We start from the raw sequence: 72,089 nt of genomic DNA, 5'->3' as shown, positions 1-72,089 counted from the left end.
TTCTTGGAGGGCTAGCTTTGCTTCCCCTTTTCCCCGCCTTAGAATGTGTTTCTTTCGCTTGTGTGAACATATTTGGGTTGCTTGTGCCACGTTCAGGGAGTTGGCATCTCGTTGAGGTTTTGAGACGGTTTCACCTAACCTAGACCTTTCAATTTTGAAGCAAAACCCCGCTTAGATGAGGAAAGTGGGTGACTTTTTATTAGATGCATTCTATTACTTGCATATGTGCTTACATGTTGGATGCATCGTCATTTTGGCAAGACCCCACTTGCCTTGCAAAGAGGCACTTTACCTCATAAGTGTCTCGTTGTGAGTTGAAGGGACGGAGAAGGCTCGTTAATTGCCTTTCATCGGATATTATTAGTTTATCTAGTCCTTTTATATTACGGGTCTTAGTTTAATTTAATGAGCTTACTCGAGGACGAGTAAGGTTTAAGTGTGGGGAGATTTGATGAGTAGCATTTTAGTCATATTTTACCCCTCATTTATAGCTTATTCCGACTCGATTTTGTGTGCCTTAATCGTTAAATAGCTCATTTATTAGAATAATTTGTATTTAATAATTTAATCCTATTTATCGCGAATAAATGTATATTTTTGTCGGAATTTGGGATTCACATTCGCTATGTGATCTTGTAGGTACGAGTTCGTGAGGAAGGTCATAAGCCGAGTCGGGTTCGCGAATAAAGGAAGGAAAAACGAGACAGAAACCGATAGAATGAAGACCGGTTAAATGGGAAAGGCAAGGGAGTAATTGAAGAGCATAGTCAAGGTGAATCATTGACCTTGACCAATCAACCCACCCAAATTGCAAATCCAAACAAACCCCCTGCTTCCCTTTTCGTCCTCCTGCAATTCCAAATCCCCAATCATCATTTTCTAATAACAATGGCAAAATCTCCATTTAATAGCCAAGCTCCCTCTATTTACCATAACCATATCATCTCCTTAATCCTCCATTTAATAAACACTTCACCATCATTCCATAAACCCAATTCACGCACCATTCATCAACACTAACCCGTCACCATTGCCATCTTCTTCGTCTAAAAACCCGACATCGGAACCGTGTCAACAAACAACAAGCAGCCAACACCACGTTCTTCAACTCGCAACTGGAACCCGATTCAAAGCATTGACAATGCTCACCATTTATTCCTCCCTTCACCTCGGAACACCTCCTTCACCATCAAGCCACGACATCCACCATACACCACCATTTTCATTCATTTCCGTCCTCTGTAGTCTGTACACGATGGCAGCAACCACATCAACCTCCATTAATCTCCACCACGACTCCAACCCAACTCCGTCTGCTCATCTGCCTCACATCACCAATCTTCACTCACCATTAATTCACCTCTATTCATTAACCATACCAACACCACCAGTTTCCATCACCATTGCTCCCCAATTCAACTCGCTCATCTCCGAGCTCCGATCAGCAGCAACCCATCTCGCAGCCGCCATCACCCACACCATCATCAAGCATGAAACTCGGAATCGTTCTCTGAGCCGGCCGACCGGCTGCCGCCTCACCGGCTCTCAATCCGCAACCATTCAGCAAAGGGCTCTCAGACGGTCAACCGTCTACCGACACCCTCACCGGCTCTAAATCCTATCAATTTCACCTCAAAGTTACAGCGGGTTTTGTGCCGGTCACACACCGTCGGCCGGTGAGCCGGCTGAGACCCATGGAGCTGCGTTTCTGTGTCTTGTCGTTTTCTCCTTTCCCCTTTTTGTTGTTTTCATTTGTTTTGTTATATTTGGTGCTGGTTTATTATTATTATTATTATTATTATTATTATTATTATTATTATTATTATTATTATTATTATTATTATTATTATTATTATTATTATTATTATTATTATTATTATTATTATTATTATTATTATTATTATTATTATTATTATTATTATTATTATTATTATTATTATTATTATTATTATTATTATTATTATTATTATTATTATTATTATTATTATTATTATTATTATTATTATTATTATTATTATTATTATTATTATTATTATTATTATTATTATTATTATTATTATTATTATTATTATTATTATTATTATTATTATTATTATTATTATTATTATTATTATTATTATTATTATTATTATTATTATTATTATTATTATTATTATTATTATTATTATTATTATTATTATTATTATTATTATTATTATTATTATTATTATTATTATTATTATTATTATTATTATTATTATTATTATTATTATTATTATTATTATTATTATTATTATTATTATTATTATTATTATTATTATTATTATTATTATTATTATTATTATTATTATTATTATTATTATTATTATTATTATTATTATTATTATTATTATTATTATTATTATTATTATTATTATTATTATTATTATTATTATTATTATTATTATTATTATTATTATTATTATTATTATTATTATTATTATTATTATTATTATTATTATTATTATTATTATTATTATTATTATTATTATTATTATTATTATTATTATTATTATTATTATTATTATTATTATTATTATTATTATTATTATTATTATTATTATTATTATTATTATTATTATTATTATTATTATTATTATTATTATTATTATTATTATTATTATTATTATTATTATTATTATTATTATTATTATTATTATTATTATTATTATTATTATTATTATTATTATTATTATTATTATTATTATTATTATTTATTCTAGTATAAAAAGATTATAACTTAGTCACAATCTACCATACTACCTTAGAAATTAAATTAGAATTAGACTAGATTATTATTTTCTCGCAATATTGTAGAACCCTAATATTTTCTCTCTCATTTTCATTTAATAAAAAGTTGCAATCTTTCTTCAATAATAGTTTAATTATTCTCTAGTTTAAGCTAGTTCTTCAATTTCCAATAGTTTACATTTAGTCTTTTGGGTTGTATTTGGAAGACCAGAAGAAATTCATCTTCCATTATTATCCAAACTTGTTCCTTTCCTCTTAGTTGGTATAATTCTCATCTTTTATTTACATTTACTTCAATTTGTTTATATTTCTTATGTTGTTTAATCATTATTCATCTAAAGTAGTAATTTTTATCATGTTTACAATGTTTACTTGTGTTTTGTTGCAATTTATTGTTGAATTCTCACCCATGAACATGTGTGAGTAGTCTAATCTAGGGTCTAGGGGGAATTTGGGTAATTAAGGGGATGAATTTGGGTTGTTAACCTTTTGAATTGGGTGATTATGTGGTTTCTATTCTTAATGCATTTGAAGTGTTTGTGGAAATGCCTCAATGAAAATTGGACATTTCATTAACATGTTTGGCTTACCTTGGTGCATTGTGCTATTAGATAGTTTTAGAAGTGTTTATCAATGAGTTTTAATGAAAGTTAGAACATCTCTTTGATGCATTCGATCCGTCTTGGTGCTCATGCTATTGGGTAGTCTTTATGCTTTATTTGTAGCTAGTTCATCTCGATAAAGTGACAACTTATTGAGGAGCTTATGGTGACTAAGAAATTAGTCTTAATCCCTTGACCACTATTATTACCCTTCTCTTGTTAGACCTTGTTTCTCCCCCTAATTGCCCTTTGTGAACCCAAAGACCTTAGCCTCCCCTTATTAATTAAAAAAACAATTTCATTTAGTTTAAATTTTATACCTTATTGCATCTTAGTTTACAGTTTAATCAACCTCTTACTTTTGTTTGACTAAAATAGGATTTAAACGGACTAAGTATACACCCCCGCCATCTTTGTGTTCGACACCCGAATAAATACTACTTTTAATTGGGTTTATAAATTATATTTTTGATTGGGAAGTGACGACAAATACCTTACATCAGGGATTGTGAGAGTTACGTAACTTAAGACCGCCTTAGCTCTTCAGCAAGACCTACTACAAAAAAAGTAAACCAAGGAGAAATCAGGTATGGTTGGTAGGAAATTAGGAATGCGTCTTTTGGCCTATTATTTTTGTTATACAGAGTCAAGATCCTCTCCATTTTTTAAAAGTAATGAATGGTCCATTTGCTTTTTAACGGTCCGGATCGTATTCTATCATCATCCAACGGCTTTAACTTTATGCATGAAAATAAAGAGAGAATGAGTAATTTTTAGAGAGGAGATGGAGAAAACAAAGGAGGGGACATACGGCGGCAGTCTATTCTTCAATGAGTTCTCTCCTAAAGTAACATACATACACGATTCTTATATACATTGATTTTGATCAATGAGCTAAAGAAAGTCTAAAATAATACTCCTTCATAATAAAGTACTCCGTAAGTTGTAACTTAAGATGCAAGATGTGAAACTAAAACTGACATTTAGATCTCTATGACAGTGTGTGACCCCAAATATATGTCAGTAACCTCATATCTTTACATAGGGTTTATGGCTACCATTAGTTGTGCTTATCTGCCAATCATCACCATATCATATTTGTGGGATTTCAAAACACCTTGAGACAGAGATTCCAGAATTCTGGTAGACGTTGGTAGCATAGTTCTTTGGAGGACGTGATGATCGTTCAACCGTCGATACCCTTTCCAATCCTAAACAGAAGAAGAATTAGTTTTAAGATTGAAGAAAAATATATATGAAGCTCAACCCATAGCGTCATCCTTTCATAATTACTTTATCAATCATTTTCTTGTCACATAGGCCCGAATACGAAGTACAAATTAGAAGGGAGGGAGGGAGAATCTTAAATAGAGAACACTTTTTCCACCTCCTATAGTGACAGATTTTACTCCTAAAATAATTTGTCAACAACCAAATATAAAAACGCGAGAATCACCACTCAAAGTATCAAATACATTTACCCCACATAAAAGTTCTACGGATGAACATAAATCAATAAAATCAAGTTTTACCCTAATGTTAAAGTTATGATAAGCACAAAAATGTCAACAGAAAATGATAAATAATTGAATATAAGGTATAAACTTTGAGCTAAAAAGAATGAAGACAAAATATTTGTTATGTGGGATAAATATAACCAAGTTTTAACGGAATTTGATATTTTTTCTTTAAAAAGAGGTGTATCAAAAGAGGAAAGTGGTAGTTGTGACTTGTGAGTAGCAAAATTCACCTGACTATAGTAAACCCCCAAATTCTGAGACATTTTAACACACCATAAATGAATGACGTTGAATCTCAATTGATAAAAACAAATAAAAAAGGACCAAAATCAAGATTGAAATAAAAAAAAAATCAAATGTTTTGAAATCTCACCTCGTAAATTTCATGGGTTTGTCGAGGTTCCTGTAAAGTACACGAACACAATTGAGAAATTTGTTGAATAAAACATAATGAAACTGATATAAGAGTCACGCATAACAGGTACAGTAGTCACATTACTTATCAACACGATACTATGTTTCACATGTAATTAAGTGATCTACCCCTCATTTGTATGAGTCAAGTTTCAAGTGAAGCTTAGTCGGCTGAATTCAACAGAATCAGGTAGATATGGTCGACGATGGTTTTGGAGGCATGTACAAAGAAAGCAATAATCGCAAATCGTGATAGCCAAGGGTTACTATCAATGCAAATTTGGCACGTTTGTATAGTAGGTTTTTAGCAAAACATTCTGGTGCATATAAAGTTATGAACCCGCAAAGTTTAGTACCTAGTTCACAAACACCAAGTTTCATTAAAACCTAGTATCAAATATTTGGAAAGGACTATTACTTTGATAGTGTTCCTATGTGAAGACTACACAAACTCTAGGGTCAACGCTAAAACAAATTTTGCGCCAACAGATTTAAACAATGGAATATATGGTAGCACAAAACAAATTTCAAATGACATTTCAAATAGTAATAAGATTTGTATCCTAGGTAACATTGATGGATAATAAGAGAAAAAGGTATTTAGGTCAATGCCAAAACACAGTTTTCCATATAGTTGCCTCGTTATTTTTGAATGGAGGAATAACACGACAATGAAATTTAGGAACAGTAAAAGTTGACATTTGTGCAAAATATACTAAAACCTATGCAAAAAGATAACGACAACATATCATATTTACAAATTTTGCTAAGAAAGAGAAAAATACGGAGTACCATTTCCAAATAATGAAATTGGGAAGTAAGGAGTGGGAAATAAAGTGTTCGGAATATTACAGGAAAATAAAATAGCTCTCATTGACTGAATGCCTACGAGGAACCAAATACAGTTGTACAATGAGGCAATGAGCATAAGTGCATAACAGTAATTGGTAATTCTATAGCGACCATATTCAATGGTGAATCGTCTAATCACCACTACCTACCACAGTACCAGCCAGCATATCATGTCAACATCATGCCTTAATCTTACCACAAAATACTCGATCTCGTGTAAAAATAACCGAGTTAGATTTGTATAATCGTATGTACACTTGAACAAAGTGATCTTTAGGTTGAGAAAACTGTAACACCCGTGAATTTCTCATTTTGACATTTTAAATTTATTAAACTGTTCGATTACTTTATTTCATATTTTTGAAATATTCAATTTAATTAATTTTATGTCAAACACGATTTTTATAAACGTATTACATAAAAGCTCGTTTATATAAAAATACGTACGATTAAATTATATCTTTAAGGCATGATTTATATAATAATATATGTATACGTATTTTTGGTCGGATAATAATAGTGACAGTAATAATAATAATTCCCGCCTTAGTTTCCGTCTAGTAAGACCATTCTTAATCTCGACCAATCAAAATTCAACAACACTCATACACCTACTCACTCACCTTATCTCTAACTTAAAATATATTATTATTATTATTATTATTATTATTATTATTATTATTATTATTATTATTATTATTATTATTATTATTATTATTATTATTATTATTATTATTATTATTATTATTATTATTATTATTATTATTATTATTATTATTATTATTATTATTATTAATTTTTGTTGTTGAGTGATGCCGTGTACCCCACCCCCATTTCTTTTCTTCTTCCTTTCCTTTCCTTGCGTTAAACAGCAGCAACAACAATCCCCTGCAACAACAACAAACCCAGACCAACAACTCCATTTTCGTGACATAAAAACCCGGATTCCGACTTCGTTTCTCAACCTTTTCCTCTAATTCTTCCACCATTCTTCTCCTTACTTCCTCCTTCATCTTTCTAGGTAAGAAAGCTATGATTTTGTGGTGATTTCAGTTTGACCCGCCTCATAAAAGTCCCGATTTTCAGCTTCTTTATGTCGTTTTCTTCCTCCCAGCTGAAGAAACTGATGAACCGGAGGGAAGCTCGTATTCTGTAAGCGCTTTCCTCGGAGTTTTGAAGGGCGAAAAGGTAACAGTGATAGGTTACTCGACAATGTGTCGATCTTTCTTGTTTTACTCGGTTTTCACTCGTTTTCATTGTAAAGGCTAAACCTTTTTGTCTTTCTCATGGTATTGGTTGAATGTGTGAATTTTGTAAGCATTTTTACATGTTTATTGGGCTGTTTTCATAGCCTCTTCCTCTTAAATGAATTCGGTTGTACGGTTGTTCGAGTGTGTGCTGTGCTTTGCCTCACGGATGAATTGGCTGCATATTCTGTCCCTTTTCTGAGCTTTAATGTGGTGAAATTTGTGGGGTTTATCCATAATTTTAGTCGTGCTTAATTTCCGTCTCAACTTGCTTTAACTCCGTCTTGAATTGGAGCTGAATGGGGTTGCTGAACTCAGCCTTAGAACCGTGACATCGACTAGTTTGGCCACTGCCTTGGGACGAGACAAAGAGTAGTGAAAGTTTTTTAGTCCGTATGGGAATGAGCGTATAAATGCGTGTGTATGTACCCGTCTTATGCTCGTCTCGTTTTGGTTGTCGTTACTCAGTTTTATTTGTGACTGGTGAGTTAGGGATTTGACGGTTGACGGTCGGTATTGAGAGCGTTATATAAGCTGTGCGTTTTTCAGGTTGTGATTTGGTTAATAGTAATGTAATTGAGGTTCATTGATAATAAATGTTGGAGATTAGGCTGTCAGGTACCACTTAGGACACTAGTGAGTTCTCTTTGTTCTCTGTTAAGATTTTAGATGATGAAAAGAGAGTAATAAGCAACGACTTTGGCATTCCTTGTGTGCGGCAGGATGATGGTTGTTGACTATTATTAGTACATTTTAAGATGCGTGTAATCATGGTAATATTGTGTGGAGAACATTATTTATATTCTAAATCTTGATCGTGAGTATATATCAAGAACCGAGGTTTATCATTGGGCTAACTCTTGTTTAGTTGTTGGGCTCACTACTCCTTAAATTTTTGGGTTCACTTTATGGCATTTAATGGATTCATTACACCTTAATTATTGGACTAAATGTATTACATGTATTGGACTTGTGTTGATCTAACATATCTTGTTTGTTGGGCTTAATGTGATTTAATTGTTGGACTCCTTATAATTTGTTTATTGGGCTCATAAATGAGTCACTTGGACTTGGTCACATTTTATCCCGTATATTTCATATAACGTAAATTATTCACTATCACTTGGTATATTTTTTTTAACCGGCATGTTAAATTATAAAATGGAATATTTATTAATATAATACAAGTATGAGATATTTATTATAAGTACTTGTAAGAGTCACATTCTTGATAATGTCTTGTATTATTCTGGTGTGAGAGTCTTGGTCCTATCGGATACTAGGGGTGAGCTATAAGCCCTCTAGTTGCGATATGATCGTCGGGATTGATGTTCCCATCCGTACTCATGGTGAGATGCAAGCCATGAGTATGAATGAGACATTAAAGATCCCGTGTCATATGATGTTTGCATGATCATTCTTACTCCTATTGTGACTCAAGTGTGACGTTTTACATTGTGTGACTACTTGACATTCCTTATTTACCCCTTTCGGACCTTTGGTTACGAGTGTGTGCTATGTTTCCGGATTGGGTTATCTTTACCCCTTTCGGACCTTTGGTTACGAGTGCGTGCCATGTTTCCGGATTGGGTTATCTTCTTCTTTCGGACCTTTGGTTACGGGTGTGTGCCATGTTTCCGAATTAGGATATCCTTCCGCCTTTCTTCGGACCTTTGGTTACGAGTGTGTGCCATGTTTCCGATTAGAGGTTACTCGACCTTTGGTTACGAGTGTGTGCCATGTTTCGAGTCTTGGATACGATTGGTTTATCGTTTGTCGAATCGGGTGACGTCCATCCCGAGAGTCTTGATCCAGGTTTAGACTAGGACCGTATTATGATCGTCGTCCTACCAAGAGGTTGGAGTCTAGATGGTTTGTCTTGTGAGTTCATACTAAGTATATGTCTTACACTTGTTGAGTCGTGTCAACATGAGTGGGTTGACTTGGTGATTCTATTTTTTTGATTGTATATACATCCTCATATACCATGCCTATTCTACTAAGAAAGTATTATGCCTGTTGCACCATGATTGTTCATTATATCTCCTTATTCTTCATGGTTCACATATGATGCATGATTAATATGTTTAATTAAGTGTTTGTTACTTGCATTTCGACATATTGTGGCTGGGAGAACCTTGAGTTACTCCCCACTGACTGTGGCGTTCATGTTTACATGAATGACAGGTGGTGAAGATGCTTACGTGGGGAAGACGTGTGGGCTAGCGAGAACTAAACCCTTGGACCTTAGTTTCTAATTTAGAAACCCTTTATTTGTTTATTCGTGGGATATCTTTTCCCCGCTTTCTAGACTTGGGTTGTAATAACCTAAATCTGTCTTATCGTTGTTTTGTTTTCTTTTCGTTAATGGCACCCGCGTGCTATTCTTTAACTAGTAATTTAAAAGTTTTTAAAATATCCCTAATTTCCGCATCAATTAACTAGTTATATTTTCCGCTTTATCGCGGGGTGTCACAGTTGGTATCAGAGCATATGTTGCTCCCGACGCACACACGTGTACCCCGAATTTAAATGTGAACTTGACCTTGAATAATGAATGAGAGATAGGTAGACTTAAGGACCTAAGGTGGTAGTCTGTAGTGTGTTTGCTCTTTTTTAGGTTCTAACATGGTTGTTGATTGTCATCTATTATTTGTTGTGTCCTTGGATCAATGACCGTAAGCTTACCTACATGAAGATCAGGATTTGATGCCTATTGCTTAGGATTGAAGAATTGTTCAACCTTTGAAGAATGCTTCTACTTCCTCGAAGATGTTTCTCATTCTTTGTGTACTTTGCCTTATTCTTTATCTCTTGGTGCTTATCCTTTTTCTAAACTCTCTTCCGTTTTACTTTGAAAGCTACTCTTGTACTCCTAACTTGTCCTTTGTTTCTTGCTTATCCTCCCTTAACGCCTTTTTATGGTACTCTTTCTTTTGAGGAATGTTGACCTTGGTTGGAAATTTGACTTTTGAGGAGATTGTTGTGTTTGACCCTTAATCCTGGTTTTGAGATGATTTGATGTTGGAGAGACTTAGGTAGTGTGATGAGACGTACTTGATGATTCTTATACCTAGATCCTTGATAAAGTGAGTATATTTGATTGGTAGATTTTGTATGTCAAGTGTGAGTGGCATTGGTTACTAAGGTTATAGAACCTGGCTTTGTTGTTTATGTTTGGGATACTAGTGCTTAGTACTTGACCTAAGGTGGATGAAACTGAATGGTGAAATTGAGGATATAGGATTGACTAAGTCAAGTTTGGGATTAACTTTGGTAGTTGCCTTGGATTTGAGGGTTTAATGTTTGTGTCACCATGTGAGAAATGTTAAATGTGGGATTATTGGTTGTTGTAAGTGAGTGATATTGATTACTACTTGAGGTATGATATGAGAGTGAGAGTAAGCTACATTGTTGGAGAGTCTTAGCACTTGTTTTAGTAACTGGAAAGGATAAAGGTATGGTTGGCACCAATGCTTAGGTTAAAGGACATAGTTTTAATTTATGGTTTTAGAAACTTTGAGGTTGTATTGAGTACTTGAGATGATGGGATGATGTTGTAGATAAGTGTAGATCTGCTTTTGGGAATCCGTAATAAGTAAAAGGATAGAAGGACTTGAGATCCTAGTGATTTTTCAGACTTTGGGTTGGCATGTTACTACCTTACCCTAAATGAGAACATTGTGGAATATTTGAGAAACACGTGGTTGACGCTAGTTGGATATGAGTATAGCTTTGTTGGAAATTTTGACCTTGACCTTGATCTTGTGGAAGTTGTTTGTGGATGTTTGAGGATTTGGAGTGATGAGATCACACTTATAGTGGAGTACCTTGTTTCATGGAATTGCTTAGAATGAAGTAACATAAGTGAATTGAGGAAATTCTTGGGAATGTTGTGATTATAAGTTTTGTTGTTAGGAAGTTTCCAGAACCGCTTAGGATGATGTTGTTGTTTGAAGTTTGAGTACTTGGCGTTTCCTTGTTGTCTAATTTCCCTTTATTCTTTGACCATGAGTGTTACCGTTCATACCTCCTTTCCTCGCTTCATCATGCCTCCTTAAAATTTGATGTTAGTAACCTATGGAACTCTATCTTTTACATCCTTGTAAATTTGACTTCAATTCTCACCCTATGGAGTTCATCATAGCTCTTTTGTTGGTTAAGTTTGGACTCTCTTAGCTTACCTTTTTAATTATGTTGTCTAAATTGCCTTTCATTTTATACAATGTCTAAACTTTCAAGCTATCATTTTTGTTTCGTTGTTAAAAATTTATGTTACTTTTACAAAACCTTGCCTATTATAAAAATTATGAAAATAAAAGTTTGATTTAATTCCATATTTGTTCCTTGAGTATAGACTTATTTATCATGATTTTAATTGTTAAACCTGAGATTTCGTTAAATTTCATCCAAATTCTATTAACTTTGATCTGTTTATGACTTTTTGTCAAAATTTAATATTACATTTTCAGCAATTTGACTCCCTTTTGAGCTTAAAGGTGAAATCTTCATTTTTATTTTGGCTTTTGCAAAAGAAAATTTGAGTAGATTATCTTTTTCTTTTGATTTTAACGTTGATCGGATGTTAGAACTCGTTATTGGAGACGTTTAATAACTTGTTCTACGCTTGTCGGCGAATTGATTTTGTTTTGAATCTGTCTTTGACTTGGAAAGTTAGCGTTCTTGTGTGCACGACAAGAGCAATTTCGTTCCATAAATGAGACTTACACTTTTGAAAACTCTCCGATAATGTTTTTGAAAGTGTGTTGATTTTGGTTTATACAAATGATTTGCCTTTCGACTTGGTTTTGTCGGAAAATTTTAGTGGAAACTTTTGAAAGGATTTTGATTCTTACGATAAGTAATCTTTAAAATGTTTTGGTTACCGATTCCAATTCCAGTTTTATTGTTATAACTTTTCATTTCTACTTTCAAGTTTCGAGGACGAAACTTTTTAAAAGATGGGGTGATTGTAACACCCGTGAATTTCTCATTTTGACATTTTAAATTTATTAAACTGTTCGATTACTTTATTTCATATTTTTGAATTATTCAATTTAATTAATTTTATGTCAAACACGATTTTTATAAACGTATTACATAAAAGCTCGTTTATATAAAAATACGTACGATTAAATTATATCTTTAAGGCATGATTTATATAATAATATATGTATACGTATTTTTGGTCGGATAATAATAGTGACATTAATAATAATAATTCCCGTCTTAGTTTCCGTCTAGTAAGACCATTCTTAATCTCGACCAATCAAAATTCAACAACACTCATACACCTACTCACTCACCTTATCTCTAACTTAAAATATATTATTATTATTATTATTATTATTATTATTATTATTATTATTATTATTATTATTATTATTATTATTATTATTATTATTATTATTATTATTATTATTATTATTATTATTATTATTATTAATTTTTGTTGTTGAGTGATGCCGTGTACCCCACCCCCATTTCTTTTCTTCTTCCTTTCCTTTCCTTGCGTTAAACAGCAGCAACAACAATCCCCTGCAACAACAACAACAAACCCAGACCAACAACTCCATTTTCGTGACATAAAAACCCGGATTCCGACTTCGTTTCTCAACCTTTTCCTCTAATACTTCCACCATTCTTCTCCTTACTTCCTCCTTCATCTTTCTAGGTAAGAAAGCTATGATTTTGTGGTGATTTCAGTTTGACCCGCCTCATAAAAGTCCTGATTTTCAGCTTCTTTATGTCGTTTTCTTCCTCCCACCAAGAAATCGATGAAGGAGGAAGCTCGTATTCTGTAAGCGCTTTCCTCAGAATTTTGAAGGGCGAAAAGGTAACGGTGATAGGTTACTCGACAATGTGTCGATCTTTCTTGTTTTACTCGGTTTTCACTCGTTTTCATTGTAAAGGCTAAACCTTTTTGTCTTTCTCATGGTATTGGTTGAATGTGTGAATTTTGTAAGCATTTTTACATGTTTATTGGGCTGTTTTCATAGCCTCTTCCTCTTAAATGAATTCGGTTGTACGGTTGTTCGAGTGTGTGTTGTGCTTTGCCTCACGGATGAATTGGCTGCATATTCTGTCCCTTTTCTGAGCTTTAATGTGGTGAAATTTCTGGGGTTTATCCATAATTTTAGCCGTGCTTAATTTCCGTCTCAACTTGCTTTAACTCCGTCTTGAATTGGAGCTGAATGGGGTTGCTGAACTCAGCCTTAGAACCGTGACATCGACTAGTTTGGCCACTGCCTTGGGACGGGACATAGAGTGGTGAAAGTTGTTTAGTCCGTATGGGAATGAGCGTATAAATGCGTGTGTATGTACCCGTCTTATGCTCGTCTCGTTTTGGTTGTGGTTACTCGATTTTATTTGTGACTGGTGAGTTAGGGATTTGACGGTTGACGGTCGGTATTGAGAGCGTTATATAAGCTGTGCGTTTTTCAGGTTGTGATTTGGTTAATAGTAATGTAGTTGAGGTTCATTGATAATAAATGTTGGAGATTAGGCTGTCAGGTACCACTTAGGACACTAGTGAGTTCTCTTTGTTCTCTGTTAAGATTTTAGATGATGAAAAGAGAGTAATAAGCAACGACTTTGGCATTCCTTGTGTGCGGCAGGATGATGGTTGTTGACTATTATTAGTACATTTTAAGATGCGTGTAATCATGGTAATATGGTGTGGAGAACATTATTTATATTCTAAATCTTGATCGTGAGTATATATCAAGAACCGAGGTTTATCATTGGGCTCACTCTTGTTTAGTTGTTGGGCTCACTACTCCTTAAATTTTTGGGTTCACTTTATGGCATTTATTTTTTTTTTTGGTAAAATGTGAGAGTATATTATATATAAAAATATGGAGTCAATTACATACTAGCAAGGCAAAGCACTTCAAAACTAAGTAAATTTAAAATTGCCTAACCAATCTAGCTCATGTGTAGTCATCCGACTCTTGTCTCTTTCCCTTATTCTCTTCCTCATGTCTTCACTGATCCATTGAGCCAAGCACGAGGCCTCATCGAACTGCTCCACTCTACACTTGTTCCTTTGCTGCCATACTTGATACAAAGTGCTCATAACCAAAGCAACCTTCACCCCTCGCTGAATTTTCAAGCCAGAATTATGAACACACCAATGCAAAATGTCATCCTCAGGGAGCTTTAAACCAGTACAGTCCATCACAGCCTATAGGACTCTCCTCTCAGACACACGCGAAAAATAAATGCTTTGCTGCGTCTTCTTCGCTAACCCATAAAGGACACATTGTCCATCAACATCCATCCCAGATCTCATAAGTCTGCTATTTGTATGCAGCGAATTGTGAGCAATAAGCCATCCCAGGAACCTATGCTTAGGTAAGCTCCAGTTATCCCAAATAGCTTTAGACCAGTCCATTGTGGGTTGTGTCCCTCTGAGCCACTCATAACAGCCAGCCGGAGTGTACCCAGAGGGTTGCACCTGCCATATCCCTTGCAAATACCCAGCTGCTAGCCTCTGCTTCACTCTGCATATCCTCCTCCACACCCAACTGGAGTTGCTTGTTGGAGTGTATTCCTGCCATTCCCTCCCCTTCAGATAGTTAGCATTCACCCAATTCACCCATAAGGACTCCTTGTTTGTAGCTACCCAATCCACAAGTCTTCCAACCATGGCTATATTCCATAGTTCCTGATTTTTAAGCCCCAATCCCCCTTCTTGCTTTGGTCTGCAAATTGTATCCCAAGCAACTAAAGGAGAGCGCCTATAATCTGCACTGCCATCCCATAAAAAGTTCCTGCAAATGGCTTCTATTCTCAGTATGACTCCCTTAGGGAGAACAAAAACAGAAGCCCAATATGAATGCAACGTGTTCAATAAATGTTTAACCAGGGTTAGCCTTCCAGCATCCGAGAACTTCCTTGCACCATAACTGTGTATTCTATTGAAAATCTTGTCCACCAAGCATTCACAATCCTTCTTCTTAAGCCTAGTAGTCTGAATGGGCATCCCTAGGTACTTGAAAGGCAGCTTGCCCTCCTTAAAGCCAGACACACTCAGGAATTCATTCTTGAGATCTTCATGCACTCCATTAAAGTAGACATTGGACTTACTTGGACTCACTTTAAGCCCTGAAGCTTTTGAGAAAGAGGAGAATGATTTCAGCATAAGCATCATTGAATCAGCATCCCCATGACTGAACATCAAAACATCATCTGCAAACATTAAATTTGTGACTCTCAGCTGCTTGCATAATGGATGGAACTTGAACTGGTATTTGGCTGCAGCATACATAAGCATTCTGGTCAAGTAGTCCACGCACAGTGTGAATATTAGAGGAGATAATGGGTCTCCTTGCCTCAACCCTCTCTTAGCAGGGAAATACCCAAAATTTTCTCCATTAATAGCCAAAGAAATAGAGGGTGTTGTAATACACAGCATGATTTTACTCTTAAAGCTCTCAGGAAACTCCAACAAGTTCAACAACTGTTCTACAAAGCTCCATTCAACAGTGTCATACGCCTTCTGCAAATCAATCTTTAACATGCATCTAGGGGTCACAGATGGTCTCTCATACAGTCTGATTAAATCTTGACATATTAGAATGTTTTCCTGAATGCTCATTTTCTGTATGAATGCACCATGATTAGTGTGAACAATATCAGGCAGAACAGAAGCTAGTCTAGAGCACAACAGCTTGGAGATGACTTTGTAAACCACATTGCTACAAGCAATGGGACGGAATTGAGTTACATCTTTAGGCCTGTCACATTTAGGAATGAGCGTCAGAGTTGTAGCATTAAACTGTCTCAGCATCTTCCCTTTCATAAAGAAATCTTTTACAGCAGCCACCACCTCTTTGCCAATTACTCCCCATGCATCCTTGAAGAAACCACTAGTATAGACTTTATGGCATTTAATAGATTCATTACACCTTAATTATTGGACTAAATGTATTACATGTATTGGACTTGTGTTGAAATTGTTGGGTCTAACATATCCTGTTTGTTGGGCTTAATGTGATTTAATTGTTGGACTCCTTATAATTTGTTTATTGGGCTCATAAATGAGTCACTTGGACTTGGTCACATTTTATCCCGTATATTTCATATAACGTAAATTATTCACTATCACTTGGTATATTTTATTTAACCGGCATGTTAAATTATAAAATGGAATATTTATTAATATAATACAAGTATGAGATATTTATTATAAGTACTTGTAAGAGTCACATTCTTGATAATGTCTTGTATTGTTCTGTTGTGAGAGTCTTGGTCCTATCGGATACTAGGGATGAGCTATAAGCCCTCTAGTTGCGATATGATCGTCAGGATTGATGTTCCCATCCATACTCATGGTGAGATGCAAGCCATGAGTATGAATGAGATATTAAAGATCCCGTGTCATATGATGTTTGCATGATCATTCTTACTCCTATTGTGACTCAAGTGTGACGTTTTACATTGTGTGACTACTTGACATTCCTTATTTACCCCTTTCGGACCTTTGGTTACGAGTGTGTGCCATGTTTCCGGATTGGGTTATATTTCTTCTTTCGGACCTTTGGTTACGGGTGTGTGCCATGTTTCCGAATTAGGATATCCTTCCGCCTTTCTTCGTACCTTTGGTTACGAGTGTGTGCCATGTTTCCGATTAGAGGTTACTCGACCTTTGGTTACGAGTGTGTGCCATGTTTCGAGTCTTGGATACGATTGGTTTATCGTTTGTCGAATCGGGTGACGTCCATCCCGAGAGTCTGGATCCAGGTTTCGACTAGGACCGTATTATGATCGTCGTCCTACAAAGAGGTTGGAGTCTAGATGGTTTGTCTTGTGAGTTCATACTAAGTATATGTCTTACACTTGTTGAGTCGTGTCAACATGAGTGGGTTGACTTGGTGATTCTATTTCCTTGATTGCATATACATCCTCATATACCATGCCTATTCTACTAAGAAAGTATTATGCATGTTGCACCATGATTGTTCATTATATCTCCTTATTCTTCATGGTTCACATATGATGCATGATTAATATGTTTAATTAAGTGTTTGTTACTTGCATTTCGACATATTGTGGCTGGGAGAACCTTGAGTTACTCCCCACTGACTGTGGCGTTCATGTTTACATGAATGACAGGTGGTGAAGATGCTTACGTGGGGAAGACGTGTGGGCTAGCGAGAACTAAACCCTTGGACCTTAGTTTCTAATTTAGAAACCCTTTATTTGTTTATTCGTGGGATATCTTTTCCCCGCTTTCTAGACTTGGATTGTAATAACCTAAATCTGTCTTATTGTTGTTTTTGTTTATTTTCGTTAGTGGCACCCGCGTGCTATTCTTTAACTAGTAATTTAAAAGTTTTTAAAATATCTCTAATTTCCGCATCAATTTACTAGTTATATTTTCCGCTTTATCGCGGGGTGTCACATTACAATCTATTGAGACGAAGATTAATCACCTTATTTCATCAAACTGATATACTTAGTGGCTTAATTTTTCGCATCCGTCCAATGTTGAAGTCCAGCATGCTTAATCATCACTTTATTTAGATGCCTGCGATAAAAGCTACACCAAAACCAGCGAACTAATTCAAAACAATATAGTTTGTCGGTTAGTTCAATATTTGTTATGGTTAGTAATTGTACATTGTATACGGTAATGATACCGCGAATTAACCATAGGGCAATATGTCAACCTGATACTCTATAGTTAATACTAAATATACTTATATTCAAGCAAGCAAATTTAACATTTCATACCTCTTGATCATCAATTTTCATTATATATATAATCACTCTTTTGTGTGCTTGATGTTTGACCAATTTTATAATTGACATTCGCGCTAAAGATAACCTGTGCTCTTCACTGCCGTTTATTCGATAGACTGTAATTTGAGGATTAAAAATCAATCAAAGATTCGTTATCTTTTTCAGAAAATAATTTCATAATCAGCTAAATTACGGGCCTTTAAATGTCAACTTAAATCACAATTCACAATGATAAAAAAAACCTGAATACAAAAAACCTAAAACAATTGAAAACAATACCAAACAATGGTACCATCATCCTAGCGTTTCAAAAATCATCATCCAGGGTTTCAAAATCACCAAGAAAAAAATCAGCTTTTAATAAATCACTAAATTACATCAAATCTATTAAAAAACTGCACATCAACTAATTAAAACGAATCAAAAGGGAAAAAGAATTACCGGATAAATAAGCGATGGTAACGGATTCACCGGTAATGGTAACAAAACTGAGGGCGCTGATGTAATCGACGACTTAAAATACTCTTGTTTCAGCAATGCTCTAGAATAATCTGGATTATGGCCAGAGATAGTGTTCCAGGTAATCATCTTAATTTTCTATTTAAAAAAGTTAAGGGGTTAAGGGGTAGAGGTTGCAAATATTGATATTGATATAATGAGAGAGGAAAAGAGGTAGTGGGTGTAGAGAATTTAGGAAAAGTTGATTAATTATTATTCACAACTCTAAAGCTTAAATACAAGAGTAGAGAGTTAGGGTTAGGATTTACAAATACCTAGAGGATATACACAAATACAAGAAACGTATAAACGGAAGATTACAAACCAAAGGTATAAGGAATTAATGAGATAAAATACAATAAAAAGATTACGTAATATTATCCTTAATACGCCCCCGCAAGTTGGACGATCCAGAAGAGAGACCAATCTTGAGTAATAGCAGTTCAAAACGAGGCCTGGGAAGTGGTTTTGTGAGGATATCAGCTAGCTGATCATCGCCATTTATATGTTGCACACGGAGTAGCTGATTTCGCACTTGTTCACGAACAAAATTAAAAGCCAAGGCTATGTGTTTCATGCGCGAATGAAAAATAGGATTGGCGGAGTAATGCGTTGCACCTAAGTTATCGCAATAAACCACAGGTGCAGTGGGTGAAGTTAGACCGAGTTCCCTTAGGAGAGAAGAAAGCCACATGAGCTCGGATGTAGTATCAGCAACATCACGGAATTCAGCTTCCGTGGATGAACGAGCAATGGCACGTTGTTTTCGAGACGACCAAGAAATAGGATTCCTGCCAAGATAAACAATAAAACCGGTCGTAGAAATGCTGTCGTCCATATCTCGCGCAAAGTTTGCATCACAAAAGGCATGGAGAACTAACGGAGTATTAGCATAGAGTTTAAGACCATGAGTAAGAGAGCCCTTAAGGTACCGTAAAAGACGTTTCAGCGCAAGCCAATGACACTCCTGTGGGTCTTGTAAAAATTGGGCAAGTTTGTTTACAGAATAGGCAATGTCAAGACGGGTTAAGGAGAGGTATTGAAGGGAGCCAATAATGGCTCGGTAGTCTGTAGGATTGGGGAGAGGATGGCCAGTGGTTTTGGTAAGGGGAGGATAAGCGACCATGGGTGTGGTTGATGGTTTACAGTCAAGGATATTGTGACGGGAGAGAAGGTCAGTTTGGTCTGTGTGAGAAGGATGCCCTGTTTATTAGGTGTGACTTCTATACCATGGAAGTAAGACAGAGAGCTGAGATCCTTTAGAGAGAAACGGTTGCTAAAGGCATTAAGGAATGAAGTAAGTAAGGGAGTGGAAGAGCTAGTGACGATAATATCGTCAACATACACTAACAAATAAAGAGCAGTGAAGGACGAATAGATAAAGAGAGATGGATCAGAGATGGAATTTATGAAGCCATAGGAAATGAGATAAGAACGAAGCTCATTATACCAAGCTCGCGGAGCTTGCTTGAGCCCATAAATTGCTTTGCGGAGTTGACAAACATGGTTAGGAAATGAAGGATTGATGAAGCCCGGAGGTTGGGACATGTAGACAGTTTCAGAGAGGGTGCCTTGGAGGAAGGCGTTATTGATGTCGACATGACGCAGAGGCCAGCCGCGACTGATGGCTAGAGAAAGTAAGAGACGAACAGTGGATGGCTTAACTACCGGACTAAAAGTTTCAGAAAAATTCACACCCGGTCGTTGATGAAAACCTTTAGCGACAAGGCGGGCTTTGAATTTGTCAATGGAGTTGTCGGACTTATATTTGATACGAAAGACCCATTTACATCCAATGACGTTTTGGGAAGGCTTAGGAGGGGTAAGTTGTCAGGTCTGATTGCGGGACAAGGCTTGAAATTCATCGTCCATGGCAGCACGCCATCGTGGGTCAAGAAGCGCCTGTTTAACAGCGGGCGGAAGAGAATTAGGGGTGAGGATAGATGTTTTAGCATACTTTGGATTGGGCTTGATTATGTTATTGGATAGGCGAGTAGCGTGCCGTGTAGGAGGAGGTGGAGGAGGAATGGGCGATGATGGCGATTGAACAGGAGAGGGTACAAGGGGAGTATCAGGTGATACAGGGGAGTTGGAAGGTTGGACAGGGGAGGCAGCAAGTGGCGTGGAGGGAGGAGATGTGGGGGTGTTGAGGATAGGTGGTGAAGGTGGTGGAGAGTTGGGTCGTGGTTCGGGTAAGGGAGAAAGAATAGGGATGGAGAAGGTACACTATTGAGAAGAAAAAGGAACCGTGAGAGATGAAGGGGAGAAGCATAAATCAGGGAAAGGGAAGTGAGTGTCAAAAAAATTGACATGTCAAGAAGTGAAGATTTTGTTTGTAGCGGGATTTAGACAGTGATAGGCACTCTGTGTAGCAGAGTAGCCAACAAATACACAAGGAGCAGAACGCGGAGAGAGTTTATTGGGCGAGTAAAGGCGAAGCCAAGGGTAACAGAGGCAACCAAAACTTCGTAATTTATCGTAATTGGGCGATTTGGAGAAGAGTTTAGAGTAAGGTGAGTCATTGTGCAGGGTGGCAGTAGGCATTCTATTGATGAGATAGACTGCTGTGGTGAAGGCATACGACCAATAAGCAGTGGGCATACGAGCATGGGTAAGAAGTGAGAGTCCCGTCTCGACAATGTGTCGATGACGGCGTTCGGCGTAGCCATTATGTTCAGGTGTATGTGGTGGAGAAGTGAGGTTTGAGATACCATCTGAGGTAATTGTAGGTGTGAATTTCAAGTATTCACCTCCATTGTCAAAAAAGAGTTGTAGAATCGGTTTATTGAAGAACTTTCGGCAAGGGCACGAAACCTAGTGAAGATGGAAAAAGTATCTGATTTTCGTTTTAGAGGATAGAGCGAGGTGTATTTAGTATAATGATCTACGAAAATAACATAATATTTGTAATTATCAATAGAGAAAACAGGTGACGACCAGACATCCGAGAAAACTAATTCGAGAGGTGAAGAAGTAGAGAAAGTAGACATAGAGAATGGTAATTTATGAGCTTTATTGATATTGCAGGCACTACAATGCTGATCGGAATTGAAATTAATAGGTAAAGAAAACTTAGAACTAATTTGATGCATAATTTTTAAAGACGGATGACCAAGCTTGTGGTGCCATGAAGCGAGGCCGAGTGTGCTAGTGTGAGCGGAAGGACGTGTAGGATGCCACTCGTAGACTTCATTTCTACTAGTGCCTTGAAGAAGAAGGTTGTGCATCTTCTGATCCTTCACATGAAAAGAATTAGCAAAGAAAACAATGTAAGCATCATTGTCAGCACAAAATTTCGAGATAGAAATAATATTGCGAGAGATAGATGGAACATGAAGAACATTTGTAAATTTGAAAGAAGAGATAGAGAAGGAACCAATATTGTGAATTGGTAGGGATGAACCGTCTCCAATAATAAGATCATCGACTCCATCATAAGGTGAGTGAAGGGCAAGAGTGTTGAGGTCATTTGTTATATGATGGGTGGCGCCACTATCAAGAAGGTAGCTAGATGGGTTCTGAGAGGTGGAGGCAGCAGCGGTGTGGGCTTAAGGAGCTGAGTGCGGTGGGAGGTAGAGGGAGGAGGATTGGGAAACTTGATGTTGGGAAAAAGGCGTTTGAAATCTCGACAATAAGAGAGGTAATGACCCGAATAACGACACCACTGATAGCGCCCTTTAAAAGGAGCAGGGGTACGATCAGTAGTGTTGTCTGAGGGCAGACGGTTGTTGGGAAGGGGAAGCAGGCTAGCGGAAGTTTGGGTTTTGGATGGTGGACGAGAGGGACGATGGGAAGAATAGTGGACAGAGGAGGGGAAATCAGCAGCAGGGGTGGCTAAGGGTTTGTTTATGGGGTTGAGTTCATGGTTGAGTAATTTTTCATGGAGTGATTCGAAGGAGGTAGTAGTGTCACGAGCTTGCACCGGTTCTATCACAGGACGGTATGTGTTATAGTCAAGGCCATGAAGAACATAAGCAATAATGTCTTCAGCATCAAGGGGTTTACCCATATGGGCAAGTTCATCAGTGCAAGATTTTATCGCTTGCATATAATCAGACAAGGGGAGGTCCCCTTTGGTCATAGAGCGAAGATGACTCTTTATTTGAAGAATGTGACCACGCGATGGATTTGCGTATGTAGAAGCGAGAATCTGCCATACTTCACGAGAGGTAGTGGCACGAAGAACGAGAGGAGAGACAGAAACATCGAGGGTGCCAACAAGCGCACCTCGTAAGAGTTATTCTTGGCGAACCCAGGTGGAGTACGCAGGGTTAGTCACGGTTTTTGAGTCTTGAGTGAGGGTGGATGGTGGTTTGGGAAACGTACCATTGAGATACTTGAAGAGGTCATAACCATCAAGGGTGTTTTCGATTTGGTATTCCCATGAACGATATGTTGAAGGGGTAAGTGTAATATCCAGGATATTTAAGAACTCTTGTGACCGACCCCTTTGACCGAGAAAGACCTTAGGAAGGAATAGGTGAGGGACTAGGTTAGAATAGGTACTTTACCGGAGTGTTCACTCGACCTAGCAGAGGCTACTCGGCCGAGTATGCTAGTACTCGACCGAGTATAGCTGCTGTATGTGGATGCGTTACATGGTTGGCGATAAGGTAAGGTTTCCCTAATCAGTTTACTGTTAATTGATTAAAGATTGTGTTTGTATTGTAATTGTTGTTATCTGTTGATCATCGAAGTGATGGTGTTGTGGTTGTGGGTCTGATGTTGTGGTGTTGTGACGATTGTGATGTTGTGGTGTTGTGACGATTGTGGATGTTGTGGTGTTGTGATGATTGTGGTGGAGTCACTTGCGGGAGTGGCTTCACACTCTAGTTCGCCCTCCGTGGAACCCGTCACGGGAGGGGATGTGCACATTAAGGGACAGGGGTATCGCTCGTTGATGAGCGGGGTTTAAGTGGGGATTGGCTGTGGTCCCCCACTGGCGGCGAGGATTACCTGTTGCAATGGGTAATCTGGCAGGGCTACACACCTCGGTGTGTAGTCAGTTACTGTGTGTGATTCTGGAGATCTGAGATGGTGGATGATCAGCTGGTTGTTTATCTTGTCTGTCTTATTTGATTATACAGTACTGACCCCGTGTTATGTTTTCAAAACTGTGGTGATCCATTCGGGGATGGTGAACAGTTGGCTTAGCAGGTGCGGTTGGTCTGTTGCTGCTCGGCATGGAGGGAGTCGATATATCACGCTTCTGGTCTAGATATGCAGAGATATGAGTATTAGTGTAGTCTATCATTCTTGTAGTCGGTTGTGTACATGGTTGTAAAGAGTAGTTAAACGTATATTATAAATGTTCTTTTATTGTCTATTGATCTACTACCTCGGGTAACCGAGATAGTAACACCTTCATATACTGGGATGGTCCTTGGTAAGGCATTCCGGTGTACGGGGATGTTACAAAGTGGTATCAGAGCCGACGATTTTGGAACCTGAACCAATGAACTAAATGAATATAGGGTGTCAAACTAAAATGAACCTGGTGTATGTGCGTTGGGAGCCCCAACCGATGCTAGATTTTGGGTGAGTAGGCGCCCTCATTTCAAAATCACGACCCCATCGTGCTTAAGCCAGTCACCGGGAAAGAGTAGTTAATAGGAGTTGTTGTGTGCGGACCGTTGCCGTGTGCATCTGTGAATTAAGAGATGTGCGTCAATGTGAATATTGCATGTAGAATCTATGGTGGTGGAAAAGTCTTGAATTGATGAATGAGTTTGCCGAAATGTATGGCAAAGTTAAGTTAAATGATCTGTTTAATAAATGGTTGCGTGATACGATGGTTGCTATCTCACAAACGTTTTGCTTAAGGTGAGTATAAGATGAATAGTGGAATGTGTAATGATGTGGTATATAGATTAAACTTCGCAGGTGAAGTAGTTAATCGGTAAATATGCCTACAGGTTGCGGTTAAGCTGTTGTAACAAAAAAGTAAAGAATGTGGATGGAAACGTTGATTGCTTTGGTCATGAATATGCATAATTTGTAGTGATGCGTGTCTATGTGGTAGGAGTAAGCTCTAACAGTGACGAGCCCGATTGCACGGAATTCCGAACAACGTTACTCGTTTTGCAGGTGCATAAAATTTGCATTTCGTTCCTGCTCTATGACACTCAACCGAGTAAATAAGCGTACTCGACCGAGTAGTCCATACTCGGCTGAGTATACTAACATTCGGCCGAGTGTTCATTTTTGGCAAATTAGGATCGCTACTGTTTTTGAGTACTCGACCGAGTATTCAGAATACTCGACCGAGTAGTCGATACTCGACCGAGTAAGCCCAATACTCGACCGAATACTGCCTTATCGGGACTCATTCGGGTTATACAAAAACCCTATTTCGCTCATTCTTTTCCTTATTTCTGCCTCCAACCTCTTCTTCTTCTTCTTCTTCTTCTTCTTCTTCTCTCTAAAACTTCATACCTCTTATCTCTCAAGCTCTTGGGTAATTTCTTGGTGGTTAATTGTTCTTTGCTTGCCAAAAGTCTATTCAAGGTAAGGTTTTAACTCAATTTCCTCCTTTGTTATCAAAGTTATGGTATGATTTTGCCTATACTTCGAATCCCCATCATGTGTAACTGAAATCAAGTCTTTTTCTTGTGATTCTTTGGATTTAATTGCATATAAACATCGTTTATACCGTTACTAGAGTAATTTCATGGTTTAAATTGGATTTTGATTTCTTAGGGTTAGCTAAAATCGAAAATTTCATCCTTTTGTTTGATTATCATACTATTTCAAGCCTCTTGATGTTGGTAAAGATGTTTGAGTAAAATACTTGGTGTTTTGATGAGAAAATTTGTCTTAAAAGTTCGTCTCAAAAAAAATTTGTGTACAATCAGAAAAACAGTCCAACTATTGTAAAATTTTTGTGAGTAAAGTATCCTTGTTTAAGTCTATCTTTTTGCAGTATGGCGAAAACCAGAGGTTTAGCAAACAAGAGGACCCGTCCTAATGCCCAATTTGAGACGGGTCAGTCTAGCCAAGAGCCCGCAGTTCCACCGGTGGAGGCATATCCATCGGTAATCTTCTCTGATTTTAAGCAGCGCAAAGCTTTCATAGTCTTAATGAGTCGCCCTTTTCGACCCACCCGCTGTGTAAACCCTGAGATTTTAGAGACCTTGGGGGTTAAGGGAGACATATCTCATATCTTTGAGATTTTGGGAATAGAGGGGTTGTACCATTTGAGGAAGAAGTCCTACCCTCACCTGACTTTAGAGTTTTTGAGCTCTTACGTTTATAATGCAAAGGAGAAGACTGTCTCCTTTTGCCTCATGAATGAGGATCACGAGCTGACTTTGGATGAGTTTGCGGGTCATTTGGGTTTAGAGGCTGAGGGGACGGGATACCTTAGTGATGTGGCTAAGAACAGTGGTGACCCTCTGTAACACTACGGATTTTCCTTGGTGACTACTCGACCGAGTAGAACCTACTCGGCCGAGTAGTGCTGAGGTTGTGTATTGTTTTGGTTCTGCCGAGGAACACTCGGCCGAGTAAAGTGAACACTCGACCGAGTATGGGACACTCGGCCGAGTATACACTTACTCGACCGAGTGTCCGGTTTGGCGAAGTGTTATTTCGACGGTTTGATTAGGGAGCGTTTAAGATTTATTTTATATCCGCGTCAGTTTTCAAAATATCATTTCTACTTCATCATTCTTACGTAACCCTAATCTCTCCCTAATTACTCCTTAATCACCCCTTTGCTTTGTTGATTGCGAAACCTTCGGAGTCCTTACGTACATTTCCTCATCCTCTCTTTGTTGGTAAGTGTTATTCTATGTTGTTTGTATTCGTTGGGGTTCTTTGTGTGTTTACTTTAATTGGGGAAATATGGGGATTGTGCAATGTGTAATTGTGTGATATGATTATGTTATAGGAGAAGACTTCGTAGAGGAGCCTTTCTGAGTGTTCAAGTCCTTTCCCATCGTTGATTGCTAAGGTAGGGTTTCCCTACGCGGTTCTTGTCAATTGATTTGAGATTGTGCTTGTTGTAATTGTTGTTATTTGCTGATCATCGGAGTATGGGGATTGTTGTGACGATGTTGGTATGAGCGGATTGAGATGGTTGTGATGTCATGTGATTGTGATTGTGGTGGAGTCACTTGCGGGAGTGGCTTCACACCCTAGTTCGCCCTCCGTGGAACCCGCCACGGGAGGGGATGTGCACATTAAGGGACAGGGATTGTTAGTCGCTCGTTGATGAGCTGGACTAGGTGGGGATGGGCTGCGGTCACCCACCGGGCGCGAGGATTACCTGTTGCGATGGGTATCTGGCAGGTGGCTACACACTTCGGTGTGTAGTCGGTTACTGTGTGAGATCGATGATCAGCTGGTTGTATTGTTGTTGTCTTGTATTGATTGAGTAGTACTGACCCCGTGTTGTTGTTTTGTAAAACCTGCGGTGATCCATTCGGGGATGGTGAGCAGATTGTGACAGGTAATGCAGATGTTTAGCTATGGGACAGTCATGGGGAGTCACCACGTCAAGTCTAGCTTCCGTTGTTATGAGTTTAGATGTCTTGGATTTCATTTGTATTGAGACCTTGTACGTTTATTTTGAGTTGGTCTGAGATAATGTAATCTTTAACATATATACTTTGATAAATGTTGTTTGGAAATTGTAACTTTGATATACTAACCTCGGGAAACCGAGATTGGTAACGGCCTTTCATGCTAGGGTAGTCCTTGGTAAGGTACCTTGGGATGAGGGGGTGTTACAAAGTGGTATCAGAGCCGACGATTCCGGCACCTAAAACTAATGAACTCAATGAACTTAGGGAGTCTAAATAAAATGAACCCGGGGAGAGTTGTTTGGAGCTACCGCAAAGACTTGGGAGACGTCCCGGAGTCGCACTAAGGCCCTTACGATCTCAAGCCGGTCACATGGGGGGGAAACTGTTGTATGTTTGAGTTATGTGTGTTTGATATCTGTAGTTTGAATCTTGTGCATGGTTGGATTAAATGAGGAAAGAAGTGGAATATGGTAGTAGTTGAAAGATGTATCGACGATTTGTTGATGTTGAAACTTTGAGCATGGAATATGTTGGCATGTTAAGTGTTGGAACATGGTAAAAGATGAAAAGTGAATTGTGAAATTGTATCTGGTTGATATTGAGCATGAAGAATGTGATCATGTTACCTGTTTAATACAATGTTGAGCATAAAGTATGGTAGTGGTACATGTGCATATGAATATGATGATTTTAATGCTTGATTGTTGGTAGAAGCATGTGATTAAGGTCATGCGTCTGTATATGTAAATGTGGTGTTTAATTTTAATGTGAATATGATAAATGTTCAACTATGTACTGGTTTTTAGAAGCATTGGGTCGTTATTGCTTGTTTTATGCATGTTAAAGTTGTTTTGAAAAGAAATTTTTGATAAGTTGTATACAAACCGATTTTGGAAGGGTTGTCTTAAAACTGTCATAAGTCGAGTTCTAGAAAAGATATTGTTGTGATTCCAAGTTGAGGTGATAGCTTGTCCTCTTACGATTCTAACGATAGGTCACACGCCCAGATTGACCAAGTAACGAGTGAGATATGATTGTTTTACGAAAACCGGACGGTGCTGAGAATCGCGCCTTATACTCGACCGAGTAGTCCCTACTCGGCCGAGTGTCTTTTATACTCGACCGAGTATTCCATATTCGGCCGAGTAATCTTTCTCGTGATAATACCGTTTAGCGCCTGAGTCGTGAACTCGGCCGAGTAGTCTTATACTCGACCGAGTAAGGTCTACTCGGCCGAGTATTCCCAATACTCGACCGAGTAATCCTTCCGCGGCACCGAGTTGTTTCGGAGTCGAAAACTCGACCGAGTAATATAGTTACTCGACCGAGTACCTTGTACTTGACCTAGTATGTTATGTACTCGACCGAGTACTCGTTGGGCGGCCACTTTGAGTCGGTGGCTATGTTCTTACTTTTGTTTTGAGTCGGTGGCTATGTTTTTACTTTTGTTTTGAGCCGGTGGCTATGTTTTTCATTGTTTTGAGTCATAGGGTATATACACATGTATGTTTTGAGTCTTAACGCATTCTTTTATATGAGAGACGGTCTTGATACGTAAGTTACCTAGGAAGGTATGACAGGAGAGTGCCAGGGTTATGAGAGATAAGTGTTGGATAAGGAAGACATGTGTTAATGTGGTTGTGAGAGATAGTGAAAAAAAAAAAAAAAAAAAAAAAAAAAAAAAAAATGAGCTAATCGAGGTAAAGAGCATGTTTTGTGAGATATGATGAGTGAAATAGTCGTGTATTGAGTAGTATAAAAGTAAGTGTATATGGGCAAGGGTGATGTAAGTGCAAAGAAGCATGAGAATGAAAGATTGAGATGAGAGATACGAATAGTGACATTTCGGGATGTGTAAGGACTTATAGAGGGAGACGGTTAGCATTGTGTTGCTTAAGGATATATGTAATGAAAGGTTGCTTTAGAGGGATGGAGAAGAGGGTTATATAGTGAACTTAGATAGAGTTATGTCGCGACGTGGATTTGTAGATGGTGACCAAGTTTGGGAATTTGGAATTTTCACGATGTGAGCCTAATGAGTAATTCTTTGGGCAGCTAACGTTATGAGATGAATTTTGGTTTCCTAGTGATGTAAAAAGGGAGATGCAATTGTTTGAACTTTAAACGTTGATTTTATGGATAGATTAGTGACAATTGGGAGTTATAGTATAATGAGAGAAGACCCATGGTAAGAAAGAGTGAGATGATATCGACATAAAATAATGGGGATTGAGTTTGGAGCAATGTGAAGGTAACCGGAGCACTTAAGAGTTAGACATAAATAATGAAGAGTTGAATCATTAAGGGAGTTTGTCGAGGGTAAAAGAAAAGAATAAGGGGAGTAAAACTAGGAACATGTTCACCGAGGTTATGTGATATAAAAGTAAGGAATCGTCGAGATGTATGATACTATCATGAGGATTTGAGTTACTGATTATATAGAAGTTCCAGGACAACATGATAATCATGAGTTTCGAGGAATTAAAGAAAGCAAAAGTTGGGTAAAGAATTTGCACGATATGAGATTTTGGTGGTGAGTCGGGTGACGATACGATTACGGATGAAATTGGAAATAGTGTTGAGGTGATTTTTGTTGATACATTTGATGTTTGTCGTTTGGGATGAGAACCAAAGGGAGGAAAAGGATTGTTATATTAAGAAGTGATAGTAAGAGAGTAGTCACATGAAAAATGTTGGTGTCATAGTATTGTCACTAGTGGTTGAGGATGATGTTATTTTGGGGAAGTTAGTTGTTCTAATGAGGTTAATTTTGTGAAGGTGATTAATGTTTGGTTGTGAGGGATTTTAAGGTATGGATATATGAGGTATTCGTTAGTAGTTGGGTACAGATGATATGGCTACGTTCGCCGGGTGGTGATAATTGTGTGTAAAAGAAGATATGTTATGAAGGGCACCTGAGTTAAGTCCGGATAAGAGGTATTCATTGTCAAGTGGTAACTTACGAATCGTGGATTGGCTATTTGGATGTGATTATGGGTCTTAGGAGTATGTAAATGTTTGTGTGAGGTTGTGACCTCACGAGATGCGGTATGGTGTGATAGTCATAAAGTTGTTATATGAATGTTTGTAATATATGTTGGATACGGTAACTTAATGGAATGATGATCAAAAAAAAAAAAGTGATAGTTTGGGTGGTCTGACAAGACTGGTTATACTTGCATGTGTATTCATGATATAGGTTTAATCCATGAAAAGTATGGATGGTATGCATGAGATTCTTGTCTATTTATTCCGTATTATGTATGGTGTTGTGATCTGGTAAAGCAGTTTTGAGTAAGTTTGTTGTCCAAGATGTTATATTGAGTAAGTGTTTATGGGATTGTGTATGGCACGGTATTTCATCGTTGTGATGCGGGTATTTTCGCAGACGTGGTGCGGCCTGTTGGTGGCAATGTTGCGATGTTGTCACCGGTTGTGGTGGAGTAGGTGAGATGACTATAATACGAGTTTTCGTAAGTGCATACCAGTTAAACATAGATTGTTGTTTTGTTTGCTGCTGTTCCTTGTGAGTTTTGGTTGAACATAAAGATCGTTGTTTTGTTTTGTTGATGTTTCTTATCGATTTTAGTTTGGGAATGAGGGTAGAGTATGATGTGAAAGAGAGTTGTATATGTTTTCGTTGTTGTCATGGTATAGTGATATTCTGTTGATGGGACACATTGTGAGAAGTTGTTCTGATAATTTTTATCTTGTTTTAAGATGAGGCATCGGTAGTCATAGTCATGGCAAGTGATTCGTGGAATATGTGTTGTAATGATCTGAAAGCGACAAGTGGTTCATAATCTTTTGTTGAGATAGTGAGTGTAGGATATTGGGAATTAGTGTCATGTTCGATTATGTATGAGTTTTGCGGTAATGAAAGAAAAGAACTTGAGGATCTAGTGTGAGTGTACGTAACAGGTGTGGAGTGTGAATTATGCTTTTGGTGATATGAGTTTTATATAGTTTATATAAAGACATATGTCATGTTGCGGTAATGTGGAAGAGTTGAAGTTTTGGGTTAAGTTAAGGATTTTGAGGTATAGGTTAGGGGGTGTGACGAGTGAATTGAAGGATGAGAGTTGTTTAAGTAAGAGAGCCTAAGATATATGCATGGCGACTGTTCGGATTATAAGTGGTTATCTTTGACATGTGGTGGTGATGAAGATAATGAGAGGTATAACGAAGGATCTAGTATTAGTGAGTTACGAGGACGTAACATTTATCTTAAGAGGAGTAGGATGCGATAAAAGAGATTTTGATGGTTGTGCATATGGTAGTATAATTGGAAGTAGAGTGTTGGTGTAGTATAAAGGACGGATATTTGTGTTGATTTTATTAAAGGTCATGACCGTGCTTGTTGTAGTTCGATGTTTAGCAATGAGAGAATATTTCAAATGATGTTGACAAATTGAATGATAATGATTATGAGTCTAATAGTTTTGACAGTTGGAAGATGATGTTTATGTGTTTGAGTAAACTTCGAGGACGAAGTTCGTTTTAAGGATGATAGAATGTAACATTCCGTTTTGATGATTGATCTTCTTTTGTGGATTGAGTGCTATTGAGTGTTATGGAAGTAATGTTATGGAGTCAGTATTGAGAGCCTATGCTATAGTTGAGACGATATCGTGAGCTATGTTGTGGAAGGAAGAGTAGTTTGTGGAGTTGGTGTTAAGTGTCCATGTTTTATAGGTTGGGTTGGAACTTTGCGGTCGTGTTTCGTTTTGTTTGTTGTTTTGCTTTGACTCGGGATAATGATTTTTGTGGTGACTTGTATAGTTCCTTGGTGTTGTTATATGTGGTTGGTGTAGCCTTGTGGCGTAGTGTTGTGCTTTATTTTATAGTAGAGTGTGAACTTCGGGACGAAGTTCTTTTTAAGGGGGGAGGATTGTAACACTACGGATTTTCCTTGGTGACTACTCGACCGAGTAGAACCTACTCGGCCGAGTTGTGCTGAGGTTGTGTATTGTTTTGGTTCTGCCGAGGAACACTCGGCCGAGTAAAGTGAACACTCGACCGAGTATGGGACACTCGGCCGAGTATACACTTACTCGACCGAGTGTCCGGTTTGGCGAAGTGTTATTTCGACGGTTTGATTAGGGAGCGTTTAAGATTTATTTTATATCCGCGTCAGTTTTCAAAATATCATTTCTACTTCATCATTCTTACGTAACCCTAATCTCTCCCTAATTACTCCTTAATCACCCCTTTGCTTTGTTGATTGCGAAACCTTCGGAGTCCTTACGTACATTTCCTCATCCTACTGTTGGTAAGTGTTATTCTATGTTGTTTGTATTCGTTGGGTTATGTGTGTTTACGGAATTGGGGAAATATGGGGATTGTGCAATGTGTAATTGTGTGATATGATTATGTTATAGGAGAAGACTTCGTAGAGGAGCCTTTCTGAGTGTTCAAGTCCTTTCCCACTGTTGATTGCTAAGGTAGGGTTTCCTACTACCGTTTCATCACAATTGATTTGAGATTGTGCTTGTTGTAATTGTTGTTATTTGTCGATCATCGGAGTATGGGGATTGTTGTGACGATGTTGGTATGAGCGGATTGAGATGGCTGTGATGTCATGTGATTGTGATTGTGGTGGAGTCACTTGCGGGAGTGGCTTCACACCCTAGTTCGCCCTCCGTGGAACCCGCCACGGGAGGGGATGTGCACATTAAGGGACAGGGATTGTTAGTCGCTCGTTGATGAGCTGGACTAGGTGGGGATGGGCTGCGGTCACCCACTGGCGGCGAGGATTACCTGTTGCGATGGGTAATCTGGCAGGGCTACACACTTCGGTGTGTAGTCGGTTACTGTGTGAGATCGATGATGATCACTGGTTGTATTGTTGTTGTCTTGTATTGATTGAGTAAGTACCGACCCCGTGTTGTTGTTTTTTGTAAAACTGCGGTGATCCATTCGGGGATGGTGAGCAGATTGTGATGTAATGCTGAGATGTTTAGCTATGGGACAGTCATGGGGAGTCACCACGTCAAGTCTAGCTTCCGTTGTTATGAGTTTAGATGTCTTGGATTTCATTTGTATTGAGACCTTGTACGTTTATTTTGAGTTGGTCTGAGATAATGTAATCTTTAACATATATACTTTGATAAATGTTGTTTGGAAATTGTAACTTTGATATACTAACCTCGGGAAACCGAGATGGTAACAGCCTTTCATGCTAGGGTAGTCCTTGGTAAGGTACCTTGGGATGAGGGGGTGTTACACCCTCTCTGTGGACAAGGCCCTCGGGAACTGCGTCCGCGGGATCCACACTAGGCATAATCGACTCGAGGTTCTTTCGAATCGAATTAAGACAAATTAGAGTCGCCACCAAGTTTTTTGGGAACTTGGAACCGTTCAAGTCAACTTTACACCTTTCATCGAAAAGCATAAAGCCAATCGACTACGAGTGATTAAAGATAAAGACTTGTACCCTATATCACTCGATTTGAATGACTCTCGTAATCCAATGGTATTTAGACGGATCCACAAACCATAGATCTTGAGTAAGGGGTGAGGGTACGTGTTAGGAAGCCCATAAGGACACCTAACCCCGCCCGTCAATAACGGCCTCTACTAAGTCAAGTGTCGGAGTTCAAACAAGGTCATAGCTACTACGATATATGATATGCAAACATCGTTTTAAACCCTAACATGTGACAACAATTTCTATGTCGTTTTAGATGCAACTAAACTAACTTTGTCAAAGTTGTAATTTAGCATGTGGGTTGATTAATCTAACAACACACAAAACAAAGCAAACAAGGCTTAAGGGGGAATGGGGGAGCCGTTGGGATCTACCTATTACAAACCAGGCATTTCATGCCGACGCAACGATAAATTAAAGATACAACTCGATCTAAATACAACGCTATACACACGACGCAATACACGACCATTCGGCCTAGAAAACCGTGCACAAAGGGGTGACTCACGGCCTACATGACACACGGCCTTGGGTCACTCCTCGTAATGCGTGCTTTCACTTAATCTCATCGAATTAGGCATAAGGCTACGCGCCAAAGCATGCATTAGCATAAACCGGGCCAGGTTGCTTTAAACAACATGCGATTTACTACGCTCTCACATGCATTGGGGAACAACCGTCTAACCAAACAAGACTAAGGTTTTTTAAAAGAGGTTTTGACTCGATGAAAGAAAACTAACTCGAAAATTACAACTCGATAAACAAACTATAAATTACAAGCTACAAAACAACAAAGAACAAATGATAAACAAGGAAAGAAAAAACGAAATAAGAAAGACAAGAGACACGGCCAACTCACGGCCCAAACCAACGGCCACCCTCACGGCCGAGACAAAGCCATCCTAGTTCCTAGGTTAGGTTCATTAGTTAGATCGAATGATTGCGAATCGGATTAGAAAACGAGTTAGAAAACGGGTTATAAGATAGGTTGATCGATTGAGAAGAAACGCGCGAGTGTGCATTCTACACGGCCTAAAGGGTCCAATTAGGTCACAATATCATAAGATTAATGCTTACTCGTCGAGTGTTAATAGGAAGGTGCTAATCACGCACTCCTATGCTAGCGAGAAATCAAGTGATAAGAAAGATGTATTCAATTAGGTTATAGAATTGTTAATCGATTTTTAAAGCTACGTCGATGCCACCTAACATGTCTAATTAGGTTATTAAATTGATCTAATGTCGTCTAAATACGTCATATGTTAACAATCAGAGGTTAAACTAACATACAACGGATCCTAGGGTATGTCGAATTGGGCGAAACAACAAAGGGGTCAAAAGCGAAGAGCGAAGTTAGAAACTCGTTTTATTTATGCCCTACCTTGAACACGAGGATATGTAAATGAGACGGGGGTGTACGACCGACTGAAGTAGCGGTTTATTTTCCCATCTCAAGTCAACGCGGGTGTTCATGGTGGTACTTTAACTCATACTCGGACTAAACTAGTTTCATAGTTAATTAAACAATCGATAAACAAAAAACGATAAACGAATAAAACAAACTATAAAAGAACAAGCATAAAAAACGAAATAAAAAGAGGAGAAAGAAGAGGATTTGATGCACCCTCAACCTACATGTATCGTTGACACCGTCTTGGGTCATAATCGATGGTAGATTTTATCTCGAGAGGCCGTCGTCGATTTAAGAAATAAAGCAACACGCGTTTTTTGACAAAACGGGACAAAGAACTTTCAAACGATGATATCTCCCTCGTTTCACGAGGAAAATTCGATTTAAAAGATGTTTTGAAAACTAGAAAGAGAGGAAAACAGGGATCTTAAAGCAACCCCTGCTCGTTTTGGGTTATTGAGCACGAAAAACGAGCACAAACAGAACTGGACAGACAAGAATAAACCGCGAAAACAGAGTGTATAACACTCTGTTTTTCGAGGGATTTCGTGCACTCTCAAGGGCAATTTGGCTCGTAAATCTTTGTCTAATGTCTAGATGGATGTTATGTGGTTAATTAGGAACAAGAAAATCGAGTTTTGATGGAGGTTTGAGGGAGGAACGAATTGTTTTTCGAGGAGGACACACAAACAGTTTCAGTTTGTATGTCGGTTTTGTGGAGGGTTTTTGAGAGGCAATTAGGGTTTGTTTCTGAGTTTTAAAGCTTGTGAGTGATGGTAGGATGTGGGAAGAACTTAGAGGAATGAATGTATGGTGAAGAGGTGGTATTTATAAGGAGTTAAAGTAGGGTAAAAGAGAGGGAGAGGCAGTCGGGCCTGCTCACGCATAGCTGCTGTCCAGCAGCTTTTGTGAGGGTTTGAGAGGGGTTTTCTTGGTGATTAAGCTAGGGTAATATGGGTAGGATACTAGGGTTTGGGTTAGGGTTAATGGGTACGGGTTTTGGTGGTATTTGGAGCGGGTTTTGGGCTCGGGATTGAGCTGCCAAAACAGGGGGGCTGCTCGGTTTAGTGCGGGGCATTGGGGACGATTTGGGATGGAATTTTGGGCCGTGGATAGGGGGTTTGAACTGGGGTGGATGGGTATTGGTCTAGGTTGGTTAGTGTACTCGATATTCGTGCCAACTCGCAAAGAAAACGGGCCCAAAAACCGAGCTAAAATCGAGCTCAAAACATGCTTTTAAAACGAGTTTTCTTCGCTTTTTTAAAATTGATTTTTCAAATCAATTAACACATTAAAATAAATGATTTTTCAAATCAAATATACTCATAAAATGATTTTTCAAATCAAATATTTATTTTATTTTCAATAAAATAAACTCAAGAAAATAAATTCAAAACAAAATAAAATAAATTGAAATCGCCTTAAAAAAGGCTTTAATTTAAATATCATTTAAATTAAAATACTCCGTCGACAACGCTCATTCTACATCGTAAAAACGAACCCAAATAATGACAATGACAACTAAATAAATACATGTGTCCTATCATCATCGGGTGTTTGTCGGGTTCTCTATAAATTCCAATATCGACGGATACGGGTATCTCTGAGCCCCCACTTTGACCGAGGCTTGGACAAGGCGAAAGTCAAAGTATACCCCAGGTCCCTTTCGACCCGAGGATTCCATGGTCGTTTATAGTCCATTAGACTTGCGTATATAAGCTCGCCATGCATAAGAAGAGATCATACCTGAAACTTCGTTGGGGATTGACTCTTGCTTCTGTTGTGTCAAATTATCATCGTTGGTCATCGACCCATAAATTGCATATATGGTGGGTTGAGCCTTATCCTCGGGCGCCTACGTATCCGTTTCTGACGGAATCAAACCCGCGTCGTAGTTCGACAACCGCCGACACATGCCCAAAGTTTATCATCCACGGCGTATGTCCAAAATTCATCATCTTTCGACATTTGCCCAAAATTTATCATCTGGCGCGCTTGTCTAAATGGGACGGGACTTTCCGAGGAGGTTGCCGCCGCTTTCATCATTTGCTTTCAGCTAAGGAATTCTTCCATTTCATACTCTTGTATTGAATTGAATTCTGAGTGAATGTCATCCATTTCATCTTGATAATGGTCTCGAAGCCAACGGCTTCAGAGCCCTGATTTGTAATGGCTCTAAAGTCGAAGACTTTAGAGCCCCCAGTTGAAGCATATCCTGCTACATTTGAAACATAGAAAATGTACTAGCAATAATCATCACTTAAGCACATTTGGATCATCGATCCTAAAATTAGATCATTTGAAATACTGGGTCATCGACACGAAAATTGAATTTGAAAAATTTGAAAAACTGGGCCATCGACCCGGAGTTTGAATTTGACATCACTTGGAATGTTGGGTCATCGACCCGATATTTGAGTTTGAAAGACTGGGTCATCGACCCGAAATTTGAACATGTTGAAAATTTTGAATAATTGGGCTATCGACCCAAATTTTGAATTTGAAATGAATCACTTGTATGTTGGGCCGTCGACCCAAAATTTGATGCAAAAAGTTTTTGAAATTTCGGAATTCTGAAATCTTTGGCATTTTGAAATCGAACCTTGACGGGCGAGCAGGAAATACGACTCAGACACTCTGTACGACCCGTAAACAATGTGGGCGTAGCCCGCTACCGTAAAACAAAAAAGGAAAATAAAACCGTAAGTGTGCACGGGTTTTAATTCAATTATTGACTTGTTGGGGGTAGAAATGTAAATTGGCCGTTCCAGCGCCAAAAGATGGCAAATGGGAATCACAAGGTCGTCGAACTTGGGACGGAGATATCGTATGGCATGGGCGTGCTCCCGAGGGCACATGGGAATCAAGATCACTTGGCATTGACAAGCTGGATTAAACTCACAGAGCAACAACGTTGGCTTCGCCCAGACACTAAACATAGACTGATTTTATGAGAATACTTAGACATCACACATCACTCTTGTTGGGAACATTCTGTCACTCTTCTCCTCGCCTCCTTTCTTTTCAGCGAGTATTCATCATTTCTTGCCACCGCCTTCTTTCTTTTCAGCGGGCTTTTAATATTTTTCTTCCACGCCTTCTTTCTTTTCAGCGGGTTTTTCATATTTTCTGTTCCCAACACAAACCCACATCTATGTGACTTGGCATCTTTGCCTAAACCATTAGATAAAGCTCATTCTGAGACTCGATACTATTCATCCGAACCTATATCCTCATCCTAGCCTACATCGAGTGCTAAGACCGACTCAAACAAAGGTGGCTTCATTTGGACTTGGTTAAGACCCGTAAGAAACCGACAAGATGACAACTTGGTTGATGAGTGGATTGAATCCCTTATTCTGAAGGACTGCCTACGTATTCGCGTGGAGCGAAATCAAATCCGACGTAGTTCGATCATGGTGCATAAACATGGCATTTTGATTGTGTGTACACACTCAAAGGTTTCACCTAAGGTATCATGTCGTATCCCATTCTAGCCTGTAAGGTACCGTTAAATCCCGTGTTTGGGTTTAGGTGTAAAAGGCTTGGATCTTTTGGGATGTGGAGCTTGGTAATAACAAGTTGGAATGGTTAACCATCATTCTGAAGGTTTGTTTTGTGGTGCTAAGGTCAAGGGCTATGGCTGTTGATGTGATTGGAATGGGTGTCTCGGGTTTGATGAACCACGAGTACAAATGGGTTGAAAAATGACGTGGGTTCAAATTTCCATGTCTGGACCCTAAAGGCTGGGTGTAACAACACAAGCGGAATGATTCTCAAAATTCCTGACTATCCCCTCAGAATCGTCTCAGGAAGGACTTAGAGGGTAAAGAGGTTACTACTGACGCTTTTGGGCTTCGCCCATTGAACCTCAACTATGGGTACTTGACTTGAATTCTGGCTTCCGTAACTTCGACATTCAACCAAAAAGCATTCCGCAATAACTTCAACATCTTTTTTCCTTTTTTCTTTTTCTTTCATCTTTTTTCATTTTTTCATTTTTCCAATTCTTCTCTTTTTCTCATTCTTTTTCATTTTTTTCTCTCTTTGAAAATGATCTTCTATTCATTCTCTTAGTCATAAATGGATACACCTTGAAAACTGGGCTTCGCCAACTAATTTGGGTAGGAACTAACAATTCCTTGTTAGAACGGGTTGATATCTTCTCTCTTCGAGAGGGGATGATTTTGTTGGGGAAAAGGCTTGCCTTCCATCATCGATAGGGGAAACAAAGAGCTAGTCCGGGTTTGTCATAGAATCATCTAAAAGCTTGTCACAAACATTGGTTCAGATGGAGGTTTTCTACCACCAGACATGGAATAGGTAAAGGAATCAAACACGGGATCCTAGTGTACCTTACATTTTGAAACAGGACATATTTCTACCCCAGGGATGCCTTTGAGTGTGTTGTGCATTTTATCATGCTTTCGAAATGATTGAGGATTGGAAACAAGACATATTTGGAAATGAAACTGCAACTTTTTCATTGGAATGAGAAATGCTTAACAGACTCGAAGAAACGATTCCTAGGACACACCCTAGGTCATCGCGGAAAAAACGACTCAACTTCAGGAAAAGAAAGTCCTAGACTCGACTCGACCAAGATAAAAAAACGGATCCCGACTCATAATTTTCAAATCTGGTCTTGAGCTTTCTCTTGTTCAGCTGTCAGCTTAGATGCTCGGCTTTTGTTCTTGATCCCTTTGATGGTCTGCCTCCATCCTGAGGTAGTCCTCTGAGGATCTACGCCAGTGATGAAGGTTGGTGAATCGAATTGTCCTTTATTAACTTCGTTAACGAGAGAAGTACATTCTGGAGCAAGACTCCCAACTTGAATTTCATTCTTCGGGTTTGGCAAGAATTCAAAGCAATCCACAAATATTTTCCCGATAAACACCCCTTTCAAGTGACATGGGCGGATAAGATGGGAATAATCGACATTGTCTTCGACAGAAACAAAGTTGGCGTGGTCCCCAAATGGATGGGTGATGTTATTGGGTTTAACAGTTGGGATTGGGAGTGTTCCATTCTCAATCATGTCTTGGATTTCGTGCTTCAGTCGATAGCACCTTTCCGTATCATGGCCTTTTCCTTGATGAAAGGCACAGTAGGCATTTGGTTTATACCATTTACCTTGTTGATCAGCGGGAGGGTCCGGAGTTGGACCAATAGGCTTCAACTTTCCTTGGCCTATGAGCCTTTGAAGAGCGTATGTATAAGTGCATCCGATATCGGTGAATGCCCTCGGAGCTTGGCGCTGCGGCTTCTTCGATTTCCCTTCTAAGAGATTGATGGCTTCATCAATATGGGTCGTTGCTGGGGCCTTGCCCTTAGACGATGAGGCCCCTTGGTACCCTTTCGGCTTTTCAGCCTCTGCCCTTATGACATCATCTTCTACCTTTATCCCGATTCTTATCAATTCTTTGAAAGAGCCGAAATTCTGGTATTTTAGAGCATTGCGGTAAATAGGTCGTAGATTCTTTACGAACTTATCTACCATTTCCACTTCGTCAGGCTTCTTGGCTAACTTCACGCTTTCAGCGCGCCATCTTGCGAGGAATTCAGTAAAGCCCTCTTTTTCCTTTTGTGTCATAACCTCCAAAGTTCTTATGTTGGTTTGAATCTCGACTTTGTCAGCATAGTGCTTACAGAACTCCACCGTAATATCTTCGAAAGTGGGGAAGTTCTTAAGGTCCAGATTATAGAACCACGCCTTCGGGTGTTCATCCAGAGATTGAGCGAAAATTTCAGAGAGCATGTCAGCAGGTACTCCCTTCAGTGCTAAGTACCCCTTATAGGCCTTAACATGGTGGACTGGATCTTCTGTGCCCTTAAACTTTGGGATGTCAGTGAGTACCATGTTCGTGGGCAACTTATCCTGCACCAGGGCATAGGCCCTAGCATTCTCATAGTGAATGTTCTTCCCCTGGGAGAGTTTCAAACGGTCTTCGATGAACTTGAACCGTTTTTCCAGATCAGTTAGTGGTGGAGGGGAATCTTCACCCAGCTTAGATTCGATTGCATCCATTCGGGTCATCATGAGGTTCACGGCCTCAGTAAGCTTGTTAACAGCATCTTCCATTGCTTGACGTCGGGTTTTTGGCGGCCTTTCTACAAGAAAACCCCGTACTGAGTCAATATTTAAAGTAAGAGCCCCTGCACACTTAAGGGCACGACCCCAACTTGACTCAAACAAAGACTCGACTTGAGATTGACTAAACAAGGGTTCGACTCACGGTTTGATTTAGACCTCAATTTATTTTAGACCCGATAAAACGACATGACTCAAACTATCATAACTCGATTCTAAACTGGACTTGGTGTGACTAAACCCGTGATTGGGCTAACATAGCCCATGGGTTCAGGTGAAACGTCCTAAAGGGCCTAGCTTGGACGTTTCTGTGGACTATCCTAGACCAAATGGTCGACCAACATGACTCAAGGCCCAAGAGGTGAGCTTGGGTGACCCAACAAGGTCGTGTTCTAGACTCTTAGAACGAAACACACCCGGCCTAACACGGCCATGACCCGGACACGACTTGACGCATTTCATGCTTGGTTGAGGTTCGAGAGGCATTTTGGATTGGTTTTGAAAAAAAACGAAAGATTGATTCGAAAATGAGATTTGAAATGGGCAAAGCATGCGGCTATAAAAGCTCATTTTGGGCCGAAAATTCTAGTCCTATTTGGGCAAAGATTCGCGTTTTTAAAACCATGCTATTTTGAAAGTAAGTTGTTCAAAAGTTCGGTTTTGAAAAGGACATGGGAAATTTCAAAAAGACTCGGGAAAACAAATTGCACATTGTCATTCTCATGTTATAAGGATGTATGCTCCTAGACATCTCTAAGTCTCGGCAAGTCTTCTACAAGAAGGTCTATGCCCTCCATCCTTTTGCGGTCTTATAGAGCAAGGTGTCTTAAGGTAGAGTACCTAGAAGATCGTCCCCACCATCAAGAACCACGCGAGGTGAAGTGGAAGCGAGCAATGTGCAGCTTCCTAGCATAGTGGGACGTCGCCCCCCACGCATCACGAAGAAACGCTGGGACGGCCCGGGCAAGTCCTTAAGGGTTTATGCATGAATCGTAGCACTATGAGTAATGTTTTACTTTCCAACACTTTCTTTTCAAGTTTCACCTCGGAGGAAAAGACCCTAGAAACACAATGTAACTAGTCCTCTTTCCCCAGTGAGTCGCCAAACTGTGGACAAGGCCCTCGGGAACTGCGTCCGCGGGATCCACACTAGGCATAATCGACTCGAGGTTCTTTCGAATCGAATTAAGACAAATTAGAGTCGCCACCAAGTTTTTTGGGAACTTGGAACCGTTCAAGTCAACTTTACACCTTTCATCGAAAAGCATAAAGCCAATCGACTACGAGTGATTAAAGATAAAGACTTGTACCCTATATCACTCGATTTGAATGACTCTCGTAATCCAATGGTATTTAGACGGATCCACAAACCATAGATCTTGAGTAAGGGGTGAGGGTACGTGTTAGGAAGCCCATAAGGACACCTAACCCCGCCCGTCAATAACGGCCTCTACTAAGTCAAGTGTCGGAGTTCAAACAAGGTCATAGCTACTACGATATATGATATGCAAACATCGTTTTAAACCCTAACATGTGACAACAATTTCTATGTCGTTTTAGATGCAACTAAACTAACTTTGTCAAAGTTGTAATTTAGCATGTGGGTTGATTAATCTAACAACACACAAAACAAAGCAAACAAGGCTTAAGGGGGAATGGGGGAGCCGTTGGGATCTACCTATTACAAACCAGGCATTTCATGCCGACGCAACGATAAATTAAAGATACAACTCGATCTAAATACAACGCTATACACACGACGCAATACACGACCATTCGGCCTAGAAAACCGTGCACAAAGGGGTGACTCACGGCCTACATGACACACGGCCTTGGGTCACTCCTCGTAATGCGTGCTTTCACTTAATCTCATCGAATTAGGCATAAGGCTACGCGCCAAAGCATGCATTAGCATAAACCGGGCCAGGTTGCTTTAAACAACATGCGATTTACTACGCTCTCACATGCATTGGGGAACAACCGTCTAACCAAACAAGACTAAGGTTTTTTAAAAGAGGTTTTGACTCGATGAAAGAAAACTAACTCGAAAATTACAACTCGATAAACAAACTATAAATTACAAGCTACAAAACAACAAAGAACAAATGATAAACAAGGAAAGAAAAACGAAATAAGAAAGACAAGAGACACGGCCAACTCACGGCCCAAACCAACGGCCACCCTCACGGCCGAGACAAAGCCATCCTAGTTCCTAGGTTAGGTTCATTAGTTAGATCGAATGATTGCGAATCGGATTAGAAAACGAGTTAGAAAACGGGTTATAAGATAGGTTGATCGATTGAGAAGAAACGCGCGAGTGTGCATTCTACACGGCCTAAAGGGTCCAATTAGGTCACAATATCATAAGATTAATGCTTACTCGTCGAGTGTTAATAGGAAGGTGCTAATCACGCACTCCTATGCTAGCGAGAAATCAAGTGATAAGAAAGATGTATTCAATTAGGTTATAGAATTGTTAATCGATTTTTAAAGCTACGTCGATGCCACCTAACATGTCTAATTAGGTTATTAAATTGATCTAATGTCGTCTAAATACGTCATATGTTAACAATCAGAGGTTAAACTAACATACAACGGATCCTAGGGTATGTCGAATTGGCCGAAACAACAAAGGGGTCAAAAGCGAAGAGCGAAGTTAGAAACTCGTTTTATTTATGCCCTACCTTGAACACGAGGATATGTAAATGAGACGGGGGTGTACGACCGACTGAAGTAGCGGTTTATTTTCCCATCTCAAGTCAACGCGGGTGTTCATGGTGGTACTTTAACTCATACTCGGACTAAACTAGTTTCATAGTTAATTAAACAATCGATAAACAAAAAACGATAAACGAATAAAACAAACTATAAAAGAACAAGCATAAAAAACGAAATAAAAAGAGGAGAAAGAAGAGGATTTGATGCACCCTCAACCTACATGTATCGTTGACACCGTCTTGGGTCGTAATCGATGGTAGATTTTATCTCGAGAGGCCGTCGTCGACGAAGAAATAAAGCAACACGCGTTTTTTGACAAATCTGGACAACAACTTTCAAACGATGATATCTCCTCGTTTCACGATTTAAAATTCGATTTAAAAGATGTTTTGAAAACTAGAAAGAGAGGAAAACAGGGATCTTAAAGCAACCCCTGCTCGTTTTGGGTTATTGGGCACGAAAAACGAGCACAAACAGAATCGGGACAGAAGAATAAACAAAAAAGAGTGTATAACACTCTGTTTTTCGAGGGATTTCGTGCACTCTTAAGGGCAATTTGGCTCGTAAATCTTTGTCTAATGTCTAGATGGATGTTATGTGGTTAATTAGGAACAAGAAAATCGAGTTTTGATGGAGGTTTGAGGGAGGAACGAATTGTTTTTCGAGGAGGACACACAAACAGTTTCAGTTTGTATGTCGGTTTTGTGGAGGGTTTTTGAGAGGCAATTAGGGTTTGTTTCTGAGGTTTAAAGCTTGTGAGTGATGGTAGGATGTGGGAAGAACTTAGAGGAATGAATGTATGGTGAAGAGGTGGTATTTATAAGGAGTTAAAGTAGGGTAAAAGAGAGGGAGAGGCAGTCGGGCCTGCTCACGCATAGCTGCTGTCCAGCAGCTTTTGTGAGGGTTTGAGAGGGGTTTTCTTGGTGATTAAGCTAGGGTAATATGGGTAGGATACTAGGGTATGGGTTAGGGTTAATGGGTACGGGTTTTGGTGGTATTTGGAGCGGGTTTTGGGCTCGGGATTGAGCTGCCAAAACAGGGGGGCTGCTCGGTTTAGTGCGGGCTGTTGGGGACGATTTGGGATGGAATTTTGGGCCGTGGATAGGGGGTTCGAACTGGGGTGGATGGGTATTGGTCTAGGTTGGTTAGTGTACTCGATATTCGTGCCAACTCGCAAAGAAAACGGGCCCAAAAACCGAGCTAAAATCGAGCTCAAAACATGCTTTTAAAACGAGTTTTCTTCGCTTTTTTAAAATCGATTTTTCAAATCAATTAACACATTAAAATAAATGATTTTTCAAATCAAATATACTCATAAAATGATTTTTCAAATCAAATATTTATTTTATTTTCAATAAAATAAACTCAAGAAAATAAATTCAAAACAAAATAAAATAAATTGAAATCGCCTTAAAAAAGGCTTTAATTTAAATATCATTTAAATTAAAATACTCCGTCGACAACGCTCATTCTACATCGTAAAACGAACCCAAATAATGACAATGACAACTAAATAAATACATGTGTCCTATCATCATCGGGTGTTTGTCGGGTTCTCTATAAATTCCAATATCGACGGATACGGGTATCTAAACTCTCTACCTTCCTTTCTTGACCATCCAACCAGCCCCTAGTGCCAGTGCTATGCTGATCAATGATGTGCAACATGTTTCCCTTCGTATGTTTCTGAGGATGATGACCTTCTTTGCTGTATGCGAGAGATGACGTGAGCAAGCTTAATTCTCATGAGGTCATGTTGCTTATGTCTTACTTTAACCTGCACCGTAGGAAGCCGTTCTATTATAGTGCTCCGGGGGTAGTGTGCTCCAGTCTTGAGCGCATGGCACAGTCCCCGAACCGACACATTGCTTGCGGGGCCATAGTGACCCGCCTAGCTCAGCGTCTGATTGATTTTGAGGCCCCACCCCCATCGAGAGATGAGTATGTTGAGACCGTTCCTACCATGAACGCCGAGTATTGGTGTCAGAACAGATGGTTGAGGAAGATGACTGATGGGTCTTATGCCTGGAGAGTGAGAGGATCTATGTGGATGGTACTTCTCGACCCTGCCCATCTCCCTGTTGTTGACCACTTAGCTGAGTGGGAGCCTTGCAGTGTACCTAGACCTGAGCCCCAAACCTATCTGATTGATCCTACCATTCTCTTGGACCTACCTGGGCCTGTCACAGTGCCTGAGGGACAGCAGGCACCTCCCCCACCTCGTGAGCGTCGTAGGGTCAGGCAGTCTAGGGCAGACCCGGTCGAGCCTAAGCCCTCTCACTCCGCCCTCTAACTTCTACTCTCACCAGTACTCGCCCTACCCCACGGTGCATGACCCTAGGATGCAGCCGAGTGACTTGACTAAGTGGATCTCCACCACCTTGGTGCTCCGCAACATGCATGAGATGACCCTTAATCAGGGCATAGGGACTCAGTTAGCACAGCCTGTTTGGTGGAGAGGACCTGGAGTGGACACGGGAGTCTTCCACAGCTACGGAGTGGATCCCGGTTTTTGGAGGCCACCTGAGGAGACCGAGTTTGGCTGTCTCGCGGGACCGTGGGGAGCCAACTACGGCAGCCAACTACGAGGGGACTACTCAGCATCAAAAGGTTTTCAGGGAGCAGGTAGCTCAGGAGCAGGTCTTTCTGGCGCAGATGGTGATGAGGGCATGGAGGAGGGTCCTCGCTTTTGATCTCTTTGTCGTATTTTCTGGACTTGTTTCATTAGTGTTGGATACTTATCTCTCGGATTTATCTTTCACTTTTGGATGACTGTATTCGGCCATAAGCCCGTTACTTATTTAGCATACTATGTGGTGACTTGTTTGACTTAGACATGCTTTGTGGTATGGTAGTCGTGTTTGTTTGCAGGTGAATTTGTGGGTGAATTATGTTGAATGGCTGGAAAAAGCTTACTGCCCGTAACAACTCGACCGAGTATAGACAATACTCGACCGAGTAGAGCTTACTCGGCCGAGTACACTATCATACTCGACCGAGTACAGCTTACTCGACCGAGTAGTCCCTCATACTCGGCCGATTATTACTGTTATAGGAACTTCTTGTGTTCAAGATTTTTGAATCATCGGATTTCTTTGGATATGTATATGTTAATGTTTTGTAGGTACTCAGTAGTGTTGCCTAGCGCGAACGATTGCCCTATTATGAAGTGCGGTCATGTTATATGAACGTATGTACTTAGATAACATGTCAAAATATGAATGTTGGATCACATTGCCATGGCTAACATGAATGCTACTGCATTGTTCAAGGTGTTGCAATTTGGTGTACATATAAGTTGTGTGAGTCTAATGACAAGAGAGTATCGTTACTGTCACGAGTCGAATATATATATATATATATATATATATGTATGTATGTATATTGGGTCAACTAGCGCAGTCTGCGGTGGTGTCTGTGTTACTTATAGTTATAACAAGTCAAATTGAATAAGTGAAACTCAATGGCTATAATGTTGTAACATGAATTATGTGGCTAAATAACCGATAATTGATAAAGTTACTATTAGTAAGTAATAACATATCGGGAGATATGCTACCTAATTTCTGTCAGGTTCAGTTGATACGAGTCGTACTTGTGTAATGTCATAGGTTAAGTTCCGTAAGCATGAATCAATGTTGGTTGCAGTCTATGAGTAATGTCAGTGTTAGGATATATGTGTCGATTTTGGGAATGGGGAAGTTGTTTAGTGGTGAATTTCGGGGACGAAGTTCCTTTAAGAGGGGAAGAGTAATGTCGCGAAAGCAAATGATAAAATTATATCTATGTTATTGACATTATATCTATGTTATAGTGTTTTAGTACTTTGGTGGCATTTTAAGCTATGTGAACGAGCGTTTGAACAACTTTATATGATTGTTGTGGATAGCTGCATAATGGTCTTAATACAGTTTCGTAAGATAGCATTATGTGTACTTTTGTCAGTTGTTTGAGTTGCTTCTAACAAGATTGTACGGTACGGGTAATGGAATTGTGTATAATGAAACATATGTGGTATGGGATAGGAACATAATTTGCTGTGAATCTATGATAGAATTATTACGTTGTATGTTTTATAAGTGATAGTCGTTGGCCGGTAATGTACGAAAGTATAGTTTCGTGGTCGTATGGAAGTTGTCTGAATAGTGTGACGTGGTGGTGGTATAAGTGATGGCCAACGTTCGTATGCCTTTATGTCTGTTGATCGTGTTCATAGTGCTTGACCTCGCTGTTGGAGTTGTGTGACCTGAACTTCGGGGACGAAGTTCTTTTTAAGGGGGGAAGATTGTAATACCCAGGATATTTAAGGACTCTTGTGACCGACCCCTTTGACCGAGAAAGACCTTAGGAAGGAAGGAATAGGTGAGAGACTAGGTTAGAATAGGTACCTTACCGGAGTGTTCACTCGACTTAGCAGAGGCTACTCGGCCGAGTATTGTTTATACTCGACCGAGTAGAGCCTACTACTACATTTGAGTATGCCAAAGATCTGTGACCCAAGATGGTCGTTGTTGACGCGTTAATATAAAAACGCAAGTTCGCGAGATTCATTTCATTTCTCATTTCTCAGCAGTTCCTCTTCCTCTAACCCTAGCCTATCTCTCTCTCCTATCACCTCTACCTCCATATATTCTTAAGTATGTGGCCTACACCTCAACCACGGGAAAGACGGGGTTTGAATAGGAAGGATGTGTGCGTGGTCGTCGTTCGTTTCACCGTCGGTCCGCGTCATTAGGTAAGTCGCTGTTTGGTGGTTCCCTTCAGTAGATTGTTGGAAGTAGTGGTATAATAGGATGTGGTCATCGTTGTAGGATTCATCTCGGAGTCTTGCTTGGCTGTATGTGGATGCGTTACATGGTTGGCGATAAGGTAGAGTTTCCCTACTCAGGTTACTGTTAATTGATTTAAGATTGTGTTTGTATTGTAATTGTTGTTATCTGCTGATCATCGGAGTGATGGTGTTGTGGTGGTGGTTGTGATGTTATGGTGTTGTGACGATTGTGATGTTGTGGTGGTGTGACAATTGTGGATGTTGTGATGATTGTGGTGGAGTCACTTGCGGGAGTGACTTCACACCCTAGTTCGCCCTCCGTGGAACCTGTCACGGGAGGGGATGTGCACATTAAGGGACAGGGGTATCGCTCGTTGACGAGCAGGGTTTAGGTGGGGATTGGTTGCGGTTCCCCACTGGCGGCGAGGATTACCTGTTGCGATGGGTAATCTGGCAGGACTACACACCTCGGTGTGTAGTCAATTACTGTGTGTGATTCTGGAGATCTGAGATGGTGGATGATCAGCTGGTTGTTTATCTTGTTTGTCTTATTTGATTATACAGTACTGACTCCGTGTTATGTTTTCAAAACTGTGGTGATCCATTCGGGGATGGTGAGCAGTTGGCTTAGCAGGTGCGGTTGGTCTGTTGCTGCAGGGCATGGAGGGAGTCGAGTTATCACGCTTCTGGTCTAGATATGCAGAGATATGAGTATTAGTGTAGTCTTTATCATTCTTGTAGTCGGTTGTGTACATGGTTGTAAAGAGTACTTAAACGTATATTATAAACTAGTATAGATCCCGCGCAATGCATGCGCTGTATAAATAGAGTTTTTATTTTCAAGGGTATTATTAATACATTTAAAATATATAGGTACCTTATTAATTAATATTTATTTTTTCACTCCATTGTAGTTTGATATGAAACAGAAAAAATTGCAATGGAAAACTAATCAAAGATAATTGTAAAGTTATGAAATGTGTGTTTTTATGAAAATATTTTTATTTTACCATAAAACTAAGAATCATTTTATAAATTTTCTCCAACTATTTTGATGATTTTTTTTCTTCACGAAACTAATAGTAAGAATGTGTCAAATTCTCTAAAGTTATAATTATTGCATTAACGAAAATTACCAAATTATATTTTATTGTTTAACACCAATTTTATTGAAAAAAATTATAATTTTGAATTTAAGCAAAAGAATATAGTTAATTATAAGATTATATTTTAATTAAAAGATAATAGTTTAATGAAAGAAAGTTTTACTTGTTTCCTTAGTTAGATAAATGCATTTTGGAGGGAAAATTAAGAGAATTTTTATTCTCTTAGTAGTAGGGGGATGTTCTTTTATTGTATATTGTTCTACTACCTCGGGTAACCGAGATGGTAACACCTTCATATACTGGGATGGTCCTTGGTAAGGCATCCCTGTGTACGGGGGTGTTACAGTAAGTTTGATGCAGTTATTGAGATTAATGACGATAAAGGGAACTAAGGGTTCATGGGGATTAGGGAGTGTGGCAGAGGAAAGAGCCATGGCGGCAGGGAGGAGGAAAAAAATTTTTAGTATCTTTGGTTCGATACCATGTGGAGAATTTAGGAAAAGTTGATTAATTATTATTCACAACTCTAAAGCTTAAATACAAGAGTAGAGAGCTAGGGTTAGGATTTACAAAAGACCTAGACGATATACACAAATACAAGAACGTATAAACGGAAGATTACAAGCCTAAGGTACAAGGAACTAATGAGATAAAATACAATAAAAAGATTACGTAATATTATCCTTAATAGTGGAGAGGTTTTTTTAATTGACTGTCAGTTACTGAGTTACGTATTTAGAAGATGATAGAAAGAATGTGTATGTATGCGTAGACATGTATTTTATACGGTAAATTTACAACAGCTTGACACATCAGCAAAATTTGGTATATTGGCTTTTGCTTTATAAGTATTAATGAGATGACTTTGCGGTTTTAAGACTTGTAAATTATGGCAGGAAGGGTCTGGATTATCTTTTCGAGACGGACAAAACTAAATTGAGGCGGACTCTATATATTATGCATTTTAAAACCGGATCAGATCCAATTTCCGAAATCTGGATAGCCAAATTTTTGGATTCCGGATTTCTAGATATCCGAAATATCCGAACTGGATCTGAACCCCAAAATTTATACACAAATATTATCCTACAACCAGTTGTATGTTAACATTGTACAACCGCCTCAAAATTGTTGAACTCTTACATAAAGTTGTTGAGCTATTTTACAAGTTATTGAGTTTAATAATTATTCTGTTAAGCTCAATAACTTTGTACCATAGCTCGATAATTTTGTTTACAAAGCTCAACATCTTTGTAACAAAACTCAACTATATTGAATAAATTGTATATATAACCAGTTGTATAATACATTAACTGAAATTTATAGGACTTAGTAAATCAGATCAATATCCCATTTTGCTTAGCCCTACAAAGTAGAAACTTAGAAAGGAAGCAAGAAAGAGTGAAAAGGCGAAAGGTGAAGTTAGAAAATTACCGGGAGTAGGCGTGCTGTCCGGATATAGGGTGTGAAAAGTTAACATTCGTAAATGTCCCGATTTAGGGCCTGTTTAGTGTTAGGTAACAGAAGAGTAGGGTGGCGTATAATCTGAGTCGTAGGGAGTAATATTTATGGGGTTATAAATAAACTCCTCATCCCCAACACCCCAATCAATCTCTCCATGTATTTCAGATAGCCAGCCTACTCCAAACAAATCATCTCTCCTACTTCTCTTCCGCTTCGCTGCCGTCTCCGATTCGCTTGGTGCAGGTCGGGAACTGCCTTTCTCCGCCTCCGTCGCCTCTTTCGCCCTTTTTTACTTTCGGTTGGCGAGTTTTCCAGATCCCGCCTTGCATCAACTGAATCCGAGCCTACTGCGACTTTCTTTTCTCCAGATCCCGCCTTGCTTCTACTCATTCTTACTTATTTTTATTGAAATTTCTTTTATTTAATTACAGAAACTTATATGATAACCGTTTTATGCCTAAATCTACGAGTTATTGTATGGATATGATTGGATCTGCTGTTTATCTGCTCCATAAAATTGCTTTATTTTAATTTCTGATATGAATCTAATTACTTACTTTCTTTTACCATTGATTCTTATTCGTTTGGTATTATTCTGTCTTATGCTTGATTTGTTATAAAAGTCGTTGTCTAAATATACTTGTTTCCGAATATGATACCGTCTTGTTAATTTTGATGCCGTGGATATTGGATCCACTTTCGCAATCTTGGATTCGTTCCATTTTTGTTTCATGCTTTTTCCATTTCATGTAAGTGTGATTTAATATAGTTATGTAAGTGTTGAATGCTTTTGATTAGGTATATGGTTTACCCGTGCAAAATGTTTGAAGTTTTTGAAATATAGATCATGTTACTGAATAGATGTTCTTCTTCTATCTTCTGGATGATCGATATCCATTTAACTGCCGTTGGTATCTTATACTCCCTCCGTCCCGGTCATTTGTTTACCTTTTCCATTTTAGGGTGTCTAAACCAATTGTTTACATTTCTATATTGAGAATGATTTTGATGAACAATTTGATCATCCACACTCAATTTGGTCAACTTGTCATCAAATTGTCGGTTTCTCTCTGCAATATCGGATTTTTTTTAACCTTTTTCTTTAGAAACGTTGCTGCTAATACTCTATAATTTTATGCAGCTGTTGTTAGAAGACACTTTTGTGATCTTACAAACAGTCAAGATGACCTCAAAGTCTGACTAAAACATTCTGATTCAGCTGTATATAGTAACATGTTGAGGACACATGCAAGGTTTTCTATTGTATCACGTGATTGTCTGGTGCAAAACTTGTCTGCTGTCGGAGAGGATGACATGTTGAGGACTCATGGAAAGTTTACGATCATAGCCATATGGCTGTCGCATCAGGCCTTCTAGCAATTTCTCCCCAATCTACTGTACATTGTCCGTTTGGGATTCGTTCGATATAAGAGACTTAGGTACTTAGGTCATATTTGCTATTAATTTATCTTATGGAATTTGTTAAAGCTCGCTTTTTGCTTTATGTTGACTTTCTTTCTGTCTCCTGACAAAAGTTTTGCGATTTAGTTGATATATTGACCTTTTATTATTTTTGTATTGTTCAAAACTTGTGCTTTTATTCATACTAGTACTATTGTACTAGTTCACTTCTTGATTACAGTCACTTATGTATAAGTCAAAATTAGGGTAAGTTTTATAGGATCAAAGATTGGAAGGGGGCATTTTGTCAATTTAGTGCAGTATCCTCTGTCTCATCAGCGGAAATGATGCATGGCCAGGTTGAACCTACAAATGCTTAAGATTGATGTCTGGTATGCAGCTTTATGTTACTCAGACTCGATGACTCGTCTACAAGTATCGGACACATACGTATCGGAGTATCCGGTTCAGCTATTTTGTGCGGAATTTTCAATATTTTGGTCTAAAATAAAGTATCAAAGATTCATAGTTTCGTATCGTATCCGACAAGATACGTATCGGATATGGGATACGGCAACTAAGGGAAGTATCAGAGTAACATTTATTGCAGCTCTGTGTCTGTATTCACGATTTCCTCTGTAGACAGAAGCATTAGGTCGGAGATGCGATCATCTAGCTTTTAGAGTTCACAAAAGCTGCAATTTATTACTCAAGACACTTGCTCATAATTTACCTTCTAAGAATTGCATTTTCTAGTAGTCTTTTTTTTTTTGGATTTTTATAAACATGCCGAGTGTTATGATCATTTGCTGTCTATCAATTCTCTATTATGATTTTGTCTCGGTCCTTGTTGCTGGACTGTGTCATTCCTTGAACTCTTCACTTTGGGTTAATCTTCTGAGGGTTTTAGCTTTTTATCAGTCCCATGTGTGCCTGTCTATCCTCTAGAATGTTCTAGTCATTTGTCTTGTTTAGAAGTTTGTAGCTGCAATAATATAATCATGACTAAAGCTTAATGGACATGATGTAGTTGGAGTTGACTCTGAGGTACAAACTCATCAAATGATACGGAGTATTGGATTAATGCAGATTGCTGAATTTAGCTGATCAATGCTGCAATGAGATCATGGTTAGCAGCTTTGTCTCTTGTTTATAATTAAGTTACCTTTCGTGTTAACTTGTGTTCATTGTTCAAAAGTACATATAATTACAATTTACGAATATATATATTGAGATATGTTGCCTTTTACAATGCCTTCTTTCTCTCTTCAATGCCGCAATATGTACCAATTGAGTTGGTAAAAATCAACCAAACAGCATGGCTAAGATTATAAAAATGCCTACTTGGGGTCGATCACTAACCATAACCAAATAATATACGTCAACTATTTTAAATTAACCACAATGGCATTTGCCAGAGCATGGACAAATTCTAATTAGTAAATATTTTGTCAACTCTCCTTTCATTACTCTTATAAAAGTGAGCAAACAGATCGCTGTCTAGTATTAAGAGTCTTACTGGTAAATTCTGATGTTGAGTAATAGGGGTGAGCAAATGTTAATAACTGTTTTTTTACAACAGGGTCTTGCCTGATAGATAATCTTATTTCATTGTTACCCCTGTTTTGTTTTTGGTCTTTGGATTGCTTAAAGAGTCGTTGGATATAGATTGTATAATCTGATGATTCAGCTTTTACATTGCTTTAATCTCATGCGACCACAACCTGGACGACATTTTTTTCTTTCAGGTTAGAGGTTGTTACTGATCGTAGATTGTGTAATCTGATGATTCATCTATCATTGACATGTCTCATGTTCTTGAGTAGTTTTTCTTATTTGATGAGTACTTGGAGTTCGTCAGTTGGTCTGTGGTGTTGTACTATTCACAATATATACTAGAAACTGTGACGCTCTTGCACGTCTCTGCCTCTCTTTAGAATTTGTATCAGCATATTCCGCTTCAATGCTTGAGTGAATTTAATCCTTGCATAAATGTCGTTGGTTTGGTACATAACTGAAGTTGTAAGTAAAGTTGTTTTGCCAGACTGTCATTCCTACAGGGGTAATCTTCTCCAGCAGAGACTTACATGAAATTATATAGGTTAAAGATACTCCCATTGACTAAGATATGTCTCTAATTTGGCTGCCATAAGCCGAATCAAGTCTTTGTCCAGACTCCAGATGTAGAATGTTTTTCTTTCTTAAATTTAACCGTATTTGCCTCTTTTAGAAGAACAAATATTCATAGAAATAGAACAGTACACATGCGTAGGAAATATTCTCAAGTCTCCGGGATAATTTAGGAGGAATACTAGGTTACCACTTTATGTTTGTTATGAGCTTGTTCGCAGAAATGTGAGCTCTGAGAAAACATCGTTTCCTGCTTGGTGGCTTAGGAGTCAGGAGTGACGTCATGACTCATGTACACCTTTCATTTTCAGAAGTTTTTATTTTTTTTTATTTTTATTTTTTACGTCTATTTCGTACTGATATCGGAAGGAATCTCAAACAAACTTTTTTAATCGAACTCTTTCCTTGTGCTTTATAAAGTTCTAGTTCTGTCTGTGTGTGCTGAAAAAGGGAGAAGAAATATATATACGCAGTTTTCTACAAGATCGTTGTCAGCTCATGGGATTATGAATCCATCACAAATCTTTCTTGTTAGCTCGCAGGAATTCCTAATTTCTACAATCAGACCTCGAGTATGCATTTGCTTTAAGCATTTGTCTTGCTTATGGATGAAGTTATGTTCTGTTCCTGGTCATGGGCTTTCAAAGAACCAGATGCCTCAAAAAAACTATGCTTTCAACTTTGCACAGATTCAAGAAAATTGAAGTGCTGGTATGTCTATCAAGTCATTACGACATTGGTGTGCCTGTGCTTTTGGCTAGATGGAGTGACAGTGTATTTTATTCAGGGATAGTTTTTTGAAACTTTGAACTTTGAAACCCATCTCTTTGCTGCTAGATGGCTCTATACCAGTGCAAACATTACCAATGCACTCTCTTCGTTACTGTCATATGTTTACCTACCCCATTTTTGAGTATATTATGAGACGGCTTTTGTACGTGTTAACAGGTTCGAGTTAGTGAGTTTGAAGGTGCAAAAGACTTGTAAGCGATAATGAGTAATTGAGTATCATGTTTGCTATTTGGTTATTCGATGAAGTTTTTGAGCGGAATCGAAGACGATCCTGAGTTTGAAGAGAGTGTTAAAAGCTTGAAACAAGGAAGATGAAGTGATGATGGTGCTGCGCGACACGGTGGAACTAGTTCAGAAAGCTGAGGGCTAACTTTGTTGCTCGAATGTTTTCGCGAGCCAGACGACTCGGGACCTTTGAGGTTTTGTTTGCTGAGAGCCTTGCGCAAGGGCTGCATAAAACACAAGACTTGGGGCCATTGGGTTTAGGTTGCACGCACAAGAAGAGTGAAGACCTTGATTTGCACATTGGGATTGAATACCTTTTTGGCGTGTTTGGCAACCTATATTTCATTTTCAAATACAGATTTCAGATTTAGCCAAAATGGTGTGTTTGGCAAACTCCAAGAAATTGGATGAATCCAAATTCAATACAAAACAAGGTCATTTAAAATGACACCAAAAAAACGTGTCATTTGGAAATCATCTCCGAAACATCTCCTCTCTCATTTCTCTGCTCTATATCATCACACACCGTATTGAGCTCTCTCGGAAGGTCAACGATTTCACTCAAGGAGTTCAGACGAGTTCGTTATTGCTGCCACGAGTCCACTTACCCTGCGAACGTTATTGCTGCCACGAGTCCACTTACCCCGCTTTCACTGAAGACTTTGTCGGCGTGCTCATCATACGATGGTGAATCGTTTGCGCTTTCGAGGATTCAGATGAAATGAAGAGGATATTGTTGCAATATTGAAGAGCGGTGATCGGTATGATGAAGAACAAGACACGATTTCGTTAAGGAAGATCGGGAGAAATGACGAGAATTCGTGAATCAAATTGTGTACTGCGAGGTTATTGCTCGAAAATCGGCCATTGTTGATATTATATGTCTATGCCTTGCTGGGTTCTATATACCCTGAATTTGATTGAAGTTTCTGATTTATCCCAGATTGCATAAACCCTAATCCTAGTTTTGGGGGAAATTGTTGTGGAAGAAAATTAGGAGGGGAAAGCCCGGAATTAAAGCTGTAACTGATTTTGTATTTAACAATGGTTTTTTGCTCTTTTTTTTTTTTTTTGGAAAGAAGTATATTACTTCCTCCATTCTACAATAATCTACCCATTTGCTTTTGGCTCAACAACCAAGGAGAGTAGATTAGAGGCAACATGTGTGTATAATTAGCAAGTTAATGTTAATGTGTTAAGAGGTGGGGTAAGTCTTAATATTCCCACCAAACATCAAAACTCCCACCATTTTGAGACCATTACCCGGTTTTTTAGAAAAAAGGGGGGAAACAACATGAAACTTCAAATTTCCCACCAATTAACATCACATCATTACAAGTTGCAAATTCTACAAATACTCAGTCATTTACATTCATAAGTAAACTAGGCAAATTAAATCACTTTTACAGCCATTTTCTCCAATAAAAAAACCCAAAAAAAAAAAAATCAAAGTCCAAAATTACAAAAATTACACAAGTTTCAGCCACAATACAATGAAGAAACCAAATCTCACTGACGATGAGAGGCATAGAGTTATCCGTATGTTGTTTGAGAGCTGCAAAAATGGAAAATCTGAGCATGGTAAGATGAATGAAGTAGCCACCATATTCAATGTCACAAGAAAAAGTATATATAGCATTTGGACAGCAACAAAAAAGCAGCGTATGGAGCACATACCCATCAATGTAAGGAGTTAAGATAAAAGGAAAGAAGGGGAAGGAAAGAGTACCTTGTCCAATTGAGACCATTATGGGACTTGATGTGTCAAAGAGAACCACCTTAAAGAGGTTGGGAAAGGCAATAGGGCATTCATCTTCTACCTGCCATAGATGGGTTAAAGAAGGTTTAATTAAATCTCACACAAACAGCATACACCCAGCATTAAGTCAAGACAATAAGTTTATCAGGCTGCATTTTGTAATGGGGAAATTGGTCTTTGATAGACTGTTAAGGTGTGTCATGTTCAAGGACATGAGTCATATTATCCACATAGATGAAAAGTGGTTTTACATGACAAATCCAAAGTGCAGATACTATATAGGCAGCAATGAAGCACTTCCATATAGAAGTTGTAAGAGCAAGAGATACATAACCAAGATTATGTTCTTGGCTGCTGTTTCAAGGCCCACATACAAGGAAAATGGTGAGGTTCTATTTGATGGGAAGCTTGGCATATGGCCATTACTTATCAAGAACCAGCAAAGAGGAAAAGTAAGAATACAAGTGCAGGTACTATAGTCACAAAACCCATTGAATCCATCACAAAGAAAGTTACCAAGGAAATGTTGATCAATTTAGTGATACCGGCCATTAAAGAAAAATGGCCAGCAAATGCATCAAAAGAAATAAGCATTCAACAAGATAATGCAAAGCCACACATAAATGGGAAAGATAAAGATTTCATAGAGGCAGCCACTTCAAATGGTTTCAATATCAAGTTAAGTCAACAACCACCCAACTCCCCTAATTTAAATATCTTAGACTTAGGTTTCTTTAGGTCTCTACAATCTTTGCAAGATGAGTTTCCAGCTAAAACAGTTGAAGAGTTGGTCAAGAATGTCACTGAAGCATATGAAGCAGAGACATTTGAAACCTTAGACAATGTGTGGCTAAGCTTGCAAGCATGTATGGTGGAAATTATGAAAATAAAAGGTCACAATGACTACCCGCTGCCACACTTGGCCAAGGCTGCACAAAGAAGGAATGGGACACTACCTAGAGATTTAACAGTTGATGAAGACCTAGTGAAAGAATGCATTCAGTTTTTAATTACATGTGGATTAATAGGTGAACTAGATCAATTAATGTTGGACCTAGGCATTCAAGTTCCCTTTTGAACAAGTTAGGTTGTTGTTTGATTGATAAACTAGCATCAAGAAAGTCTTAGGCATGAAAGTTTATCAAGGCAAACATAAGAACCTATGAATGACATTTTGTAATGGACTATGAATCAACCATGTAAGCACTCATTTTGTAATGGACTATGAATGAAATTTCAAGTTTTTATGATTAATGCATTGTTACTCTCAGCAAGCAACTTTTCCTCATTGAGTAACCTGACCACATATAAATGCCTCTTCAAGAGGAGACATAACATGGAAACTTAGAAATAAAAAAAAAAACAAGTAACTCAACATGTAATGCCTCTTGGTGGCAGCAAATATGGGTCAGTAAACCTAAGAATAAGTTACCTCGACATGGCTACAAATAATGGTGCCATTACTAGCAACAACATGGAGCACTTATTTTAGGTTTATTTGAGTATTGTCATTAACTGTTGTACACCAACACAAAGACAACCTCTCAGACTATCCAAACAAAACAGAGTCAGCAGACAAAACAGACTATCCAAGGAAATCCAGAGCATGGTGAAATGGTTCAAAAACTTAACACAATGGCCAACAAACTAAACTTGTTAACCCATACTCAAAACAGAATAAGCAGGCCAGCAACAACAGTCCACCAGCAATTCACAGTAAAATAGATATCCATTTTAACCCACAATTTGACAAACTAACATTAAAACCCAGCAACAGTAGTCAACCAGAAAGTCACAGTAAAACAGATGGCCATTTTAACCCACAATTTCAGAAACTAACATTAAAACAACAACAGCAAAAATATACTCATATTTCAGCAGCAAAAAACAGCAGCAGGAATGATAACATCAGCAGCAACTATACTCATATTTCAGCGGCAAAAACAACAACAACAGTAAAGACAACAAAATCAGCAGCAACACCAACATTCAAACCCAACAAACAAAATTTAAACACTTGAAAAAGAGTAATAGAAATGAACCTCCCTTAATCAATAATTTCGCTTCCTTTTTACAGTGGATCTACAAATTTCCCCAGTAATTCCCTTCGCCTCAACAATATCAACCCCTTCAAAACAAAAACACAGTAATGTTAAGATTTTTACAGTAAACAAAACAAAAATAAACAAAAAAAACAATGTTTGATTTACCTGCCTTTTCTTCCTTTTTCCTAAACTTTTCAATCATCTTGTCATAAAACTGATTGCATTTCTTTGATTTTGGTGATAACTCAATAAATCTAGAGCTTTCCACATCAAATCCCTTGTTCTCAACAATATGAACTCCTTCATAACCAAAACACAGAACTGATTCAATACCAAAACAATATGAAATCCTTCAGTACATAAAATAAAAAAAGAAATCAAAATAAACATTAAAAATCGAAGATTTACCTGCCTTTTCTTCCTTTTTCCTCAACTTTTCAAACATCTTATCACAAAACTCATTGAATTTCTTGGATTTTGGTGATAAATCACCGGATCTTTCACTTTCGAGAAAGAGACCTTTTCCAGCAACACATGCATGAACATCATCAACCAAAGAATCAGAAACAATGGTATTTTGATCACCATAAAAAGCCGATGTAACCTCAGGTTCATCATCACGATAAGAATCAAGTAGTGACCCATAACCTGAGTAGGTATCAGGAACCACATGTCCCACACCAGGTATATATAAACAATTATCTAGAGATTTATGGTACGAAGTTTGTGATTTAGGATCCATTAGTATGAGAAAGAGATAAAAATGGTACGAATAATGAAGAAAGGAAGAGAAGACAGTGAGGGTGATGTAGAGGGAAGATCAGAGAAGAAGGAGAATGGTCAGGTGGCGGAGAGGAAGAGAGTTTTTAGGGTTTTTGAGAAGGATCTAGAGAGACGGTTAGAGAGAGGGAGTGTAAATGAAAGTAAATGAAATTAAATGAAGATAAAGGGGGGGGGGGGGGGGGGGGTATATGGAAAATCTGGTGGGAAATGAAAAAAAGGAGGGAGTAATTAGGGGTAATCCGTTTTATTAATGTCAATTATAGGAAAATTAGGTGTCTTAAGTAGTGGCAATATTTGTAAATAAAGAAGGGTAACAAGGACAACTTGGTCATTTTCTATACCCAAAAATAGAAAGAAAGGAAATGGGTAGATCAAAGTGAAATGGCCCAAATAGGTTCAAGAATGGAGGAAGTATAAATCAACAAAGAATACATCATCCAGATTGACTTTTACAACCGTACATTCAAAAAATAAGATCAGGACAAGAACATAGTCTACATGTATTTCCGCTTGCCTATCCAACTCTCATCCAAGCTTGTGAGTGCAGCTTCGTTAAGTTCGTTTCTAGCTCAGAATCTACTGATAATATCTTTGATAGCCTATGTGATAATTACTCTAGGATGAGGTACCTCAAAGTTAACTCTAGCTCTGTTTCTTGCTTGCCAAATCTTATACACGAGCAGGACATGACAAGCACAGGAAACTCGTCCGATCAAAATGTTAAGTCTCCTTCCCCTGGTATTCCATTCAGCTAGCTCTCTAGGATCAAAATAGATATTAGGTTTCTGTTGCAAAAGGAGAACACATCTATTACTGAAGGGGCAGTCAAAGAACAAATGCCCATGGTCTTCATTTGCAGAATTACACAAAAAGCAAGTCAGGTCCTGACTACCTCCCATACGAGCAAGGCGATCCTTGGTAAGAAGCCTGCCAAGTACAGCTGCCCAATATATGAAAGAAGATCTAGGAATATTCATGGAATTCCAGCACACTTTCCACCATCTGACATTGGGGAGAGGGACTCTAAGCCAGTTGTATCCTTCTTTAGTGGTATATGCAGAACTGTTGCCAAGCCATAGGTCATTAAAATAAGGATCAATTGATGAAACCCCCTTAAATGTTACACTTTTTAAAACTTAACCCCTTATGATTTTTTTTTTTAAAACTAATACCTTAATGTGAACTCCGTTCACATTTTGGTACCTTAAGTGAAATCCGGTAAAAAAAAAAAACAGAATATTCCGGTCACTTTTTAAATTTCCCTCCAAATTCAAGATTTCATGCCCATTATACCCTTATTCATTGCTTTCACTGCTTCTTCCCTTCCTTCTTATACTTCATCATCTTACCTCTTTCATTTTATTCTCAATCTCTCACTCACCATTTCAACTACAAGCCCTTCCTTCATATCTTCTTCTCCCTAAGGTAAATATTTATCTTTCATTCCACTCTTTAATTTCTATCCATTTATTTTCAGATTGTAAATCTTATTTTTGTTAATATATAATTAGGGTTCATAAATTTGGGGGTAAATTGTGAATTGATTTTTTTTCAGGAAATGTCGATGACTAGGTCAGATTCTTCGTCAAGGTCTTCTTCTCATGTCCCAGAGAAATGTTTTTTGCGGCATCCCAGTTCGTCGATGCAAGTCTTGGACGCAGTCAAATCCGGGACAATTATTTGAAGCTTGCAAATTTTGCAACCCGGAAACAAATTTTCGTGGTTGTAACTTTTTTAGATGGGTTGATGAATCTCAAACTGAGTGGCAAAGGAATGTTATTTGTGAGCTAATGAAGGAGAAGAACATCCTAAAAAGTGAAGTATCCATTTTGAAAGAAGATTTGCAATATGTTAAAGAAGAGAGGAAAAAATGGAAGTTGGAGATAGAAAATTTGAATAATGGCAAAGATGAAATAGTTCGAGTTTGGCGTCCTACAAATAGCTGTACATCAATACTGATGTTCATGTCAGTGAAGATTGTAGTTATTGTTGTCTTGATTGTGCATTTAGCAAGTTTATTTAGTTAGGTAGATGATATGTAATAGGTGAGTTGTATGTGTTGATTTCATGCCTCATGGCTATTTTCCATTCACTTGTAATGCCATGAGTTGTTAGATGCTATGTACTAAGTATTTGAACAAGTAGTTGAAGGAGGAATTCTAAGATTTCTACAAACAATTGTTGCTCTTCTCAAATGTTGATAATTAGCATAACATTACTTCTTAAATGTCTTACAAAACATTAAAAGTTGTTTGAACACAATATTGAGGTTACAACACAACCAAATACACATAATTGTTTCATCAAACTACAAGACATAACAGGTTTTAGCATTGGCCTGATTGGGTTGCAATGACAAGAGGCTGACTAGCACTTGTTGTTGGAGCTGCTGATGGTGCTGTACTTGTACTTGTTGTTGGAGCTGTTGTTGGTGTTGCCCTTCTTTTAGCAGCATTGTTCCTTTGCTCAGTGGTCCATGGATTTGAGGACTTTGGTCTTCCTGGTTGCTTTGGAGGGGCTGGTGGGTTCTTGTAGGTCTTCTTGGTATGACCTGGTTGGCTACAGTGGCTACAGTTATGTGACTTCTTTGGCCTGTTCACAAATCTGCCCCCACCTTCACCAGGTTCTTTTCTTCTTTTTTTCAGAGATGGCCTCTCAGGCATATTTCTCATGGGTGGGGATAGAGGTTCAGGCAGATTAGTCTTGGCCCAGTGCTTCACTCCTGGCATTGGGGCAACAACTGGCTCATAAGCTTTGATGTACTTTGCCTTAGTGTATGCCTCATCAACATAATCCTCAGGGTTCAGCCTTGCTTTCATAAGAGTTGCCACTGTATGAGGACATAGCACTCCAGTGATATCCCAATGCCTACATGCACATGTTTTTTCAGTGATATTGACAGTAATGGGCTCTCCTTTGTAAACCACCTCAGATACACCCACCTCTGAAGGTAATACCTTATTGTACCTGACCTCTTTTCTAGCCCATTTCAAGTACTTACTTACATAAGGCATAACCTTTCCCTTATAATTGACCACACCTTCCCTCTTGTCAAAGTTTCTTTTCATTACATATCTCCTCATCCATTCCATATGAGTTAGGATGGGCTTATCTCTCACTTCTTTCAGTACACTATTAAAAGACTCACACAAGTTATTAAGTAGCATGTTTGACTTAGCTTGAGTCCCAAAGGCATGCCTTGACCAGTGTTGTGGGGGTATGGCCTTCAAATATTCATAAGCTTCATTGGATAATGACTTTATACCATCCATGTGATAGTTAAAGTCAGCCTGCATATATGTTAAATGATTAGTTATAAACTGCCAAATTAGATTAGTATTTAAAAAAATTTCAGTAATGCAGCTAAGAGGTTATGGAGTTACCTCTGTTGTTGCTCTTGCAGCATTCCATAAGGCATCCTTGTACACTTGGCCACTGTAATTGAGCTTAAAGTTAGCCCAAATGTGTCTGACACAGTACCTCACTTCTTCTTTGGGCACCACAGTTCTCAAGGCATCAAGCAACCCCTTCTGCCTATCTGACATGAATGTCATACCCCCTCCGTCCTCTTTGCCTATGTCATGGTTAAGCAATTCTAAGAACCATCTCCATGCCTCAGTATTTTCAACTTCAACAACAGCCCAAGCTATAGGGTATATATTGTTATTCCCATCTTTGCCAACTGCCACAAGACACATACCTGGGAAAACACCTTTCAAGTGACACCCATCAATCCCTATTATAGGTCTAAAACCCTCTTTGAATCCCTTCTTACAAGCATGGAGACAAATATACATTATTTTGAAATAAAAAGGTGGCCTATCAATACCACCACACACCACAAATGAGGAGGAACCTGGGTTATACTTCTGAATAGCTGATGCATATTCCCAAACCTTAGCATATTGGTCTTTGTCATTACCATAAATCATCTGTTTCACCCTAGACCTTGCTAACCAGCACTTAGCATATGAAACTTACACATTTAAAACTTGAAAAACATGATCTCTGAACTGCTTCAGTTTCCAATCCATGTTTGTTCTCCAAAACTCAAGAAATTTATCAACTAAGTATTCAGAAGACACTTTCCTACTGTAGTTTGACATTCCACAAGTATGTTCAAGAATCAAAGACTTAATCTGAAATTTTTGTCCCTTACCCAGTGGTCTAGCATGCACTTTAAAGTAACACCTACTCTCTGGATCACATGTACAATTTTCTAAAGACCTGTGCCTTGACCTCACACTATCCCACCCACACTTGCATCTGTTCATGCATTGAGTAGTTATCCTATCACTAGCATTATGCATATAATAATAGTCATAACCATTTTCTATGCTATGTTGAATTAATGCCTTCCTCAGTACAATACTATTGGCAAATTAAACCCCTACTTTTAATACAATTGGCCCCTTCAAATCAACAACTTCATTAAAAGTGTTGTAAGGATCTACCTCATCATTATCTGAGCCCTGAAGGCTTATGTGTTCATCAGAATCATCATCCCTCTCTTCATTGATTGCAACTTCAATGACATCAATACCCCAGATATGCTTCCCATTAGCTTGACAAGTTTCAGGTTTAGACTGACTGAAAATACTTTCAACACCCTTTAGTATCTCCCCATCCTCTTTGTCATGAAACAAAGCATCTTCATCAATCAAATCTTCCTCCCTAAACTGCCACTAACAATCACTTATATCCTTTTCATTATCCTTGCCTTCTGAATCAACAAACTCATCTTCAGGAGTAGGATCTTTCAGTATTCTCTTCCTATTCCTTGTACTAGAAGCAACAACTTCAATACCACTACTAGATCCCTGTTTTCAACCCTTAGCCCCTCCTTTTCCACTCTTCTTTTGATGAACTCCTAGATCTGTACCACCAACTACTCTCTTACCTTAACCTACCTTAGCTTTCCCTTTCCCTAGTCCAGACAACACAGAACCACCTTCACTACAAACTTTAGCTTTCCCTTTATCTAAACCAAACAACAAATTTTTGCTTTGCCCTTTCTTTAGCTTTGAAGAGTCTATCGATCCAAAATACTCAAGAGGAGGGGGGGGGGGGGGGGGGGGTTGAATTGAGGATTTAAAACTTTTGAAAGCTTTTTCGATTATGTGTATATAATTGATTATTTAAAGTTTATTGATTAAACTTTAACTAATCAACTAATGAACAATTAAAACAAAGTAAACGAAAGAATGAAAGAGAGGAGACACACGGTTTTTGAAGTGGTTCAGTTTCACAAATCGAAACCTACGTCCACTATTCTCGATTAATAAATTTAGTACCTTTCTACGGGTTACAAATTTACTAACCCAACTCGACAACTAACTCTAGCTGTAACTCAATGAGTACCGTTAAATACTTGAGTGACTAACTTACGTTAATAAGAAACCACTAATGATTCTTGCAAAGGTTCACGTTAATGAACAAGTAAGAAATCTATTGAGCACTATTATATTATAACGATAATTTAACAAATGAATATACGAGTTTAAAACACACGACCTTTTGAAAAATAGCAAAACGTTTTTCTACTCGAAATACACGGTTTTGCTTTGATAAAAATAAAATAAATTTTTATGCTTAAGGTCTCTATGTTAAATGTTGCAAAGAGCAAAGTATTTATAGGAAGGAAAGAATAAGGCAACTCGGTTTCTAGAAACCCTAATGGCCGAAAATAGGAGATATGTTAACAAATCATATCTTCTATTATTTCTTTCCTAAAAGCCTAAAAGATAATAAACAATATTCCAAAAGATAGAATATAATCTATTCAATTATTATCTCTACTATAAATTCTAAGATATGATAAGATTTTTTATAACAAGAATATCTTTTATCATAAACAAATATATTAAGTAAGATATACAAGATATGTAAAGATATAAAATCTTTACCAAACACATCTTAGTTTACACGAGATGTCACGGCTCATATGACTCGTGCAAACCCTAGCTCAATATATGGGTTAGAATTTAGGTTTTAAGAGAGGCTTTGTTGAAACCCTAATTAGTAGCATGGTCCAACTCATAAGTTGACCCAAAACGACTACTAGTCAACGTTCAACAAGGAACCGAACTCCGCACTAAATCGGGCTTTATTAAGTAAATAATTTTATCAAAACATTTAAAATAAACTTTAAACAATTTTAAAAAAACAATTTTAAAACATTATATATCGTGTATAATAAACTCAGCATCTCAATGTTATAGTAGGAGAGCTATAACATTGAGCTCTTTTACTAGTAATGTTATAGCTGCAAAGCTATAACTTTACTAATTCAAGAAACTCATTCTTGGTTATCATTACGAGATAATCACCTATACTATTCTAATCTTCAGGGAGATCTTTGAGTATAGGCTACGTCATCATCCAAGCTTGATTAATCTTTAGACGGACTTCGTCTTCACCTAAATCTTGAATGAATCTTTACATAGTTTGATCTTGAATTGAGGCTTGACTATTGTATACTTCCATCACAAATTCCTTTGTTGCTTGTATTAGATAAATCGAATCTAAAAGACTTAGACAAACGATTACGCGCAACAAGTATATAAATTATAAAGCACCTTGACATCATCAAAACATAAACATATATACTATATGGTTCAACAAATTCCCCCTTTTTGATGATGGCAAGCCTCCTTATTTTGTGACTAAGTAAAGAGTTCCCCCTCAATATAATACCGTCATCTTAGTAATAAAGATCAACGCAAGATCAAGACGATTAACAAAAAAAATCGAAACTTTAAGGACTTTAAGAGACAATTGGTCTTGACAAGGAGCAAGCTCAGGTAGATGCTTACCATAGACGTTCTTTCCCCCTCTTGACATCATCGAAAAGTTAAGAACAAAACTAAAATGACTAGAATAATATAAGACGAGACAAGAGATAAAACGTCATAGAGAATAATCTTAACACGCATAACTATAAGCATCTAGAGGATTAATGATCATACAAACTTTAAGAAAACATGTTAGTGCCAACGGGCCGAATGAAACACATCTTTAAAGTGATACTTGGGCCATAATCCACAAGTATAAGCCAAAATGGGCCGAATTTAAGTTTGGAAAACACACCACTAGAATAGGAAACAGAAAGCTAAAAATAGAAAGAGCTAATTAAGGTAAGGCAAGGGAAGGTCAAATGTTGCGGGTTTTGTATGGGTTCACGTAGTCGGGTCGAGTACGATACTCCAAGGCATCAAGACGATCAAAAGAGCTCCGCACAAGTTGGGAAAGACTTTGAAGACTTCGTTCAAAGTTGAGTACCTTCAAGGACAAAGCTTTAGTCGCCTCCAATGTGAGTGATTGATCGTTTGCCATAGCTTTTCCATGCATAACCAAAGCACCGCCTTAACTCGTGATAAAGGTAAGACGATCTCCATGTGGGAACACTTCCCCACGGATGGCCTTTAATTTCCTCTCAAAACCCATTAACCTCTTATCCACCTCACCCATCCACGCATAAACCCGAGAAGCATCCAAACCCGACTCTAGAGACCGTGATGGTCCAACTTGCGATAAAACCGTAGCCAAGTTAGTGGATTGTTCCTCAAACTTCTCCATTAAAGTAGTCATAAAACTTTCCAATTTTGCCTCAATTGTACCCAAACCCGAATCACTCGGAATTTTCTCAACATCCTTGACAAGTAATAACTCGGGTCCATCAACTATAAGACCCATTAGCTTAATCAAGCGATTACACATACAATCCTTTGCACTTACACCGTAGCTATACTGTCCCACCACATGTTTCACTTCTAACAACCGAGACACCCACATCTCCTATGGAAGGTCGATTATTGTACTAAATTTCTCCTTGGTAACCGTGAGACTTGTTTGGACTATACGATGCAAAACAAGACTCGCTAAATTTACTTTTTGTCCCTCCAACCACGAGTAGATAATAATAGCCTCATACCTCAAAACCTTGTCTCGTCCTCCCCTTCTCGGCACAACTCTATTCCAAAGAAAGTTTAAGAGGAACTTAATTTTTGCCGAGAGAGGACGAACAACAATGTTCCCACCGTCCGTCCCAACTTCCTCAAAATACTTTTTAACCAACAACTCCTTGTCACTAATAACATTGGATCATTCAAGATTCGGATTAATTTCAATTCCGTCATCGGGAACCGAAAAAGCAGAGCAAAAATCCGAAACAGAAACCGTCACATCAACACCATTAACCAATGCATGCAAGACCCCTTTCTTAATCGACACAATAGCAAAGAACTGATCAACTTCAACCGGATAAATTGGACTCGAAAATTGACTAATGTGACTCCACCCTTGAAAATCAAGAAAATCGATAAAAAATTTAAGGGCGGGAACATTAACCAACCAAGATTTGGGATAACACCTTCCTTCATGTATAGACACTTCAAGACACGAGAAACAAGGATGCTTTCGTCATGAGTCAAACGGACTCGATTTAACCCTTCTTTTGTTGCGGTTTTCGAAACATCCCGGAGTAAAGTTCGTGCAACACCATTCCTTACAATAACCTCGGGTTCCTCAATATCGTTACCCTCATCAACAACTACCTTATTCTTCCCTTTAAAAATGCGGCGTCTTTTTCCCTCAGACACCGTGTTGTCCCGACCGTGAAGCAGGGGTGTAGATAAGTTTGGTTGACGTGAAGGAAAGCTAGAAGAATTAAAATCATGAGATGGTAGTGGTGATGATGGCTTGTGAAAGTGGCGGCTTTGTTGATACCGGGTTGATGATCGGGTTTTTGCAGGTTGTGAATTCATGGTGATGTTTATGGTTGAGTGAAGAAGGTGATGATGAGATTGTGGTAATTTTTTGAGAAGAGAAAAAGTATGTAAGTGGGGTGTGGTAATGGTTTACACGACAAAGTAGGGGGGTAATTATAAGGCTCGGTCTAGGTTTTAGGCAAGTGGTGATCAATTATGGTAAGTGTCAAATAGTGATAAGAATTAAAGTAGGAATAGGATGTTAGGTGATCAAATTAATATGGTAAAAGATAAGATACGGAAAGGATGATTAATTGAAGTATATTTAGGAATAAAGAGCATAAGACGTATAATTTTGTGAAGCTATTTTAGGAGAATTTTGTGCAATTTGGAAAAATAAAAATATGGTGTATCTTGAAAAAAAAATAAAGTTTGTATAACAATTAAATTCTAAATAACAAATAGAATTTATGATAAATATTTTCCTATAAACGAAATTATTCATGCAACGCAATATACGGACACAGTCATACAATCTTAACTTAAACTAGTCAGTCGTAGGGAAATTAAACATATACAGAAGCTTAGGTACCACCAATTAAACCAATTTCCAACCGTAAAGTCTCAAATCATTCTCTAGCTAACGATTTTGTCAAAATGTCTGCCCATTGTTTTTCCGTACTACAAAATTCAAGTTTTATATTCCCTTTCTCAACATGGTCTCGAATAAAATGGTGTCTTATTTCAATGTGTTTAGTACGTGAATGTTGTGCGGGATTTTTAGAAATTATTATTGCACTAGTATTATCACATAAAATTGGAATACATCCTACGTCAATACCATAATCACGTAATTATTGCTTAAGCCATAATAATTGAGTACATACCAGTCCTGCAGCGTTATATTCGGCTTCAGCAGTTGAGAGGGCAACCGAATTTTGCTTCTTCAATCCCCACGTAATAATACACGGTCCGACGAATGTGGCAACACCCGACGTGCTTTTTCTGTCTAGAGAACATCCTGCGCAGTCGGCATCGGAATATCCGACTAGATCGAAATTACACTCCATCGGGTACCTTAAATACAGCTTGGCCGTTCCAATTAAATATCGTAAAATTCGTTTTACGGCCGTCATATGCGATTCTTTGGGAGATGATTGATATCTCGCACAAATGCATACGCTTAACATAATATCGGGTCTACTTGCAGTCAAATATAACAGTGACCCAATCATCCCACGGTAAGTAGTTTCATCAACTGATTTACCGTCTTCATCTAATGTCAATTTCTTGTTCTCGACCATTGGAGTAGGCATAGCATGGGAATTTTCCATTCCTAATTTTCGAATTAATTCCTTGATATATTTCTGTTGATGAATTTTAATGCCTTCATCAGTTTGTTGTATTTGCAGTCCTAAGAAGAATTTCAATTCTCCCATCATACTCATTTCGAACTTGGAAGTCATTAATTCAGAGAAATATTTGCATAGGCTTCGGTTGGTCGATCTAAAGATGATGTCATCAACGTAGATTTGAACAACCAAAAGGTCAGAACCCTCAGATTTTAGAAATACGGTTTTATCAACGGATCCTCTACTGAATCCACTGTCAAGTAGAAACTTAGATAATCTGTCGTACCATGCCCTAGGTGCTTGTTTCAATCCATATAAAGCTTTATCCAACTTGAAGACGTGATCTTCAAATTTGGTATTCTTAAATCCGGGGGGATGTTCAACGAAGACCTCTTCCTGTAAATACCCATTCAGAAATGCTGTCTTGACGTCCATCTGGAAGAGCTTCAGTCCTTTATGTGCTGTGAATGCTATCAGAAGTCTAATAGCTTCAAGACGAGCAACAAGTGCGAAAGGCTCGTCATATTCTATTCCTTCTTGTTGATTATAACCTTGAACCACCAATCTTGCTTTATTTCTGATAATGACTCCGACATCATCTAGTTTGTTCCTAAAGACCCGTCTTGTTCTAATGACAGATCGATCCTTTGGTCTAGGAACTAAGTGTCAAACCTTGTTTCGTTCGAACTGTTGTAGCTCTTCTTGCATAGCTATAATCCAATCTGATTCAGCAAGAGCTTCATTGATATTTTTGGTTCGATCATGGATAGAAAAGAGTAAAAAGAGCAGAAGTTATTCAAGGATCGTCTAGTTTGAACACCCTTCTTAATATTCTCTAGAATATTGTCCATTGGGTGTGAGCTCTTGTATTTCCACTTTGTTGAGGTACTTGGTTCTTCATCGTTATTTGAGCTTGTCCCAACTTCATTTGGATCGGAATTGGAGGAAGTTCCCCCTGAATCCAATCCAGGTGTTATAGTAGAGCCGTTTATAACTTCGGACTCTACACCTTGATTTGGATCCAATGTTATAGTAACATCACCTATAACATTAGTTTGGGAGTCCTTATTTTGAGTCAATGTTATAATATCATCAACTATAACTTTGGTTTTCTCCTTTTAATCTTTTGAGGAACGATCAAGTTCATCACTTGTTCCCTCAATCTCATTATCCTCCAATTCTAATTCCGGGGGATAGTATCTTGAAAGACGAAAGTCGGGTTCATCCAAGTCTTCTTCCTCATCCTGTAAAGGCTTATCATACACGTTATCTTCATCAAAAATAACGTGGATACTTTCTTCAATACAAAGAGTTCTCTTATTGAAGACTTTGTAAGCCTTGCTATGATCTGAGTATCTTATGAAAATCGCCTCATCACTCCTAGGGTCGAACTTACTTAACCGGTTTTTACCGTTATTGTGAACAAAATATTTACTCCCGAAGCAACGAAGATGGGAGATATTAGGTTTTCGACCTCTAAGGAGTTCGTAGGGGGTTTTCTTAAGAATAGGTCGGATCATAGCACGATTATGGATGTAGAAAGAAGTACTAATGGCTTCAGCCCAAAAGTTATGAGGTTTTTACCACTACACAAAAGCATTGTACGAGCCATATCTTCTAAAGTTCTATTCATACGTTCAACAACACCGTTTTGTTGAGGAGTGCTTGGTGCAGAGAAGTTATGCCCTACACCATTAACTCTACAATATTCTATGAAAGCTTGA

The 72,089-nt window shown here is 38.4% G+C and overlaps 2 protein-coding genes and 2 long non-coding RNA genes across 5 annotated transcripts; 3 read left to right on the top strand and 1 right to left on the bottom strand.

Annotated features, from left to right (window-relative positions):
• The first annotated feature begins 7,007 nt into the window (after window positions 1-7,007).
• LOC141658892 (uncharacterized) lies at window positions 7,008-9,718 on the top strand. The gene is made up of 3 exons (XR_012549507.1): window positions 7,008-7,178; window positions 7,272-7,345; window positions 9,592-9,718. It is a non-coding gene; the product is annotated as an uncharacterized LOC141658892 (long non-coding RNA).
• A 41,518-nt stretch (window positions 9,719-51,236) lies between these two features.
• On the top strand, window positions 51,237-56,851 carry LOC141587075 (uncharacterized). Of its 2 annotated transcripts, none has more exons than XR_012519698.1 (4): window positions 51,237-52,609; window positions 53,602-53,700; window positions 55,237-55,412; window positions 55,650-56,821. It is a non-coding gene; the product is annotated as an uncharacterized LOC141587075 (long non-coding RNA). The 2 variants fall into 2 exon arrangements; XR_012519699.1 differs by having other exon boundaries at window positions 51,304-52,609; window positions 55,244-55,412; window positions 55,650-56,851.
• A 360-nt stretch (window positions 56,852-57,211) lies between these two features.
• Window positions 57,212-57,956, top strand: LOC141588442 (uncharacterized). The gene is made up of 2 exons (XM_074409884.1): window positions 57,212-57,403; window positions 57,489-57,956. Exons 1-2 carry the CDS (start codon window positions 57,212-57,214, stop codon window positions 57,954-57,956), a joined length of 660 nt encoding a protein of 219 aa, XP_074265985.1.
• Window positions 57,957-62,632: 4,676 nt separating this feature from the next.
• On the bottom strand, window positions 62,633-67,640 carry LOC141588441 (uncharacterized). Its single transcript, XM_074409883.1, has 4 exons — window positions 67,587-67,640; window positions 64,709-64,984; window positions 63,689-64,267; window positions 62,633-63,595 (listed from the first exon to the last, which is right to left on the bottom strand). The coding sequence occupies exons 1-4, from the start codon at window positions 67,638-67,640 to the stop codon at window positions 62,633-62,635; spliced, it is 1,872 nt and encodes a 623-aa protein (XP_074265984.1).
• Window positions 67,641-72,089: the final 4,449 nt, after the last annotated feature.

The sequence above is a fragment of the Silene latifolia genome, chromosome 6 (genome assembly GCF_048544455.1).
Source record: "Silene latifolia isolate original U9 population chromosome 6, ASM4854445v1, whole genome shotgun sequence".
Classification (NCBI taxonomy): Eukaryota; Viridiplantae; Streptophyta; class Magnoliopsida; order Caryophyllales; family Caryophyllaceae; genus Silene; species Silene latifolia.
The sequence above is the reverse complement of the archived record's forward strand: the minus strand, read 5'-3'. Positions and strand labels throughout refer to the sequence as shown.

What these genes read in the sequence shown, in the direction of transcription:
- LOC141588442 (XM_074409884.1), top strand. Translation starts at nt 57,212, where the DNA reads ATGAAGAAACCAAATCTCACTGACGATGAGAGGCATAGAGTTATCCGT. An exon ending in TGGAGCACATACCCATCAAT is followed by an intron (nt 57,404 to 57,488) that starts GTAAGGAGTTAA and finishes GATGTGTCAAAG; the next exon opens with AGAACCACCTTAAAGAGGTT.
- LOC141588441 (XM_074409883.1), bottom strand. Translation starts at nt 67,640, where the DNA reads ATGGCAAACGATCAATCACTCACATTGGAGGCGACTAAAGCTTTGTCC. An exon ending in CTAAAGCTTTGTCCTTGAAG is followed by an intron (nt 64,985 to 67,586) that starts GTACTCAACTTT and finishes TGTTAGTGGCAG; the next exon opens with TTTAGGGAGGAAGATTTGAT. An exon ending in TTGATTTGAAGGGGCCAATT is followed by an intron (nt 64,268 to 64,708) that starts GTATTAAAAGTA and finishes TCATATGCTAAG; the next exon opens with TGCTGGTTAGCAAGGTCTAG.